The 72,089-nt window shown below is 39.1% G+C and overlaps 2 protein-coding genes across 2 annotated transcripts; both read left to right on the top strand.

Annotated features, from left to right (window-relative positions):
• The first annotated feature begins 43,448 nt into the window (after positions 1 to 43,448).
• Positions 43,449 to 44,171, top strand: LOC113699795 (uncharacterized). The gene has a single exon (XM_027220141.1). It carries the CDS (start codon positions 43,449 to 43,451, stop codon positions 44,169 to 44,171), a length of 723 nt encoding a protein of 240 aa, XP_027075942.1.
• A 1,421-nt stretch (positions 44,172 to 45,592) lies between these two features.
• Positions 45,593 to 46,276, top strand: LOC113699796 (uncharacterized). The gene has a single exon (XM_027220142.1). It carries the CDS (start codon positions 45,593 to 45,595, stop codon positions 46,274 to 46,276), a length of 684 nt encoding a protein of 227 aa, XP_027075943.1.
• Positions 46,277 to 72,089: the final 25,813 nt, after the last annotated feature.

Raw genomic sequence — 72,089 nt, 5'->3', positions numbered from 1 at the left:
AGCATATAAATCAATTCAAAATTTGGTGTCTACATCAGGCTCCAATGCATTCCTCGGATGCACATTTCTATGGCAGAGGGTTCAGATAGTCTATCCTTGCAGTTGAGACTCAAACTTCTCCACCTGTCAATGTAGTTGACCACAGGTTCATCCTTCCATTGACGAGTGTTAGTCAACTCCAACATACTAACGGTTCTTCTAGTGCTGTAGAAGCGATTCAAAAACTCTTGTTCTAACTGTTCCCAACTGTCAAACTGTTTGACTAGCAGGTCACCATAGGTTCCAGCGTTATTACAGGTTTCGACAAAATGGGCCACATGTTGCTTTGGACTACCTTTCCCATCGAACTGTTGAAATTTAGGCGGTTGATATCCAGCAGGCATTGCGAGGTTATCGATTCTAGCAGTGTAAGGCTTGCAGTAGGTAAAACTTGACTTTGAACCACCCTCCCTTTTATCTTTGATTACGCCTTCAACAAGTTCCTTCAGTTGTTCCACGGGGATAGTTCCATCGGCGGTCACATATACTTCCTTCACCTTGTCCTTACCTTTAGATGAGGGAATTTCACGCTCTTGGTGCTCCTTAGGATTCGCATGGCTTCCTTCAGCAGCGTGATCTTTCTGAGTGAGCAGTTGAGCAATGAGAGCATCTTGGTCCTTGATGTGTTTCATCATGGTTTCCATCATCTTGGACATGTTCGAAACTTGTTCTTCGAGACTTAAAGTATTTGTCATCATGGCCGACATTGCGGCAGAAGAAGCAGTAGAATCTTCAATAGAAAATCTTGAATGAAGAGTTTCATGTGAAGAGGCTGATCCAGTGCTTGATGAATCATCGTCATCCTTAGAGAACTTGGATTCGGATCCAAGTTCGAGCATGGCAAGAGCTTTGTCAATTGAGGCAGGAACATCTTGGATTCCCATCGTGGACGAATAGCTTATTGGTGACGTTGAACCGAAGATGGGAGTTGGCATTGATGGAGCTTCCATGCTACTTTGGGTGGAGGCTCTAGTCATACTCCTTGTCACGGGACCAATAGTGCGGGTATTGGTGGTAACGCGTGCAGCTTCCTGAATAGGCTCAACATCAGTAGCCTTGGAACGTGCAATCATGATTTTGTTGCTCTTCGGTGCCATTGGTGATAGTTGAATATTCGAGAAGAAGAGATGGAAGGCAGAGATGGTCCCACCGGGCGTGCCAAAAATTTGTACGCGGTAAAATTTTCAAGTCTGCAAAACGACAAGAAAAAGAAATACGCGACAAATATGTGATATATAAATTTAGAAAATATGGCAGTACAATCTCTGGAAGTTTCTCGAACTTATGGAGAGTTTCCTTCGATTCTTCTCCTCGAACACCAATCCAAGGGCTTTGCAGCTTGTTCTTGGATCCACCACTGACTCCTTCAAATTTTGATATGGAAGATTTGAAGAATTTGAGAATATTTGGAGGCTCAAGCCTTGATATGCGAAAGACTTGGAGAGCTTGAAGATCCAATCCTTCGTAGCTTGAAACTTCAATACTTGAGTGTATGAGGTGCCTCTTGAAGTCCCTCTGTGCTAGCCAAATATTATCTCTTCATTTTATATTTATTAATAAAGAGATAAGTAATTCTTCGATTGGCCAAACTTGTGGGGACACGTGACGTGACGCCGTTTGACTGGCCGGGCCATTGCAGTATATAAGAAATATACTTGGATTAAACAATTCTAAATATTATCCCTTTAATAAGAAATAAATATTTAGATATTTATTCGATAAACATGTGATATGATGTGATTTGGTTGGTGGAGATACCCCTGCAATTTGAATTAATTTGGAACACCTCACCTTGACACGTGGCAAAATATAATTGGCCATTTAATGACCAATTTTTCGAGTGTACATGACATATGGCAATACCCGATTGGATAGAAATAAGCCACAAAAAATAATTTATAGGCCAATGGTAATTTTAAGAATTAATTAAAATTCCATTGTTTACAGCTATATTAGAAAAACAGAACTACTCCTCCAATTATCGAGAAATTGCATGTTTCTACAATTGTTCTTCTGGAAGCAGAAAAATCAAAGAAAGACAAAAGCATTAAAATATGTATTGAACACTTGAAAAACAAGAGTTTTCGTTTCTGAAGTACAATTAAGCAGATAAAGAAATGTACTACAAGAATAAATAAGCTTACCTGATCGGTATCCATATCCTTTGTGACCTTTGAGGGCTTCACAACTCTCTTCCCTAAATACAAATTCAAATTTCAATCAAAACCCACCTCACAAATGAATAGAATATGGTTTTTGTCCAACAAAAATATGAAAAATTATAAAATAAAATTTGCACCTACGAATTTGAGGGGCATTGCCATGGCGATTGGGAGGAATTGATTTCTTCTTTCGTTGGCATTTGAAAAGATAGCTCTTTTGGGTCATTCTTCTTTCAGAATTGTTGAATAATCTCTCAATTGCTGTGTTCTGGGTGGCGATTATGGTTTTAATTGAAATGTTAGGGTTTTTGAAACCTGGGGGTTTATTTGTTCATGTCGGTAAGAAAATCGTTAAAAAAATTCATTATTTTATATTCTGAATTTTAGTAACCCCCTGTTGTTTCGGTGAGTTACATCTAGCTCCCATATAGTTTAAAAGTCCATTTTTTTAACCCTTTCAGTTTTGGACTGAAAATGTAAAATGAGTGAAAAGTTATTAGATAATTTGCTAATAGGAATAAAGAAACTTAACAGAACCATTTTCATCTTATGATATGAACCAAATTAACATTATGCAATATTATGGGAACTATAGTGAATTAGCAACAACAATGTTGATCTTTAATCTTACAGAATTATTTGGTATATTCTTTACCTCTAATTTTCACTTTTTTCACACGAACCAAATTAACATTATGCAAGTATTTTGGGAGCTATTTGTGACGCCCCGAAAACTAGGAGTATGAGAAACCGAAAATTTTTATATATTTTCTCGACATTATTTTGTTTTCTTGTCTCTAAGTTTGTTTTCTTCAATATATTAATTTTTTATACATTTCTATAAGGAAATATAGTTTCCAAATAATTTTCTTGATCCAAGTTAGTCCACGTTAATTTTGAAGTGCGTTTTGAACGTGGGACCCGCAAGTGCGGTAAATGCATTATATTTTTGACAACTTGTTAGAATTTTGTATTGAGTGATATTATTTTACAAGGTGTTAAGATATTTGTCTTGGAGAGACAAGAAGATAATCTCAAGCTTAAAGGGTGACAAGTGTCACCTTGTTATTGAAGGTTGGACTTTGACATTTGACCATCTTACTACCTTTACCAAATAAGTACCAAATTGATCCAAAATTACCTTCATTCTTCATCATCTTGGCTGAGCTTCACAAGGAGAAAAGAAAGGAAAGCTTTCATCTTACTTCTTCATTTCTTGCTCCAATCAAACAATTTAACCGATTAAACTTGGATTTGCTCCATAAAAACCTTTCTCTTGGTAGTATTAAGGTGTGTAGTGAAGTGGTTTGAGAAGCAAAGGTGCTAAGTTGGGTCTTTTCTTGGGTTTGTAAGGTAAGTGACTAAGGAACCTTTCCTTTGATCTTGATAATGTTCAATTAGTGATTGGTGGTGGTTGAATAAGTGATTTTATGGTTGATTTCCTGATTTTGGTTGAAAATGACGAAGTTTTATTATTTTTGGGGATTTTTCTGTTTTCATATGGATATGATTATGGGGTCATGTATGATGATTGGAAATTATGTTTAATGACTCTAGGAGGTGGAAAAAGTGATTAATTGCAATCAATTTCTGTTTTGGAAGGAAAAGTGGAAAACTAGGTTTCAATGTTCTTCATTCTGTCCGAATTTATAGCTCATAGATAGAGGTCGAATTGGCCTTGGCTTAAAACATGAAAGTTGTAGGGAATGACATTTTAAAGGTGCCTACAAAATTTCAGGTCAATCGGAGTAGTGTGGAATGAGAAAAGTCGAAATTACTATTGCTGTTCTGGTTTTACCCGAAATTGAGAAGTGCGCCTGTAATTGGTTGTTTTGGCTGGAATTGCTTTCGAATTGGTTGTTGAGGCCTTCTGATGAAGTTTAGCCCTGTTTCTTATCTTTTAGTTGGTTTTGGAATTTCTGGATTTGGACTTGGATAGCCTGATTTATGATGTTTCCGCTGGAATGCGTTCTGTGAATCTGTTTTTCCGGTTCTGGTGTAGTTTCTTGCATTTTTGACCTTGTTACACTCGAAACTGGGTTGAGTGACCTTCTAAAATATTGTAGCCCTGTCTCTTATCTTCGAAACGGTGGGTCTTGTACCTTCATCCGACAATCGTAGTGCCTTTGGTACCATTACCGCAAAATGACGTCAAAACCTATTTTTCTGGTTTTGAGCTTAACTTTCATTTCCAGACTTTTTCCTAGCTTGACTTGTACTAGTACTACTTGGAGCTTGCTGAATGGCTATTGGATGAACTTGTTGTTGTGTGCGTACCTTTGGGACTGGCTGAAGAAATAATGAAGCCATGATGGCTGGGAAAGTAAGCAAATTTAGGGGAAGTGCTGTCCGAAGTTTTAAAGGGTTTGATTGCTTTGAGTTTGTGATATAAGACTTGGATTTGAGCAAGGCAATGTTATATGATGGATGATTTCTGAGCCATGGAGGTGAGTGACCTCAAACTATTTCTAAAGTTATTTATGAACCGTTTCCTGCATTATTTACCTTTAAACTGTTTCCAAAGTTACTTTTGAACTGTTTTCTTGCATATCATGCATGCTTGCATGTGAGTGTTCCTTATTTGCTATATTTTCTTGACTTCATGACTTGTATTATTGATTGATAACGTGTTAAGAGTTTTGAATGATTTCCAAAACGAGCTTTCTAGGCGAGTGTGTAATTTATCGCACTCGACCTAAATAACTGTGCAATTTTCAAGGATTTAATTATTGAAATGCTAGTTGCGCATGATGTAAGCCTTTTGGACTGAACTGGCCATTGCCCCTTGTTACCGGTCGTCTCGAGCCAGAAACGGTCTCGGTCGGGCGATTAGGGACTTGGGTGAACGTTTGGTATACTCGAGTATTACCTTTGTAGGTTGGTGGAGGTTGGTGGAGTCTGGTGAATGAAATGAATGACCAAATGAGCGAGGGGTTTATTTATAAAAGAAAAGAAAATGCATTTTTCAAAAGATTGAAGGAAGGAGGAAATGTCAGGAGAACGAACGTATCTTTTTCATGAATGTTACTATCGCTTTCCATTGTAAATGTTTCTTGAATTATTGATACTCCATATTTACTATTTTACAAATGTTGTAGTTGTTTCTGGACTTATCATTTGATTTATGACATCATTGATATATGACATCATTGATATATGACATCATTAAAATGAACTATTGTGAAACCGATTTGATTACTGATTTTTTTGGGTTACTCGCTGAGCTTTTAGCTCACCCCAAAAAAATATTTTATTCCCCTCCACAGGGCTCAAAGCGAAGGAAGGGCTTGTTGTGCTGATTCACGTGACTGGATGGCCTATATTTTGTACAATTTGGATTTGGAATCATTTTATGTATAGTTAGGAATTGTTTTCACTTCGCTTATGACATGTAATTATTGGAGACTTGGATGTGTAATTGTGGGAACATTTGATGTAATATTTGAGATTTATATTGTAATATATTTGAGGATTGTAGTGATCGACTGAGTCCCGGCGAGAGTTGGGCAGGCGGCCCGCCGAACCCTTTGGTTCGCCTTAGGGGGAGGTGGGGCCATCACACTATTAATAGCAAATTAATGAAAAAAAGTTTTTCTCTTTATTCTTGTAGTTTGTGTAACTTTTCATGCCACTAATTTGAGCTACATAATAGATAGCCATAACTATTTTGTTAGTTTGATATTGACTTATTTTTTTCCAAAATTACAAAAGGCGGATTGGTAGAATTTTAAAACATATGGAGGTTCTTATTTGAATCCTCAAACCATGTATGGGTTATTTACACTTAGCTAGTTGTAGAATATTTTCCAAACAAGTTTGTCCATGTATGGGAATACGAATTTGGAATTTGTCCATGCAAGTTTATGGCTGTGATGGTAGATGTTAACGTACTGCAACTAGTTATCTTAACAAAAGAAGTAGATTGGTTTAGGATATTCAAAGTTGGAATTGCAAGTTTGAGAAATTATAAGATCAAAACATAGATAAAATTGTAAAATTTTCGTATCCTATATTAAAAAGCAATTTGCTTGGCACTATTCATCCACTTTCGACAGCTTGTTTTGGGTTACTTCAGTAATTTCATAGACGTGGCTTAGCTATTTTTTAACTTTGGGCACAATGCACGGCGGAGGCGGGCCCACCTGTCCCCCGATGTTCCGACAGGAACGTGGGCCGATGTACTTGTTCGATGACGTGGCCAAAGGCCATTGGGCGCTCGGGAGGGACAGCCCCGCATGGATGCACAGTGCCAGTGGGTTGAGTAGCACAGTGCCCGGAGGCACTGTTGGAATTTGAATTTAAAATTCTAATTCGAAATTCAATTTCGAATTTCCCCCTCCACGTCGAAGTTCGACTTTCGACTATTCCTGCTCGGGGCGGGATGGATGACATGTGTCCCCGCCTTGTGGTCGCGATGTGCGACACGTGGTAGAGGGAGAGGACGATAAATACGGAGCATTCCTTGCTCGACACGTCCTGTTCCAGTGAATTGCTTGATACGGTGCGTTTTGAAGGCCAGAAAAAAATGGCAAACGTGAGGGACATGGTAGGATTCTTCAGGGTCGTGAGGGACTACGGCATGGAGCACGTAGTGCTCCTCGGCATGTACTTCGCACTTCGTATAGGGAGCCTTCGATTCATCCGCGAATTGGACCGGTTGTTCAGGGCAGTCGAGGAGCTCAAGGGAACCCTGTCGGATTCAGAGGACGGTGCGGATGATACCAGCTCCACTGGGAGCAGTTGACCTTCTTCGGTAGAAGAAGTGGACGGATGAGGAGGAATAGAACCCTCGGACTCGGGAACAATCTTTCCTTGGACGATGAAGTGGACCCCACATGCACAGGGATATACGTATAAATGTAACGTAGAGTATTGGATAGTATACGAGTATTCATACATATGTATTACATCGGGATTTAATGCAGTAGTGACACGTGTAATAGACACATAGCATGGAAATGAAAACACTTCAATTAATTTCATCCTTAAACAAGATGTGTACAATTTCGAAATCTGCTTCAGTGCAGTTGATCCAGACACGTGGTAGGGACCTACACGCTAATTCTAGAGTTATCGGACTTACAACGTCGTAATTAGATAACTGGCTCGTTACGAGAGCTCTGACCCTATTATTAATCCTAATGGGATCCACTGCCTTCAAGGACCCGGGAGTCCTGATTAGGAGACGTGCTCACATCTTGTCGAGACGCAGCCTCTTGCGGAGGTTGTAATTGGCCTGAATTGACACCGACCAAGTGGTCGGACTTGCTTGGAATGTGGTGAAGTGTATAGGATCCTTCTGGAACTCCCAGGAGTAACTTCCGTGTTGCATCGAGGCTGAGAACGTGGTGTCCCTTGTTGCATCCATTGCTGTAAAGGATGCAGTAGCCACACGCGAACTTATCTGTCGTTGTTCGCCTTTTCTTCCTCTTGGACAGGTGATGCTTGATCTTGACATTTGGGGGTGAATAGGTGCTATTCGACGAAGGAGAATGCCGCATTCTGCTAAATGGGGCTGAATCATCATGATGAGATGGTGTGCATTTAAATAGCAATTGAAATGAGAATTGTTGAATACGCTTGTGGGAGTTATATATTTTTTTCATTGATGACCACTATGGTTGGGCCTACTGCTATTTTTAGTGCGCCTGGTGCGAGGCCCAGTCATTCGAAAAATTTCTTCAAAGTATGGCGGATCATGTGCCTTAATAAAGGTGCGTATGATTTCATCCTCAGTCATTGGTGGCTCGACTTTTGCAGCTATTTTCCTCCATCTCTTAGCATAGGTCTTGTGATCCTCGGAGGGTTTTCTTTTTGTTCCTTCCAGTGTAGTCCGTGTTGGCGCTAGCTCACAATTATACTCGTATTGCCTTACAAAAGCGTTGGACAAGTCAAGCCAGGTCTTCGCTTCTTCGGGTTTCAGCTTGGAATACCAGTCGAGTGCATCCCCCTCCAGACTTTCTGGGAATAGCCTCAAAGGCAGTTTTTCATCATCTGTTGGCCTACCCAACTTGTTGGCGAACAATCGGAGGTGCGTCTTGGGATTGCCTGTCCCATCATACTTGTTAAACTTCGGAGTTTTGAATCCCTCAGGCAATTGTACATTTGGAAAGAGACAAAGCTCGTCATAGTCCAGCACTCCTTGCTTGTTTAAACCCTGACTTTTCCTTATAAATTCATCAAAACGGTCAAGGCGTTTGAGCAGCTTTATATCAACGGGAGCAGAGGATTCTCCTATCTCTGGCTTGATTTGCACAGTATGGTCTGGTAGGAATGGCTCAGCAGCAGTGTGATAAAAAGTATGTGGCTCTGGTGGTATGTTTGAAGTAAGTTGGGGTTGTGGACCTTGCATGTAAGCAGGGAAAAATGAAGGATCAGGAGGGTAAGTGTATGGCAAATGTATGGTGGGATATGTGAAAGTTCCTTCGGGTGGAATAAGGAAAGGTGGAGTAACGGTGACTTGAGTTGAAGGGATGACAAATGGCTCTTGCTCAGCCTGCTTGACGGGTATAGGTTCAGGTTGAACTCCGCTGCTGATTAGCTCGTCAATCAATTTCCTTTGGGCCGCCATCTCAGTGGTCATCTTGTCGAACTTAGTGAGCATCTCAGTCAACTGAACCCCCAAACTCATGGTCTCGGGTTGAGCGGTAGTAGCAGACCTATCTGATTGTTCCGGTTGTGAACTCATGTTTACACGACTCCTCTGAGCTTGACTACGGGATCGTGTTATGATGGGGCTTCGACGAGAAGCTATATTTAAATATTACCTGAGAATTTTTGAAAAGATTGCCTTTAGATTCAACCCTCGCTTAGTTATTCCAAAGAAAATAAAGAAAAGGAAAAGAAAAGGACAAGAGTTAGTAAATATCCAAAAAATTCGGATGCATGTCCTATGGGGGAGCCCTTTTGTGCCAAGGGTAGGCCTAGCATGAAAATGCAATCCTCTGAGGTAGGCACTATACCATACCTGATGGATCTGATCAACTCCTTGAGTGAAAAACAATTTTAAAAAAAATTGATCAATTGGAAAGACGAGAGTCATGAGGTCAACATTCGAATGGACTGATCACTTTTGATCGATACAAGATTTTGCAAAAAATGCATGGGTTTGACCTTAACGAACTTCCTATCGAAAAAATTTGAATTCGTTGACAAGATTTCTCAGTGAATCACGGGTCAAAACCCTAATTGATCAAATGATTGGATGCAATGGACGGTTTTCTTCAAAATCGACTAGGTTTTCCATTTTGAAATTCGACATTGAAATCCTAATTGGTCAAATGAAATTGACAATTTATTAAAAATCGACCGGATTACCCCTAAAAGGGAAACAGGTCAATGAATTGAATGAAATTTAATTTATCCAAAATTAATCAGATCACCCTAAAAAGGGTAAATTGATCAAATAGATTGAACGAAACTTGATTTATTCAAAATCGGCTCGGTTGCCCTAAAAATGGGTAAATTGACCAAATGAATGAAATTGAATTAGTGATTTATTCAAAAATCGGCCGAATGACCCTAAAAAGGGTAAATTGGTCAAATGAATTGACGATTTGTTCAAAATCGACCGGATAACCCTAAAAAGGGTAAATTGATCAGATGAATTGACGATTTATTCAAAATCAACCGGATGACCCTAAAAATGGTAAATTGGTCAAATGAATTGATGATTTATTCAAAATCGACCGGATGACCCTAAAAAGGGTAAATTGGTCAAATGAATTGATGATTTATTGAATGAATTGGCAAACTGAATTGGTTGAATTGTCCGGCCATTGGTTATTTCAAAATTATTGAGGTGCATTAGTCTATGACCTTCTAAAAATCAAATTTTGGCCTCAATTTATTTATCGTCTCAATAGGAGAAATCACTTGTGAATTTTCTTTAAATTAATGTCCTTTTACGCAAGGGAATTTTACCAATTATGATAAAATGGCCAAAAAGTGATTATTAGATGCTCATATTCCAAAAATCGCTCTTATGAAGACGATCGGATCCGACCTTACCTTGTGCACTACCCCTTTGGATGGTACAAAATGTAAACGTGCAAGTCTCATTGGATTATATATCCGAGACACAAGGTGGCTTATTCCTAAACACGGGATTTCCTATGTGGCATTCCCTTTCTAGGGTTTTTGCATGATACCATTTATTAAAGCAGGAAAAATGCAATTCGAAATGAAACGTGACCTAAGGAACCCTTTATTTGCCAGGGTAAGCCTAAAATGGTATGGCATTATTAATTTATGAACAAAATATACCGAAATTTCTAAACGTGCAATAGCCTATCTATAAGGGTAGGTCCTAAAAGAGGATCATGCCAGACCTCTTATTTCCTAACGTTTGTGAATGCAAAAGACAAGAAACAAGGACACGTTAGTTCAGCACATAATCACATAACACGTTGGCTAATAAAGCAACAAAGGCAGATAAGGAAAGAGGGGTTGGATCCCTCCCCTCGTGAATCGTGTCCCTAGCTCAGGATTAGGCCGACTCTACCCTAGGCAAGCTATCATGGATGCATGAGGTTAGGGTTCACTAATGCATCTAGACTCGATAAGTCATAGGTCCCCGAGCCTTCAGACTTGGAAACCAAAGGTCATCACTCCCAAGGTTCCTTGTCGGTGGCTCGAGCGATTCCCCAGACATTGCTACGCACACGTCGTGTCACGGCCACATGTCTGAGTGAATCTATCACACATCCTCAATCTTCGACTAAAAGCTAAAGGCTATTAACCCAAAGCTTAAAGCGGAAGATTAAGTGACCCTTCGGATCGTGCTACGCACACGTCGTGTCACGATCACACGTCCAAGTGGGTCGCCTAAAATCCTAACAGGGCGGAGTGGCGTGACAAGCCACTAAAAGAAAATAAATGGGTGAAAAAGTTAAAGCGTATGCACGTATGCTAGTGCTCGTTTGGAGGGGAGGGATCAAGAACCAACGCGAGGCTCTAGGGTGATGTCCCCCACCCAAAATGCAATGCAAGCGCGAGATAAATAAGTAAACATACATCCAATCAAACAATCATATATTCGCGAACGAGGGAGTAGTTGGACACGTGTGAAATGCAAAAATCCTAAAAAGGAAAAATGCAACCCTAAAACACCCAAATGTGATATATAAAGGGGTTAAAAGAAGAAAAAAGTTGATTAAATCAAATTTGCTCGGACTCTCAAATGTCCCCAGTGGAGTCGCCAACTGTCGCGCCCCATTTTTTTGAATAAATAAAATAAATAAATGGTTTAAAAATGTATTTTTTTTGTGATTGGAAAATGAATTGTGATTTAAAAGAAAAAGTGGGTCTAAATGGGGGATTGAGAATGCGACGATTTGACCCAAAATTATAGTTTAAAAAGGGTTTGAAATAAAAATTGGAGTCGCCACTTGATAATGAGTTAAGGTGTACCAAGTCACCAAAAATGAATTTTTAAAGAAAAATAGGAAAAAGTAGTAAGAAACCCCTTTTAAACGACTCCAAGTCCACGTAAACCAAAGAAAAAGGTTCGGGAGTCACATTTGACAAAGGGGAAGGCAAGGATAAAATCCAAGGCACCCCTTTGACCTAGCCAAGGCTAATTGCATGATTTAATCAAAGATTTTCTTGTTTTAACCAAAGAATTTATTACATTTGGATGCAATACATGAATGCAAACCCTAGACGTAGGGGTATTGGGGGAAATTTCTCTTCAAAGGTTGAGTGGTGCCAATCACATTAATTGTGAAGCCCAATAACGATCCTTTGAAGAAGTCATGAATAATGCGAGTGGGATGCAAATGAATGGAATGCATGTATGCAATGTGAGGACATGAGTTTGGAAAAGTAATAAAAGACAATAAATATGTAAATGAAAATGTGCACGTGAGTGGGCAAGGCACGGTATGTGAAATGATAATATGAAGTGCATGTGTGCAAGTGATGATAAAAGTGTTCGTGTGCAAGTGAAGAAACATAAAGGTGCACGTGTGCAAAATGGGAGGAAAATGAAAGTGTGATAAGGGTATAAAACGGTAGAGTGGATTTAAAAGTGCATGAGCCTAGGGAATTTATGCATATTGGGTACGGGGAGACCTAAATCGTGACTCAATTTGCCCTTTTATAGAGGGAATACAAGCGTGCTAAGGCTTAGAAAAAGCCACACTCGTCTATATCCCATATTTAAGGGGACTCTCAAGCAAATGAACCCTATAACTAGCATGAAATGCAAAAATCCTAAAATAAAAGGAAAAGGGGTTCGGGGGGCATGCCAAATGATAAACTAAGAAAAATGCATGACATGTAATGATCACGCAAACATGTACTATCGAGGGGAAATCCCTAAGGGTCTAGCGTTGGACTAGCCCATTCTATGAATTCCGACTAGCGTTGGACTAGCGGAAACGTACATTCATCCATCACATTCATTCATGGCTATGGAAAGCGAGTAGACATGCCAAACACTCATAAACACATAGCACATAACATTTAGCATGCTCGACTAGATGCAAGGCCCTAACAAAGCAAATTAACACGTAGCAACTAAGCATGCAAGACACATAAAGCAATTAAAGCTCTAACTATTACATTTGCTAGCTAGGCACATGTCTTCAACAGGTCTTCATCGAATGCTCCTCCAAGCCCTATCTATTACAAGCCAAGAGGTGTACACATACCCCATAAAGAGTTACTTAAATAAAAAGCAAAAGTAAATGAAGTAAATGAAATGAATTAAAGAAAAACAAGGGAAGCAAGTAGACATGCAAGTTTCACTTAACACGTTGGATCACATAGGAGAGACACAAAAGATAAAAGAAGTTATATCTCTCTTGGAATGGTGCCCAAATGAAAGAAAAATAGCTTATTTACCCTCCAAAATAAAAGAAATGGTCAGGGTACCAATTTATTTGTGAAAATTAAATAAAACATGCAAACACGGGCTCACATGGTCATAAAGCTCTTAAATTCATGTACGAAGTGCAATTTAAACAAAGCAAGGTGGCTAATTGGAATCAAACAAACAATGAAATTGCAAAAGTTAAAACTACCAAGGACCAAGTTGAAGACATTATTCAATTAGTTGGGTCAAAGTAGCATTAGTTAGAAGCCAAGGGGTCAAAATGCAATTTTAGAAATTACTTTCATGCAAAAACATGCAGCCACGTAAAAACTTAGACTTCTGCAACAAAAAACGAAACATGCTTCCTTTTGTTTTTCCAAGTTTGCTGCAATTTCCAGCCGCAGCTTTCTATTCATGTGGACCAGATTTTTTGATTCAAATGCACAACCTTGATCAAATATTTTTAGCCCAGCATCACGACTCTAAACCCAGCAACAAACTACCTAGTGACCACAATTCAAAAGACCAGAAAATTTGGGAAGACATAATACAAGATTCTGGAAACATACATGCAGAAATGGTTTCGGCAGCCTGCCTGTTTGCATTTCAGCAAGGGGTTCGACCATGATTCATGTGTTTTAGACCCTAGGCATGCAAACTCAAACACTACTTATCCAAATTCTTCCTTTTCAGAACAAGATTAACCAGCACATTAGATGACAAAACTCACTTGACGAGCTGTTGCGAAGAAAAACAGCAGAGGTATAGAAACGAGTGCAGCAGCTTTTGCACTTGTAACCTCGGCCAAACAAAAAGGTCCACAGATTCCATGAGCAAGTTTAATCAAAGCTTCATTTTCCTAACACTCCGACGGAACATTATCTAAACTAAACAACCATAATCATGATAATCCAACTTACAACAGAAAACAGCACACAAAAGAAAGTAAAATGCAGCCTAATCAAAATGGACAAAGCTGCAGTAGACTTTCCTCTAAGGACTTTCCAACCGAACCCATCATTTTTGTTTCATATAATCCTCAAATCCCAGCATAGCCACCGAAAGGAAATTCAAGCAGGTTACCCAAGTTTGCAAGGACAGGAACAGATCATTGTATAAAGAGTAAACAGGAAGCAAAGAGGGGGAACGACAAGACAACAAACAACCATGAGTCCTTGATTTCAACTAAATCAGACACAACACAGAGGCATATTTGGCTTAACAAGGACCCAACCAAAGACGCCAAACCAGGCTTCACTTTAACAGATCTAATTCTGACTTATCATGGCTACTAACAAGCTCAGTATCAATATAGAAAGCAAACAGAAACTCAAAGTTTGGATCTTTATCAACACTTATGAAAACAAAAGAATGAAGACGTTGAAGTCAGCATTTTACAACTTCAGAACATAAGAGGAGAAGAAAATGATGGCTATCAGATACCTGGACGTTGAAACGGACGTTATCCTTCTGGCCCTGAGATTGGGGGCTGTCCTTTGTTGGGCTCACGTTCCTTCCTCTCCACTTGCTTCCTCTTGATCTCTCTCTTTTCTTTCTCTTGTTCCAGCCGCCCCCAGACCTTTGTCTTTCACAGCCCAAAACCTGCTAGCGGGTTTCCTTCTTTTCCTTTCGGTGGTTTTCTCTCCCAGTTCACAAAGACCCAGTCTTTTCCTTTTTGTTTTGCCGCTCCTTTTCTTCTTGTCTCCCCTCTCTCTCGGCCGCTGTTTACTCTATTCCCTCAACCTCCCTTAGCCGTCGCCCAGATTTTCTCTTCTCAGCCGCGCCTCCCTCTCTCAGCTCACTCTTCTCCCCAGCCAAGCCCGTAGCTTCCTTGAAGTTTTTTTCTTTTTTTTTCAAAACCTAGCCGCTACCCTTCACTCCATAGCCGTTCCTTTCTCTCTTTTAGATTTTCCTCCGTCATATCTCCCTTGCTCTCTGGTCTTTCTCTCCCTCTACGTAGCTTCCTCTCTTTTGTTTTTGCCCCCCAGTTGCGGCTGTCCCTTCTTTTTTCTTTTATAGGAGGTCAGCTAACCCTAAAGCCTTGAACATCTCTTCCATATTTGCAGCTAAGGGCTGCCCGAGGTCCTCCTTGCAAAGCTGCGACAAAACGCAGCTTTCTGCATTTGTCTTTTCTTTTTTTTTAAAAGATATTTAACAAAACCAAAATGATAATAATATTAACAATAATAATAACAAAACCCACTTAATTAACATTGGATAAAATAAATAAACTAGAAACAACAAAAATGCAATTTTTTTTATTTTCCATTTTCATCATTTTTTCCTTTTTTTTCTTTTTTTCTTTTTTCCCTAAATGAACCAAACAAAAACAAAATTTAAATTAAGTAGAAATGACTAAAATAGATAAATAAAAACAAAAATGCTATTTTTTCTTTTTCTTTTTCCTCATTTTTCATGATTTTTCCTTTTTTTCATTTTTTCATGATTTTCTACGCTAAAACTTAAAAAACAAAAACTAAAAAACTAAAAAGTAAATAAAAATAAAAATAAAATAAAATAACATCTAAAGGGGCAAAACAAAAATGCAAACCATTTAAAACAAAAATCATGAGATAAACAAAAATCAATAGACAAGACTTATCACTAAAACGAAGCATATAAATCAATTCAAAATTTGGTGTCTACATCAGGCTCCAATGCATTCCTCGGATGCACATTTCTATGGCAGAGGGTTCAGATAGTCTATCCTTGCAGTTGAGACTCAAACTTCTCCACCTGTCAATGTAGTTGACCACAGGTTCATCCTTCCATTGACGAGTGTTAGTCAACTCCAACATACTAACGGTTCTTCTAGTGCTGTAGAAGCGATTCAAAAACTCTTGTTCTAACTGTTCCCAACTGTCGAACTGTTTGACTAGCAGGTCACCATAGGTTCCAGCGTTATTACAGGTTTCGACAAAATGGGCCACATGTTGCTTTGGACTACCTTTCCCATCGAACTGTTGAAATTTAGGCGGTTGATATCCAGCAGGCATTGCGAGGTTATCGATTCTAGCAGTGTAAGGCTTGCAGTAGGTAAAACTTGACTTTGAACCACCCTCCCTTTTATCTTTGATTACGCCTTCAACAAGTTCCTTCAGTTGTTCCACGGGGATAGTTCCATCGGCGGTCACATATACTTCCTTCACCTTGTCCTTACCTTTAGATGAGGGAATTTCACGCTTTTGGTGCTCCTTAGGATTCGCATGGCTTCCTTCAGCAGCGTGATCTTTCTGAGTGAGCAGTTGAGCAATGAGAGCATCTTGGTCCTTGATGTGTTTCATCATGGTTTCCATCATCTTGGACATGTTCGAAACTTGTTCTTCGAGACTTAAAGTATTTGTCATCATGGCCGACATTGCGGCAGAAGAAGCAGTAGAATCTTCAATAGAAAATCTTGAATGAAGAGTTTCATGTGAAGAGGCTGATCCAGTGCTTGATGAATCATCGTCATCCTTAGAGAACTTGGATTCGGATCCAAGTTCGAGCATGGCAAGAGCCTTCTCAATTGAGGCAGGAACATCTTGGATTCCCATCGTGGACGAATAGCTTATTGGTGACGTTGAACCGAAGATGGGAGTTGGCATTGATGGAGCTTCCATGCTACTTTGGGTGGAGGCTCTAGTCATACTCCTTGTCACGGGACCAATAGTGCGGGTATTGGTGGTAACGCGTGCAGCTTCCTGAATAGGCTCAACATCAGTAGCCTTGGAACGTGCAATCATGATTTTGTTGCTCTTCGGTGCCATTGGTGATAGTTGAATATTCGAGAAGAAGAGATGGAAGGCAGAGATGGTCCCACCGGGCGTGTCAAAAATTTGTACGCGGTAAAATTTTCAAGTCTGCAAAATGACAAGAAAAAGAAATACGCGACAAATATGTGATATATAAATTTAGAAAATATGGCGGTACAATCTCTGGAAGTTTCTCGAACTTATGGAGAGTTTCCTTCGATTCTTCTCCTCGAACACCAATCCAAGGGCTTTGCAGCTTGTTCTTGGATCCACCACTGACTCCTTCAAATTTTGATATGGAAGATTTGAAGAATTTGAGAATATTTGGAGGCTCAAGCCTTGATATGCGAAAGACTTGGAGAGCTTGAAAATCCAACCCTTCGTAGCTTGAAACTTCAATACTTGAGTGTATGAGGTGCCTCTTGAAGTCCCTCTGTGTATCTGTGTGTGTCTAATTTGGTTGAAAGACCTCTATTTATAGTTGTAGCAAGGGGTAGAGGTTGGAGACCTGTGTACCACTTCACTTATCTTGCAATACGTGCAGTCATATTAGGACTGTGCTAGCCAAATATTATCTCTTCATTTTATATTTATTAATAAAGAGATAAGTAATTCTTCGATTGGCCAAACTTGTGGGGACACGTGACGTGACGCCGTTTGACTGGCCAGGCCATTGCAGTATATAAGAAATATACTTGGATTAAACAACTCTAAATATTATCCCTTTAATAAGAAATAAATATTTAGATATTTATTCGATAAACATGTGATATGATGTGATTTGATTGGTGGAGATACCCCTGTAATTTGAATTAATTTGGAACATCTCACCTTGACACGTGGCAAAATATAATTGGCCAATTAATGACCAATTTTTCGAGTGTACATGACATATGGCAATACCCGATTGGATAGGAATTGGTTTCGTGGCCACTCCCTTTTGTTTCTTTGTTGCATTTCGTCGTTTCATTGTCACTTCAGGCTTTGTCGAATGAAGGCTTTTCGAAAAGATGTACTTCTTTATTTTTTGCTTGCAAGTCCTCTTTCGAGTGACTAAAGTCCATCTTTCGTTGTCATCTTTAATAACATCTTCAATTGAGGATTTTTCAAACTCCTTGGACGAAGTGCTGGTTGTTGTGAATAAAACTTCTATTGGACAACACACAGACCCAAACATTATTATTGTTTGGTTGGTCGATGCTTTATCTTCCTCGAGAAGGATTTTTCCTTGACGGGCCAATTCCATAATTTTGTCTTTAAAGACAAAGCATTTAGTGAGAGGGTGGCCAATCAAGCGATGATAACAGCAATAATTTGGATCATTGACTTGACCAGCTTCCTCTGGGCTTTTCATGTCGGGAAGTTCAAGGAGTTTCTCCTTGAAAAGATCATCAAACATTCCTTGTAAATCGGATTCGAGGAAGGTGTATTCCTTTTCTTGCATTTCTTTTAGAGTAGGTCTTCTTACCGATCTATTTTGAGGAGAGTCTACTCTTTCGGTGACTTTTCGACTCAATTTGGTAGCAATCTTCATGGGAGCTGTATTTATTGCCATGGATTCCTTACTACTGAATTTTGAAGGAGGTTTGCCCCCCTTTTTATTTTCTTGTCTTTCATTACTTTGACGAGGCGGCTGCACTCGCGGAGCTTGAATGGGAAGCCCATCAGTTGCATTGGCCGTGATGCTTAACTCCATATCATGAGCACGAGTAGCTAATTCTTCAAACGTATTTGGACGTATACCCTGTAGAATATAGCTCAGGTGTCGCGCCCCATTTTTTTGAATAAATAAAATAAATAAATGGTTTAAAAATGTATTATTTTTTGTGATTGGAAAATGAATTGTGATTTAAAAGAAAAAATGGGTCTAAATGGGGGATTGAGAATGCGACGATTTGACCCAAAATTATAGTTTAAAAAGGGTTTGAAATAAAAATTGGAGTCGCCACTTGATAATGAGTTAAGGTGTACCAAGTCACCAAAAAATGAATTTTTAAAGAAAAATAGGAAAAAGTAGTAAGAAACCCCTTTTAAACGACTCCTAGTCCACGTAAACCAAAGAAAAAGGTTCGGGAGTCACATTTGACAAAGGGGAAGGCAAAGATAAAATCCAAAGCACCCCTTTGACGTAGCCAAGGCTAGTTGCATGATTTAATCAAAGATTTTCTTGTTTTAACCAAAGAATTTATTACATTTGGATGCAATACATGAATGCAAACCCTAGACCTAGGGGTATTGGGGGAAATTTCTCTTCAAAGGTTGAGTGGTGCCAATCACATTAATTGTGAAGCCCAATAACGATCCTTTGAAGAAGTCATGAATAATGCGAGTGGGATGCAAATGAATGGAATGCATGTATGCAATGTGAGGACATGAGTTTGGAAAAGTAATAAAAGACAATAAATATGTAAATGAAAATGTGCACGTGAGTGGGCAAGGCACGGTATGTGAAATGATAATATGAAGTGCATGTGTGCAAGTGATGATAAAAGTGTTCGTGTGCAAGTGAAGAAACATAAAGGTGCACGTGTGCAAAATGGGAGGAAAATGAAAGTGTGATGAGGGTATAAAACGGTAGAGTGGATTTAAAAGTGCATTAGCCTAGGGAATTTATGCATATTGAGTACGGGGAGACCTAAATCGTGACTCAATTTGCCCTTTTATAGAGGGAATACAAGCGTGCTAAGACTTAGAAAAAGCCACACTCGTCTATATCCCATATTTAAGGGGACTCTCAAGCAAATGAACCCTATAACTAGCATGAAATGCAAAAATCCTAAAATAAAAGGAAAAGGGGTTCGAGGGGCATGCCAAATGATAAACTAAGAAAAATGCATGACATGTAATGATCACGCAAACATGTACTATCGAGGGGAAATCCCTAAGGGTCTAGCGTTGGACTAGCCCATTCTATGAATTCCGACTAGCAACAATGTGAGGACTCGCAAATTTCTTGTATTTTTCTCAAAAATATCCTTTTATTTGAAAATTATTATTTGTCAAAGCCCACTACCCAATTATTTCACAATAAGTGTAAGTAAACCTAGAGAATAGGGTTTTACGCTTCGGTTTCAAGTTTGGAGCAAAATTAGGGTTTTCGCGATTTTTCGCCGGATGAATTTTCAGTACAGAGTAAGGATTAAATTTGAGGATTAAAAGTGACTTTTAAGTGAGAAATAATATGTGATTGGTAGCAATGATATAAGGTTAGTGAATGGGAAGTAAAAACCCTAGTACGTGAGTTTTTAAGAAAAACGGCGCGAACCGGCGGGTCCCGCGCACTACCGATTGAACGCACCATTTGACCACCACTTTCTTACCCTACAAGTTCATTGATACTTGAGCAAAATATCTTCTTATATTACAGCTAAGGCTGACCAAAACTAGTGGCTAGAAAAGAAGGAAAAGAAAGAGAAAAAAAAGAAAGGTGGTGGTGGCGACAAGTGTCGCCACCTAAGAGCATCTTGACCAAGACACTTTGGCTTCTTACTTAACTAATTTTTTCATCTTTCCTCTCTATATTTCTGCTGCTGGCCGAACCAAAGAGTGTGAGAAAGTGAGAGCAAGAAAAAAAACATTCCATCTTCTTGATTTGCTACAACTAAGTGAGGAATTCCAATTCCAAACCGATTAAAGTGGAGGTTGTCAGTTGGGAAGCTTGAGGAACCAAGAAATTTCAAAGGGAGTGAACTATCACTCATCCAAGTCTTGCTTTAGAGGTACAAATCTGGTCATGATCCTTGTTGCTTAAATTTTGGGTTTAAGATGATTTTTAGCTTAAGTTTTGGCTTAATTTCATGATTATGCAAGTGGTTGTTATGAATTTTGGGATGAATAAGCAAGCTAGGGTTTCATAGCTCTCTGCCTAAACTTGTTATATGATTGTAAATGTTGTAATTAAGGTTATATAAGGTTGTTTGGTGGTGATTAGAACCAGAAATTTGAGAAAATTCCACTAGAAACTGAAAATTTCAGAATTCTGGAAAATTGTTCTTCTATTCTGTCCGGTTTTGTAGACCTATGTTAGAGGCTGAATTGGCCTTAGGTCAAAGAAGGAAAGTTGTATAGAATGGTATTTTATAGGTGCCTACAAAATATCAGCTCAATCGGAGCAACGTAGGACATGAAAAGTCCAAAATACCCTTACTATTGTAAGTATTTCCCAAGCAGTCCGTGTGATCAGTTAAGTCCAGTTTATCACGTTTTTCGACTAGGATCCATTCTGATTTAGCTTTTTGCCAAAACATGAAAGTTGTAGTATTCTGAATTAGCTTTCAAATGCCTCTAAGAACACCTGATTTGGACTTGTGTACTCTGAGATATGTCCATTACAGTGTTCTGCGTTTAAACAGCCGACGAATTGGTTTCTGGTTTAGTAATTTGAGAATTTGACTACGTTACATTAGGAACTGGACCAAGTGACCTTCATGAATGTTGTAGCTCTGTGTCTTAGCTTCGAAACGGCATAGGTTTCGTCTCAATCCGATAAGCGTAGCTTCGGATATGTTATTTCTACATTCGTACGTCAAATCTGTCTTGTGCTAAGTTGAATTTCTGCACTTGTGATTGTTGTAATTCTTATTCTTATGATATTGTGAGCCTATGGAATGGCTCTTGACTTGAATTGCTTATGTTTGCTGTTGGGTTGTGGTTGAGGAAAAATAATGAAGCCAAAATGGCTGGAAAATTAGGTAAACACAAAGGGCGTGCTGCCCAAATTTTCGCTCGAGGGCTAGGTTTCTATTTGAACTTGTATACTTTTGTTTGGCCAATACCATGACCGGTTTTCCATTTTAAAACATGATTGTTCATCCTGGGGTTCAAACAACCCTCTTCTTACTTGAAAGTCATCTTTACACGTTTTACTCCTAATTAGTCGGGTTTCTTTGTTTCCCTTAAATGTTTTGCTCAATAAACTGTAATATGTTCTCTTGTTCAACCTTAGGTTTCATTGGTGACTAAGGGTAATATCCGGAAGGATATTTTACACATTATTTTGTATATCTAGGTGAGTGTTCCTTATTTGACTTTATGGCTTGTTGTTATCATTTGCTAATGTGTTAATTGCTTTTAATGATTTCCAAAATGAGTTTTGTAGGCGAGTGTGTACTTTATCGCACTCGACCTAAATAACTGTGTAATTTTCAAGGATTTAATGATTGAAATGTTACTTGCGCATGAATGTAAGCCTTTTGGGCTGAACTGGCCATTGCCCCTTGTTACCGGTCGTCTCGAGCCAGAAGCGGATTCGGTCGGGCGATTAGGGACTTGGGTGAACGTTTGGTATACTCGAGTATTACCCTGTAGGTTGGTGGAGACTGGCCAACGGCCAGGACGGGGGTGAATGAATGAATGAACGAACGAACGAACGAGGGTTTATTGATAAACGAAAAATGCATTTTCAAATGATTGGAGGAATAAGGGGAAATGTCAGGAGAACGAATGAACGAATGAACGAATTGCTTCTTGTGAGCTGTATCCTTTTAATGAATGTTACTATTGCTTTCCATTGTAAATGTTTCTTGAATTATTGATACTCCATGTTTAATGTATTGAATTGATTGTTTGATTATCTGTTTGGAACCTCACTGAGCTTTTAACTCACCCCTTTAGTTTTGTTTTCCTTAACAGGGGACGGCGAGCAGGATGAGAGCATAGACTAGCCTAGTCTAGGTCTTTTGTTTCTTTTGTAATGGTTCTGCCCTAGTGCTTGGCACGGGCTAATTGTATGGTGAAGTGAGAACCTTTGTACATTTGATGGTTGTACTTCCTTTTGAGATAGCAATGTATATAAGTTCCACTTTAAGTTTGGATTGCGACCCTATTTATTCTTGTGATTTGTTCTGGATTTGATTAAAGAACGACTGAGTCCCGGTGAGAGATGGGCAGGCGGCCCGCCGAACCCTCTGGTACGCCTTAGGGGGAGGTGGGGTCGTTACACGTTGGACTAGAAGAAACGTACATTCATCCATCACATTCATTCATGGCTATGGAAAGCGAGTAGACATGCCAAACACTCATAAACACATAGCACATAACATTTAGCATGCTCGACTAGATGCAAGGCCCTAACAAAGCAAATTAACACGTAGCAACTAAGCATGCAAGACACATAAAGCAATTAAAGCTCTAACTATTACATTTGCTAGCTAGGCACATGTCTTCAACAGGTCTTCATCGAATGCTCCTCCAAGCCCTATCTATTACAAGCCAAGAGGTGTACACATACCCCATAAAGAGTTACTTAAATAAAAAGCAAAAGTAAATGAAGTAAATGAAAGGAATTAAAGAAAAACAAGGGAAGCATGTAGACATGCAAGTTTCACTTAACACGTTGGATCACATAGGAGAGACACAAAAGATAAAAGAAGTTATACCTCTCTTGGAATGGTGCCCAAATGAAAGAATAAGCTACCCAAATGAAAGAAAAATAGCTTATTTACCCTCCAAAATAAAAGAAATGGTCAGGGTACCAATTTATTTGTGAAAATTAAATAAAACATGCAAACACGGGCTCACATGGTCATAAAGCTCTTAAATTCATGCATGAAGTGCAATTTAAACAAAGCAAGGTGGCTAATTGGAATCAAACAAACAATGAAATTGCAAAAGTTAAAACTACCAAGGACCAAGTTGAAGACATTATTCAATTAGTTGGGTCAAAGTAACATTAGTTAGAAGCCAAGGGGTCAAAATACAATTTTAGAAATTACTTTCATGCAAAAACATGCAGCCACGTAAAAACTTAGACTTCTGCAACAAAAAACGAAACATGCTTCCTTTTGTTTTTACAAGTTTGCTGCAATTTCCAGCCGCAACTTTCTATTCATGTGGACCAGATTTTTTGATTCAAATGCACAACCTTGATCAAATATTTTTAGCCCAGCATCACGACTCTAAACCCAGCAACAAACTACCTAGTGACCACAATTCAAAAGACCAGAAAATTTGGGAAGACATCATATAAGATTCTGGAAACATACATGCAGAAATGGTTTCGGCAGCCTGCTTGTTTGCATTTCAGCAAGGGGTTCGACCATGATTCATGTGTTTTAGACCCTAGGCATGCAAACTCAAACACTACTTATCCAAATTCTTCCTTTTCAGAACAAGATTAACCAGCACATTAGATGACAAAACTCACTTGACGAGCTGTTGCGAAGAAAAACAGCAGAGGTATAGAAACGAGTGCAGCAGCTTTTGCACTTGTAACCTCGGCCAAACAAAAAGGTCCACAGATTCCATGAGCAAGTTTAATCAAAGCTTCATTTTCCTAACACTCCGACGGAACATTATCTAAACTAAACAACCATAATCATGATAATCCAACTTACAACAGAAAACAGCACACAAAAGAAAGTAAAATGCAGCCTAATCAAAATGGACAAAGCTGCAGTAGACTTTCCTCTAAGGACTTTCCAACCGAACCCATCATTTTTGTTTGTTTCATATAATCCTCAAATCCCAGCATAGCCATCGAAAGGAAATTCAAGCAGGTTACCCAAGTTTGCAAGGACAGGAACAGATCATTGTATAAAGAGTAAACAGGAAGCAAAGAGGGGGAACGACAAGACAACAAACAACCATGAGTCCTTGATTTCAACTAAATCAGACACAACACAGAGGCATATTTGGCTTAACAAGGACCCAACCAAAGACGCCAAACCAGGCTTCACTTTAACAGATCTAATTCTGACTTATCATGGCTACTAACAAGCTCAGTATCAATATAGAAAGCAAACAGAAACTCAAAGTTTGGATCTTTATCAACACTTATGAAAACAAAAGAAAGAAGACGTTGAAGACAGCATTTTACAACTTCAGAACATAAGAGGAGAAGAAAACGATGGCTATCAGATACCTGGACGTTGAAACGGACGTTATCCTTCTGGCCCTGAGATTGGGGGCTGTCCTTTGTTGGGCTCACGTTCCTTCCTCTCCACTTGCTTCCTCTTGATCTCTCTCTTTTCTTTCTCTTGTTCCAGCCGCCCCCAGACCTTTGTCTTTCACAGCCCAAAACCTGCTTGCGGGTTTCCTTCTTTTCCTTTCGGTGGTTTTCTCTCCCAGTTCACAAAGACCCAGTCTTTTCCTTTTTGTTTTGCCGCTCCTTTTCTTCTTGTCTCCCCTCTCTCTCGGCCGCTGTTTACTCTATTCCGTCAACCTCCCTTAGCCGTCGCCCAGATTTTCTCTTCTCAGCCGCGCCTCCCTTTCTCAGCTCACTCTTCTCCCCAGCCAAGCCCGTAGCTTCCTTGAAGTTTTTTTCTTTTTTTTTTCAAAACCTAGCCGCTACCCTTCACTCCATAGCCGTTCCTTTCTCTCTTTTAGATTTTCCTCCGTCATATCTCCCTTGCTCTCTGGTCTTTCTCTCCCTCTACGTAGCTTCCTCTCTTTTGTTTTTGCCCCCCAGTTGCGGCTGTCCCTTCTTTTTTCTTTTATAGGAGGTCAGCTAACCCTAAAGCCTTGAACATCTCTTCATATTTGCAGCTAAGGGCTGCCCGATGTCCTCCTTGCAAAGCTGCGACAAAACGCAGCTTTCTGCATTTGTCTTTTTTTTTTTTTAAAAAAGATATTTAACAAAACCAAAATGATAATAATATTAACAATAATAATAACAAAACCCACTTAATTAACATTGGATAAAATAAACAAACTAGAAACAACAAAAATGCAATTTTTTTTATTTTCCATTTTCATCATTTTTTCCTTTTTTTTCTTTTTTTCTTTTTTCCCTAAATGAACCAAACAAAAAAAAAAATTTAAATTAAGTAGAAATGACTAAAATAGATAAATAAAAACAAAAATGCTATTTTTTCTTTTTCTTTTTCCTCTTTTTTCATGATTTTTCCTTTTTTTCATTTTTTCATGATTTTCTACGCTAAAACTTAAAAAACAAAAACTAAAAAACTAAAAAGTAAATAAAACTAAAAATAAAATAAAATAACATCTAAAGGGGCAAAACAAAAATGCAAACCATTTAAAACAAAAATCATGAGATAAACAAAAATCAATAGACAAGACTTATCACTAAAACGAAGCATATAAATCAATTCAAAATTTGGTGTCTACATCAGGCTCCAATGCATTCCTCGGATGCACATTTCTATGGCAGAGGGTTCAGATAGTCTATCCTTGCAGTTGAGACTCAAACTTCTCCACCTGTCAATGTAGTTGACCACAGGTTCATCCTTCCATTGACGAGTGTTAGTCAACTCCAACATACTAACGGTTCTTCTAGTGCTGTAGAAGCGATTCAAAAACTCTTGTTCTAACTGTTCCCAACTGTCGAACTGTTTGACTAGCAGGTCACCATAGGTTCCAGCGTTATTACAGGTTTCGACAAAATGGGCCACATGTTGCTTTGGACTACCTTTCCCATCGAACTGTTGAAATTTAGGCGGTTGATATCCAGCAGGCATTGCGAGGTTATCGATTCTAGCAGTGTAAGGCTTGCAGTAGGTAAAACTTGACTTTGAACCACCCTCCCTTTTATCTTTGATTACGCCTTCAACAAGTTCCTTCAGTTGTTCCACGGGGATAGTTCCATCGGCGGTCACATATACTTCCTTCACCTTGTCCTTACCTTTAGATGAGGGAATTTCACGCTCTTGGTGCTCCTTAGGATTCGCATGGCTTCCTTCAGCAGCGTGATCTTTCTGAGTGAGCAGTTGAGCAATGAGAGCATCTTGGTCCTTGATGTGTTTCATCATGGTTTCCATCATCTTGGACATGTTCGAAACTTGTTCTTCGAGACTTAAAGTATTTGTCATCATGGCCGACATTGCGGCAGAAGAAGCAGTAGAATCTTCAATAGAAAATCTTGAATGAAGAGTTTCATGTGAAGAGGCTGATCCAGTGCTTGATGAATCATCGTCATCCTTAGAGAACTTGGATTCGGATCCAAGTTCGAGCATGGCAAGAGCCTTCTCAATTGAGGCAGGAACATCTTGGATTCCCATCGTGGACGAATAGCTTATTGGTGACGTTGAACCGAAGATGGGAGTTGGCATTGATGGAGCTTCCATGCTACTTTGGGTGGAGGCTCTAGTCATACTCCTTGTCACGGGACCAATAGTGCGGGTATTGGTGGTAACGCGTGCAGCTTCCTGAATAGGCTCAACATCAGTAGCCTTGGAACGTGCAATCATGATTTTGTTGCTCTTCGGTGCCATTGGTGATAGTTGAATATTCGAGAAGAAGAGATGGAAGGCAGAGATGGTCCCACCGGGCGTGCCAAAAATTTGTACGCGGTAAAATTTTCAAGTCTGCAAAACGACAAGAAAAAGAAATACGCGACAAATATGTGATATATAAATTTAGAAAATATGGCGGTACAATCTCTGGAAGTTTCTCGAACTTATGGAGAGTTTCCTTCGATTCTTCTCCTCGAACACCAATCCAAGGGCTTTGTAGCTTGTTCTTGGATCCACCACTGACTCCTTCAAATTTTGATATGGAAGATTTGAAGAATTTGAGAATATTTGGAGGCTCAAGCCTTGATATGCGAAAGACTTGGAGAGCTTGAAGATCCAATCCTTCGTAGCTTGAAACTTCAATACTTGAGTGTATGAGGTGCCTCTTGAAGTCCCTCTGTGCTAGCCAAATATTATCTCTTCATTTTATATTTATTAATAAAGAGATAAGTAATTCTTCGATTGGCCAAACTTGTGGGGACACGTGACGTGACGCCGTTTGACTGGTCGGGCCATTGCAGTATATAAGAAATATACTTGGATTAAACAATTCTAAATATTATCCCTTTAATAAGAAATAAATATTTAGATATTTATTCGATAAACATGTGATATGATGTGATTTGGTTGGTGGAGATACCCCTGCAATTTGAATTAATTTGGAACACCTCACCTTGACACGTGGCAAAATATAATTGGCCATTTAATGACCAATTTTTCGAGTGTACATGACATATGGCAATACCCGATTGGATAGAAATAAGCCACAAAAAATAATTTATAGGCCAATGGTAATTTTAAGAATTAATTAAAATTCCATTGTCTACAGCTATATTAGAAAAACAGAACTACTCCTCCAATTATCGAGAAATTGCATGTTTCTACAATTGTTCTTCTGGAAGCAGAAAAATCAAAGAAAGACAAAAGCATTAAAATATGTATTGAACACTTGAAAAACAAGAGTTTTCGTTTCTGAAGTACAATTAAGCAGATAAAGAAATGTACTACAAGAATAAATAAGCTTACCTGATCGGTATCCATATCCTTTGTGACCTTTGAGGGCTTCACAACTCTCTTCCCTAAATACAAATTCAAATTTCAATCAAAACCCACCTCACAAATGAATAGAATATGGTTTTTGTCCAACAAAAATATGAAAAATTATAAAATAAAATTTGCACCTACGAATTTGAGGGGCATTGCCATGGCGATTGGGAGGAATTGATTTCTTCTTTCGTTGGCATTTGAAAAGATAGCTCTTTTGGGTCATTCTTCTTTCAGAATTGTTGAATAATCTCTCAATTGCTGTGTTCTGGGTGGCGATTATGGTTTTAATTGAAATGTTAGGGTTTTTGAAACCTGGGGGTTTATTTGTTCATGTCGGTAAGAAAATCGTTAAAAAAATTCATTATTTTATATTCTGAATTTTAGTAACCCCCTGTTGTTTCGGTGAGTTACATCTAGCTCCCATATAGTTTAAAAGTCCATTTTTTTAACCCTTTCAGTTTTGGACTGAAAATGTAAAATGAGTGAAAAGTTATTAGATAATTTGCTAATAGGAATAAAGAAACTTAACAGAACCATTTTCATCTTATGATATGAACCAAATTAACATTATGCAATATTATGGGAACTATAGTGAATTAGCAACAACAATGTTGATCTTTAATCTTACAGAATTATTTGGTATATTCTTTACCTCTAATTTTCACTTTTTCCACACGAACCAAATTAACATTATGCAAGTATTTTGGGAGCTATTTGTGACGCCCCGAAAACTAGGAGTATGAGAAACCGAAAATTTTTATATATTTTCTCGACATTATTTTGTTTTCTTGTCTCTAAGTTTGTTTTCTTCAATATATTAATTTTTTATACATTTCTATAAGGAAATATAGTTTCCAAATCATTTTCTTGATCCAAGTTAGTCCACGTTAATTTTGAAGTGCGTTTTGAACGTGGGACCCGCAAGTGCGGTAAATGCATTATATTTTTGACAACTTGTTAGAATTTTGTATTGAGTGATATTATTTTACAAGGTGTTAAGATATTTGTCTTGGAGAGACAAGAAGATAATCTCAAGCTTAAAGGGTTGTTATTGAAGGTTGGACTTTGACATTTGACCATCTTACTACCTTTACCAAATAAGTACCAAATTGATCCAAAATTACCTTCATTCTTCATCATCTTGGCTGAGCTTCACAAGGAGAAAAGAAAGGAAAGCTTTCATCTTACTTCTTCATTTCTTGCTCCAATCAAACAATTTAACCGATTAAACTTGGATTTGCTCCATAAAAACCTTTCTCTTGGTAGTATTAAGGTGTGTAGTGAAGTGGTTTGAGAAGCAAAGGTGCTAAGTTGGGTCTTTTCTTGGGTTTGTAAGGTAAGTGACTAAGGAACCTTTCCTTTGATCTTGATAATGTTCAATTAGTGATTGGTGGTGGTTGAATAAGTGATTTTATGGTTGATTTCCTGATTTTGGTTGAAAATGACGAAGTTTTATTATTTTTGGGCATTTTTCTGTTTTCATATGGATATGATTATGGGGTCATGTATGATGATTGGAAATGATGTTTAATGACTCTAGGAGGTGGAAAAAGTGATTAATTGCAATCAATTTCTGTTTTGGAAGGAAAAGTGGAAAACTAGGTTTCAATGTTCTTCATTCTGTCCGAATTTATAGCTCATAGATAGAGGTCGAATTGGCCTTGGCTTAAAACATGAAATTTGTAGGGAATGACATTTTAAAGGTGCCTACAAAATTTCAGGTCAATCGGAGTAGTGTGGAATGAGAAAAGTCGAAATTACTATTGCTGTTCTGGTTTTACCCGAAATTGAGAAGTGCGCCTGTAATTGGTTGTTTTGGCTGGAATTGCTTTCGAATTGGTTGTTGAGGCCTTCTGATGAAATTTAGCCCTGTTTCTTATCTTTTAGTTGGTTTTGGAATTTCTGGATTTGGACTTGGATAGCCTGATTTATGATGTATCCGGTGGAATGCGTTCTGTGAATCTGTTTTTCCGGTTCTGGTGTAGTTTCTTGCATTTTTGACCTTGTTACACTCGAAACTGGGTTGAGTGACCTTCTAAAATATTGTAGCCCTGTCTCTTATCTTCGAAACGGTGGGTCTTGTACCTTCATCCGACAATCGTAGTGCCTTTGGTACCATTACCGCAAAATGACGTCAAAACCTATTTTTCTGGTTTTGAGCTTAACTTTCATTTCCAGACTTTTTCCTAGCTTGACTTGTACTAGTACTACTTGGAGCTTGCTGAATGGCTATTGGATGAACTTGTTGTTGTGTGCGTACCTTTGGGACTGGCTGAAGAAATAATGAAGCCATGATGGCTGGGAAAGTAAGCAAATTTAGGGGAAGTGCTGTCCGAAGTTTTAAAGGGTTTGATTGCTTTGAGTTTGTGATATAAGACTTGGATTTGAGCAAGGCAATGTTATATGATGGATGATTTCTGAGCCATGGAGGTGAGTGACCTCAAACTATTTCTAAAGTTATTTATGAACCGTTTCCTGCATTATTTACCTTTAAACTGTTTCCAAAGTTACTTTTGAACTGTTTTCTTGCATATCATGCATGCTTGCATGTGAGTGTTCCTTATTTGCTATATTTTCTTGACTTCATGACTTGTATTATTGATTGATAACGTGTTAAGAGTTTTGAATGATTTCCAAAACGAGCTTTCTAGGCGAGTGTGTAATTTATCGCACTCGACCTAAATAACTGTGCAATTTTCAAGGATTTAATTATTGAAATGCTAGTTGCGCATGATGTAAGCCTTTTGGACTGAACTGGCCATTGCCCCTTGTTACCGGTCGTCTCGAGCCAGAAACGGTCTCGGTCGGGCGATTAGGGACTTGGGTGAACGTTTGGTATACTCGAGTATTACCTTTGTAGGTTGGTGGAGGTTGGTGGAGTCTGGTGAATGAAATGAATGACCAAATGAGCGAGGGGTTTATTTATAAAAGAAAAGAAAATGCATTTTTCAAAAGATTGAAGGAAGGAGGAAATGTCAGGAGAACGAACGTATCTTTTTCATGAATGTTACTATCGCTTTCCATTGTAAATGTTTCTTGAATTATTGATACTCCATATTTACTGTTTTACAAATGTTGTAGTTGTTTCTGGACTTATCATTTGATTTATGACATCATTGATATATGACATCATTAAAATGAACTATTGTGAAACCGATTTGATTACTGATTTTTTTGGGTTACTCGCTGAGCTTTGAGCTCACCCCAAAAAAATATTTTATTCCCCTCCACAGGGCTCAAAGCGAAGGAAGGGCTTGTTGTGCTGATTCACGTGACTGGATGGCCTATATTTTGTACAATTTGGATTTGGAATCATTTTATGTATAGTTAGGAATTGTTTTCACTTCGCTTATGACATGTAATTATTGGAGACTTGGATGTGTAATTGTGGGAACATTTGATGTAATATTTGAGATTTATATTGTAATATATTTGAGAATTGTAGTGATCGACTGAGTCCCGACAAGAGTTGGGCAGGCGGCCCGCCGAACCCTTTGGTTCGCCTTAGGGGGAGGTGGGGCCGTCACACTATTAATAGCAAATTAATGAAAAAAAGTTTTTCTCTTTATTCTTGTAGTTTGTGTAACTTTTCATGCCACTAATTTGAGCTACATAATAGATAGCCATAACTATTTTGTTAGTTTGATATTGACTTATTTTTTTCCAAAATTACAAAAGGCGGATTGGTAGAATTTTAAAACATATGGAGGTTCTTATTTGAATCCTCAAACCATGTATGGGTTATTTACACTTAGCTAGTTGTAGAATATTTTCCAAACAAGTTTGTCCATGTATGGGAATACGAATTTGGAATTTGTCCATGCAAGTTTATGGCTGTGATGGTAGATGTTAACGTACTGCAACTAGTTATCTTAACAAAAGAAGTAGATTGGTTTAGGATATTCAAAGTTGGAATTGCAAGTTTGAGAAATTATAAGATCAAAACATAGATAAAATTGTAAAATTTTCGTATCCTATATTAAAAAGCAATTTGCTTGGCACTATTCATCCACTTTTGACAGCTTGTTTTGGGTTACTTCAGTAATTTCATAGACGTGGCTTAGCTATTTTTTAACTTTGGGCACAATGCACGGCGGAGGCGGGCCCACCTGTCCCCCGATGTTCCGACAGGAACGTGGGCCGATGTACTTGTTCGATGACGTGGCCAAAGGCCATTGGGCGCTCGGGAGGGACAGCCCCGCATGGATGCACAGTGCTAGTGGGTTGAGTAGCACAGTGCCCGGAGGCACTGTTGGAATTTGAATTTAAAATTCTAATTCGAAATTCAATTTCGAATTTCCCCCTCCACGTCGAAGTTCGACTTTCGACTATTCCTGCTCGGGGCGGGATGGATGACATGTGTCCCCGCCTTGTGGTCGCGATGTGCGACACGTGGTAGAGGGAGAGGACGATAAATACGGAGCATTCCTTGCTCGACACGTCCTGTTCCAGTGAATTGCTTGATACGGTGCGTTTTGAAGGCCAGAAAAAAATGGCAAACGTGAGGGACATGGTAGGATTCTTCAGGGTCGTGAGGGACTACGGCATGGAGCACGTAGTGCTCCTCGTCATGTACTTCGCACTTCGTATAGGGAGCCTTCGATTCATCCGCGAATTGGACCGGTTGTTCAGGGCAGTCGAGAAGCTCAAGGGAACCCTGTCGGATTCAGAGGACGGTGCGGATGATACCAGCTCCACTGGGAGCAGTTGACCTTCTTCGGTAGAAGAAGTGGACGGATGAGGAGGAATAGAACCCTCGGACTCGGGAACAATCTTTCCTTGGACGATGAAGTGGACCCCACATGCACAGGGATATACGTATAAATGTAACGTAGAGTATTGGATAGTATACGAGTATTCATACATATGTATTACATCGGGATTTAATGCAGTAGTGACACGTGTAATAGACACATAGCATGGAAATGAAAACACTTCAATTAATTTCATCCTTAAACAAGATGTGTACAATTTCGAAATCTGCTTCAGTGCAGTTGATCCAGACACGTGGTAGGGACCTACACGCTAATTCTAGAGTTATCGGACTTACAACGTCGTAATTAGATAACTGGCTCGTTACGAGAGCTCTGACCCTATTATTAATCCTAATGGGATCCACTGCCTTCAAGGACCCGGGAGTCCTGATCAGGAGACGTGCTCACATCTTGTCGAGACGCAGCCTCTTGCGGAGGTTGTAATTGGCCTGAATTGACACCGACCAAGTGGTCGGACTTGCTTGGAATGTGGTGAAGTGTATAGGATCCTTCTGGAACTCCCAGGAGTAACTTCCGTGTTGCATCGAGGCTGAGAACGTGGTGTCCCTTGTTGCATCCATTGCTGTAAAGGATGCAGTAGCCACACGCGAACTTATCTGTCGTTGTTCGCCTTTTCTTCCTCTTGGACAGGTGATGCTTGATCTTGACATTTGGGGGTGAATAGGTGCTATTTGACGAAGGAGAATGCCGCATTCTGCTAAATGGGGCTGAATCATCATGATGAGATGGTGTGCATTTAAATAGCAATTGAAATGAGAATTGTTGAATACGCTTGTGGGAGTTATATATTTTTTTCATTGATGACCACTATGGTTGGGCCTACTGCTATTTTTAGTGCGCCTGGTGCGAGGCCCAGTCATTCGAAAAATTTCTTCAAAGTATGGCGGATCATGTGCCTTAATAAAGGTGCGTATGATTTCATCCTCAGTCATTGGTGGCTCGACTTTTGCAGCTATTTTCCTCCATCTCTTAGCATAGGTCTTGTGATCCTCGGAGGGTTTTCTTTTTGTTCCTTCCAGTGTAGTCCGTGTTGGCGCTAGCTCACAATTATACTCGTATTGCCTTACAAAAGCATTGGACAAGTCAAGCCAGGTCTTCGCTTCTTCGGGTTTCAGCTTGGAATACCAGTCGAGTGCATCCCCCTCCAGACTTTCTGGGAATAGCCTCAAAGGCAGTTTTTCATCATCTGTTGGCCTACCCAACTTGTTGGCGAACAATCGGAGGTGCGTCTTGGGATTGCCTGTCCCATCATACTTGTTAAACTTCGGAGTTTTGAATCCCTCAGGCAATTGTACATTTGGAAAGAGACAAAGCTCGTCATAGTCCAGCACTCCTTGCTTGTTTAAACCCTGACTTTTCCTTATAAATTCATCAAAACGGTCAAGGCGTTTGAGCAGCTTTATATCAACGGGAGCAGAGGATTCTCCTATCTCTGGCTTGATTTGCACAGTATGGTCTGGTAGGAATGGCTCAGCAGCAGTGTGATAAAAAGTATGTGGCTCTGGTGGTATGTTTGAAGTAAGTTGGGGTTGTGGACCTTGCATGTAAGCAGGGAAAAATGAAGGATCAGGAGGGTAAGTGTATGGCAAATGTATGGTGGGATATGTGAAAGTTCCTTCGGGTGGAATAAGGAAAGGTGGAGTAACGGTGACTTGAGTTGAAGGGATGACAAATGGCTCTTGCTCAGCCTGCTTGACGGGTATAGGTTCAGGTTGAACTCCGCTGCTGATTAGCTCGTCAATCAATTTCCTTTGGGCCGCCATCTCAGTGGTCATCTTGTCGAACTTAGTGAGCATCTCAGTCAACTGAACCCCCAAACTCATGGTCTCGGGTTGAGCGGTAGTAGCAGACCTATCTGATTGTTCCGGTTGTGAACTCATGTTTACACGACTCCTCTGAGCTTGACTACGGGATCGTGTTATGATGGGGCTTCGACGAGAAGCTATATTTAAATATTACCTGAGAATTTTTGAAAAGATTGCCTTTAGATTCAACCCTCGCTTAGTTATTCCAAAGAAAATAAAGAAAAGGAAAAGAAAAGGACAAGAGTTAGTAAATATCCAAAAAATTCGGATGCATGTCCTATGGGGGAGCCCTTTTGTGCCAAGGGTAGGCCTAGCATGAAAATGCAATCCTCTGAGGTAGGCACTATACCATACCTGATGGATCTGATCAACTCCTTGAGTGAAAAACAATTTTAAAAAAAATTGATCAATTGGAAAGACGAGAGTCATGAGGTCAACATTCGAATGGACTGATCACTTTTGATCGATACAAGATTTTGCAAAAAATGCATGGGTTTGACCTTAACGAACTTCCTATCGAAAAAATTTGAATTCGTTGACAAGATTTCTCAGTGAATCACGGGTCAAAACCCTAATTGATCAAATGATTGGATGCAATGGACGGTTTTCTTCAAAATCGACTAGGTTTTCCATTTTGAAATTCGACATTGAAATCCTAATTGGTCAAATGAAATTGACAATTTATTAAAAATCGACCGGATTACCCTAAAAGGGAAACAGGTCAAATGAATTGAATGAAATTTAATTTATCCAAAATTAATCAGATCACCCTAAAAAGGGTAAATTGATCAAATAGATTGAACGAAACTTGATTTATTCAAAATCGGCTCAGTTGCCCTAAAAATGGGTAAATTGACCAAATGAATGAAATTGAATTAGTGATTTATTCAAAAATCGGCCGAATGACCCTAAAAAGGGTAAATTGGTCAAATGAATTGACGATTTGTTCAAAATCGACCGGATAACCCTAAAAAGGGTAAATTGGTCAGATGAATTGACGATTTATTCAAAATCAACCGGATGACCCTAAAAAGGGTAAATTGGTCAAATGAATTGATGATTTATTCAAAATCGACCGGATGACCCTAAAAAGGGTAAATTGGTCAAATGAATTGATGATTTATTGAATGAATTGGCAAACTGAATTGGTTGAATTGTCCGGCCATTGGTTATTTCAAAATTATTGAGGTGCATTAGTCTATGACCTTCTAAAAATCAAATTTTGGCCTCAATTTATTTATCGTCTCAATAGGAGAAATCACTTGTGAATTTTCTTTAAATTAATGTCCTTTTACGCAAGGGAATTTTACCAATTTTGATAAAATGGCCAAAAAGTGATTATTAGATGCTCATATTCCAAAAATCGCTCTTATGAAGACGATCGGATCGTACCTTACCTTGTGCACTACCCCTTTGGATGGTACAAAATGTAAACGTGCAAGTCTCATTGGATTATAAATCCGAGACACAAGGTGGCTTATTCCTAAACACGGGATTCCCTATGTGGCATTCCCTTTCTAGGGTTTATGCATGATACCATTTATTAAAGCAGGAAAAATGCAATTCGAAATGAAACGTGACCTAAGGAACCCTTTATTTGCCAGGGTAAGCCTAAAATGGTATGGCATTATTAATTTATGAACAAAATATACCGAAATTTCTAAACGTGCAATAGCCTATCTATAAGGGTAGGTCCTAAAAGAGGATCATGCCAGACCTCTTATTTCCTAACATTTGTGAATGCAAAAGACAAGAAACAAGGACACGTTAGTTCAGCACATAATCACATAACACGTTGGCTAATAAAGCAACAAAGGCAGATAAGGAAAGAGGGGTTGGATCCCTCCCCTCGTGAATCGTGTCCCTAGCTCAGGATAAGGCCGACTCTACCCTAGGCAAGCTATCATGGATGCATGAGGTTAGGGTTCACTAATGCATCTAGACTCGATAAGTCATAGGTCCCCGAGCCTTCAGACTTGGAAACCAAAGGTCATCACTGCCAAGGTTCCTTGTCGGTGGCTCGAGCGATTCCCCAAACATTGCTACGCACACGTCGTGTCACGGCCACATGTCTGAGTGAATCTATCACACATCCTCAATCTTCGACTAAAAGCTAAAGGCTATTAACCCAAAGCTTAAAGCGGAAGATTAAGTGACCCTTCGGATCGTGCTACGCACACGTCGTGTCACGATCACACGTCCAAGTGGGTCGCCTAAAATCCTAACAGGGCGGAGTGGCGTGACAAGCCACTAAAAGAAAATAAATGGGTGAAAAAGTTAAAGCGTATGCACGTATGCTAGTGCTCGTTTGGCGGGGAGGGATCAAGAACCAACGCGAGGCTCTAGGGTGATGTTCGCCTTAGGGGGAGGTGGGGCCGTCACACTATTAATAGCAAATTAATGAAAAAAAGTTTTTCTCTTTATTCTTGTAGTTTGTGTAACTTTTCATGCCACTAATTTGAGCTACATAATAGATAGCCATAACTATTTTGTTAGTTTGATATTGACTTATTTTTTTCCAAAATTACAAAAGGCGGATTGGTAGAATTTTAAAACATATGGAGGTTCTTATTTGAATCCTCAAACCATGTATGGGTTATTTACACTTAGCTAGTTGTAGAATGTTTTCCAAACAAGTTTGTCCATGTATGGGAATACGAATTTGGAATTTGTCCATGCAAGTTTATGGCTGTGATGGTAGATGTTAACGTACTGCAACTAGTTATCTTAACAAAAGAAGTAGATTGGTTTAGGATATTCAAAGTTGGAATTGCAAGTTTGAGAAATTATAAGATCAAAACATAGATAAAATTGTAAAATTTTCGTATCCTATATTAAAAAGCAATTTGCTTGGCACTATTCATCCACTTTTGACAGCTTGTTTTGGGTTACTTCAGTAATTTCATAGACGTGGCTTAGCTATTTTTTAACTTTGGGCACAATGCACGGCGGAGGCGGGCCCACCTGTCCCCCGATGTTCCGACAGGAACGTGGGCCGATGTACTTGTTCGATGACGTGGCCAAAGGCCATTGGGCGCTCGGGAGGGACAGCCCCGCATGGATGCACAGTGCTAGTGGGTTGAGTAGCACAGTGCCCGGAGGCACTGTTGGAATTTGAATTTAAAATTCTAATTCGAAATTCAATTTCGAATTTCCCCCTCCACGTCGAAGTTCGACTTTCGACTATTCCTGCTCGGGGCGGGATGGATGACATGTGTCCCCGCCTTGTGGTCACGATGTGCGACACGTGGTAGAGGGAGAGGACGATAAATACGGAGCATTCCTTGCTCGACACGTCCTGTTCCAGTGAATTGCTTGATACGGTGCGTTTTGAAGGCCAGAAAAAAATGGCAAACGTGAGGGACATGGTAGGATTCTTCAGGGTCGTGAGGGACTACGGCATGGAGCACGTAGTGCTCCTCGGCATGTACTTCGCACTTCGTATAGGGAGCCTTCGATTCATCCGCGAATTGGACCGGTTGTTCAGGGCAGTCGAGGAGCTCAAGGGAACCCTGTCGGATTCAGAGGACGGTGCGGATGATACCAGCTCCACTGGGAGCAGTTGACCTTCTTCGGTAGAAGAAGTGGACGGATGAGGAGGAATAGAACCCTCGGACTCGGGAACAATCTTTCCTTGGACGATGAAGTGGACCCCACATGCACAGGGATATACGTATAAATGTAACGTAGAGTATTGGATAGTATACGAGTATTCATACATATGTATTACATCGGGATTTAATGCAGTAGTGACACGTGTAATAGACACATAGCATGGAAATGAAAACACTTCAATTAATTTCATCCTTAAACAAGATGTGTACAATTTCGAAATCTGCTTCAGTGCAGTTGATCCAGACACGTGGTAGGGACCTACACGCTAATTCTAGAGTTATCGGACTTACAACGTCGTAATTAGATAACTGGCTCGTTACGAGAGCTCTGACCCTATTATTAATCCTAATGGGATCCACTGCCTTCAAGGACCCGGGAGTCCTGATCAGGAGACGTGCTCACATCTTGTCGAGATGCAGCCTCTTGCGGAGGTTGTAATTGGCCTGAATTGACACCGACCAAGTGGTCGGACTTGCTTGGAATGTGGTGAAGTGTATAGGATCCTTCTGGAACTCCCAGGAGTAACTTCCGTGTTGCATCGAGGCTGAGAACGTGGTGTCCCTTGTTGCATCCATTGCTGTAAAGGATGCAGTAGCCACACGCGAACTTATCTGTCGTTGTTCGCCTTTTCTTCCTCTTGGACAGGTGATGCTTGATCTTGACATTTGGGGGTGAATAGGTGCTATTCGACGAAGGAGAATGCCGCATTCTGCTAAATGGGGCTGAATCATCATGATGAGATGGTGTGCATTTAAATAGCAATTGAAATGAGAATTGTTGAATACGCTTGTGGGAGTTATATATTTTTTTCATTGATGACCACTATGGTTGGGCCTACTGCTATTTTTAGTGCGCCTGGTGCGAGGCCCAGTAACATTTTGAGTGGCCCAATGGATCAAGAACGAAGGAACGCGTTGGGCCTGTGGGAGGCCCACTCGAAATTAAGTGGCCCAGTTGTCCTCTAACTGAGCTATTGAATCCAACGTTTGTTCCATCTATTGGGCCATTATTTATTGGGCCTGGTGGGAGGCCCAGTTTGCACTTGATCGATCCATCTGATCAAGAAATGTCGATGTTGTTGGGCCACTTACATGGATGGCCCACATTGCGATAACCCTAATTCTATTCATTTATCTTCCCTGGCAAGCACAGTGGCACACAGATACTTTCTCGGACCTTGAGGTCCGAATGATTTAGAAGTGATAGGATTGTCTTATAATGATTCACAATCTAACAGAATTGTCTCACATACAACATCGATTCAATTCTAATCTATGCTTCATGACAGAGGGAATGAAGAAGGGAACCGTCCGATCTGCCACGTGTACTCAACCCAGTCTACCCAATACAATAGATATTTTGCAATGGGTTGGGTGACGTCATTCTATTAGGTTGGGTGACATCATCTGGGTAGAGCTGGTGACTGTTTACCATCATCTTCCTTTCGGCTGAATCCATTGTTTTTCACCAAAAAACACAAAATCCATTACGTCCCAATCATCTCATCTTGATCAAAACCAAGAATTAAGAGCAATATTCAATGGAAAAACCAAGATCTTCCAAATTCTAAGGTAATTTGTGCATATGATGCAAGAATTGTACTTCGAAGGTAGTTCACCTTCTTCATTCCCTCTGTCATGGAGCATAGATTAGAATCGAATTGATGTTGTATGTGAGACAATTCTATCAGATTGTGAATCGTTATAAGACAATCCTATCAGTTCTAGATCATTCGGACCTCAAGGTCCGAGAAAGCATCTGTGTGTCGCTGCGCTTGCCGGGGAAGATAAATGAATAGAATTAGGGTTATCGCAGCGTGGGCCATCCGTCTAAGTAGCCCAACATCATCGACATTTCTTGATCAGATGGGTCGATCAAGTGTAAACTGGGCCTCGCACCAGGCCCAATAAATAATATCCAGTGGGCCTGCATAACATGTCGTCAACTTACTGATCCAATGGGCCAGTTAATTTCTAGTGGGCCTCGCACCAGGCCCAATAAATAATATTCAAATATATGGATAACTTGTTCTCAATTTCTTGATCCAGTGAGCCTTTTAAAATGTCATTGGGCCTCGTACTAGGCCCAATAAATAACAACACTAGGCCCAACCATATTGATCATCAGTGAAGAAAATATGTAACTCTCAGAAGTGTATTCAGCAATTCTCATGTCAATTGCTATTTAAATGCACCCTATCTCATCCTGTTGAATCAGCCCCATTTAACAGAATGCGGCATTCTCCTGCATCGAATAGCACCTATTCGCCTCCAGATATCAAGATCAGGCACCACCTGTCCAAGAAGAAGAAGAGGCGAACAACAAGAGTTAAGTTCGCGTGTGGCTGTCGCATCTTGCACAGAAACGGATGCAATGACGGGCACCACGTTCTCAGCCTTGATGCGGCAAAAAAGTTACTGTTGGGAGTTCCAGAAGGGATCCCCTCTACTTCACAACGTTCCAAGCAAGTCCGACCATTTGGTCGGTGTCAATTCATGCAAATTACAACCTTCGCAAGAGGTTGCGTCTCAACAAGATGTGGGCACGTCTCCTTATCAGGACTCTCTGGTCCTTGAACGTAGTGGATCCCATTAGGATTAACAGTAGGGTTAGGGTTCTCGTAACGAGCTAGTTATCTAATTTGGGCGTCATTAGTCCGATTACTCTAGAATTAGTGTGTAGATCCCTGCCACGTGTCTGGATCAACTGCATTGAAGCAGATTTCGAATTTGTATGCATCTTGTTTAAGGATGAAATGAATTGAAACATTTTTATTTTCGTGTTGCGTATCTATTACATGTGTCACTGCTGCATTCCCTATGTAATACATACGTACGAATACTCGTATACTATCCAGTACTCTACATTACATTTATATGTATATCCCTGTTCATGTAGGGTCCACTCCATCGTCCAAGGGAAGATTGTTCCCGAGTCCGAGGGTTCAATTCCTCCTCATCAGTCCACTTTTTCTACCGAAGAAGGTCAACTGCTCCCGATGGAGCTGCAGTCATCCGCACCATCCTCTGAATCCGACAGGGTTCTCTTGAGTTCCTCGACTGCCCTGAACAGCCGGTCCAATTTGCGGATGAGTCGAAGGCTCCCCATGCGAAGTGCGAAGTACATGTCGAGCAGCACTACGTGCTCTATGCCGTAGTCCCTCACAACCCTGAAGAATCCTGCCATGTCCCTCATGTTTGGCATTTTTTTCTGACCTTCAAAACGCACCGTATGGAGCAATTCACTGGAACAGGGCGCGTTGAGCAAAGAATGCTCAGTATTTACCGTCCTCTCCCTCTGCCATGTATCGTGCATCGCGGCCACCAGGGCGGGGACACGTGTCGTCCATCCCGATCAGAGCGGGAATAGTCGAAATTCGACGTGGGCGAAAAAATTCGAAATTGAATTTCGAATTTAAATTTTAAAGTTCAAATTGCAACAGTGCCTCCGAGCACTGTGCTATTTCACCCACTGGCATTGTGCATCCGAGTGGGGCCGACCCCTCCCGAGCGGTCAGTGGCCTTCGGCCACGTGGCAAAAAAGCATAGCGGCCCACGTTCCATTCCTATCGGAACATGGGGGGACACGCGGGGCTCGCCAGGCGGGCCGTGCAACCAAATTACCAAAATGCCATTGGGTTGAATAGATCTCAATCGTCCAATTATCCCTTGGAGGTGACATGGCCCTCCTATCCACCGTCCACGTGTCCGCCCTGATAGAGCACATTTTTGGAATTGCCAATTAATTCTTTAGGTTAATTTTTTCTCAAAATGTACTACAATTGTCATGAAGCATTGAATTTGTTTCAAAATTTTTAGATAAAATTTTAAACTAAAATATTGAATCTGTTGTATTACATAGGGATTTAATGCAGCCCTGCCACATGTCTGGATCAACTGCACTGAAGCAGATTTCGAATTTGTACGCATCTTGTTCAAGGATGAAATGAATTGAAACATTTTTATTTCCGTGGTGCGTATCTATTACACGTGTTACTGCTGGATTAAATCCCTATGTAATACATACGTACGAATACTCGTATACTATCCAGTATTCTACATTACATGTATATGTATATCCTTGTGTGTGTGGGATCAACTCCATCGTCCAAGGGAAGATTGTTCCAGAATCCGAGGGTTCAATTCCTCCTTATCAGTCCACTTCTTCTACCGAAGAAGGTCAATCGCTCCTGGTGGAGCTGGTGCCATCCGCACCGTCTTTCGAGTCCGACAGGGTTCCTTTGAGCTCCGCGACTGCCCTGAACAGCCGGTCCAATTCGCGGATGAATTGAAGGCTCACCATGCGAATTGCGAATTACATGCCAAGAAGCACCATGTGCTCCATGTCACAGTCGCTCACGACCCTGAAAAATCCTGTCATTTCCCTTATGTTTGCCATTTTTTCTGGCCTTCAAAATGCATCGTATCGAGCAGTTTACCGCAACTGGGCGTGTCAAGCAAGGAATGCTCTGTATTTATCGTCCTCTCCCTCTGCCACGTGTCGCGTATCGCGGCCACCAGGCCGGGGACACGTGTCATCCATCCCGAACAAAGCGGAAGTATTCAAGATTCAAAATTCGAAGTGGGTGGAAAAATTTGAAATTGAATTTCGAATTTAAATTTTAAAGTTCAAATTGCAATAGTGCCTTCAGGCACTGTGCTACTCCACCCACTGGCACTGTGCATTCGTGTGGGGCCGACCTCTCCCGAGCAGCTAGTGGCCTCCGGCCACGTGGCAAGAAAGTGCAGCGGCCCACGTCCTGTTGGAATGTGGGGGGATACGTGGTCCCGCCAGGCGGGCCGTGCAATCAAATTACCAAAATATTATTGGATTGAGTAGATCTCAACCGTCCAATTATCCTTTAGAGGGTGACGTGGCCCCCTATCCACCGTCCACGTGTCCGCCTCGAGCGTCTTTATAATATTATAAAACTCTCGGGAAGGACACTATATAAGCCAACCCATTCTACCCCGTTGGGTGACATCATCAGGTTGGGGTGAGCTTCAAGATGTCGAGAGCACCTTCTTCCTTTTCATAAACGCGAAGAACATATTCCTGACCTATCCCAGGTGTGTTCTTCCCAAATAACAAGCATTAGATGCAATTAGGAACATTTAGTTTCCTATTTCTCTAATTTACGTACGAGTTGCTCAAGAAACCCACCATGATGGATCTCCTCACTATTTTCTGATTCAATTCGCAAGTAAATTTCGCACTGAATCTGTGAGATTCTTTGATATCAAATCACCAAATTCAAATTCGATGTTCCATCCGAATGTTCAAGGTACGAGAAATTCCTCCGCAGTTAGGGATTACATATCAAAATACGGAGATTTTGTCGAATGGGGGGAGTTTCTGCTAGATGGCCGGAGCAGATTATCGTCTGACAAATCTGCGGAGGTGTATGCCACTGCGCTTGCCGGGGAAGATAAAGGAATGACCCTCAATATTATCAAGAAGGGCGATCCTCGATCGTTCATCATTCACTACGACAAATTATCGAGTAATCTTGATAGAATATTCCAGAAGCCACCAGAACCATACGTGGCTCATTTCCCACAGGCCCAACGCGTTCCTTCGTTCTTGATCCAATGGGCCACTCAAAATATTATTGGACCTACTAACAGACCACACATGCCCATGTCTATAATAATAGAAGGTCCAACTCGAACTGGCAAAACATGTTGGACTAAAAGTCTCAATTCTCAGGCCCACAATTACTATGCAGGCCATATTGATCTGGCACACCACTGTGATGATGCGTGGTATAACGTCGTAGACGACGTAAACCCTCAATTTCTCAAACACTGGAAGAAATTCTTAGGTGCACAACGAGATTGGTCATCGAATTGCAAATATGCCAAATCCAATAAAATAAAAGGGGGAATTCCGACAATTGTGCTTTGCAATGCTAGTCCCAATTCTTCGTATCACGACTACTTAAGTGCATCAGATCGTCAGGATCTTTTCAACTGGACTAAATAGAATGATGCATTCTACTCCCTGGAACAACCCTTTTTTGCACTCACAAACCAAGATTAGGCACCACCTGTCCAAGAAGTTGAAGAATTGGACAACAACAACTAAGTTCGCGTTGGGCTGCATTCTCAGATATTCTTGATCAGATGGGTCGATCAAGTGTTAACTGGGCCTCATACCAGGCCCAGGTGAATTTCACCAAAAATATTCTCAATTTCTTGATCCAGTGGGCCCTTTAAAATGGCACTGGGCCTCTCATCAGCCCCAACAAATAATGGCCCAATAGATGGCTAAAATATAGTCTCTCAATAGGCCTGGATTAACTGTACTGAAGCAGATTTTGAATTTGTACGCATCTTGTTTAAGGATGAAATTAATTGAAGTGTTTTCATTTCCATGCTGCGTGTCTATTACACATGTCACTACTGCATTAAATCCCTATGTAATACATATGTATGAATACTCGTATACTATCCAGTACTTTACGTTACATTTATACGTATATCCCTGTGAGTGTGGGGTCCACTTTATCGTCCAAGGGAAGATTGTTCTCGAGTCAAAGGGTTCAATTCCTCCTCATCAGTCCACTTCTTCTACCGAAGAAGGTCAACTACTCCCGGTAGAGTTGGTGCCATCCGCACCATCCCCGAGTCCGACAGGGTTTCCTTGAGCTCCTCAATTGCCCTGAACAGCCGGTCCAATTCGCGGATGAATCTAAGGCTCCCCATACGAAGTACATGCCGAGGAGTACCACGTGCTCCATGCCGAGTCCCTCACGACCCTGAAGAATCCTGGCATGTCTCTTATGTTTGCCATTTTTTCTACTCTTCAAAACGCACCGTATCGAGTAGTTTACCTCAAATGGGCTTGTCAAGCAAGGAATGTTCCGTATTTATCGTCCTCTCCCTCTGCCACGTGTCAAACATCGCAACCACCAGGCCGGGGACGCGTGTCGTCCATCCCGACCAGAACGGGAGCATTCAAAATTCGAAATTTGACGTGGACGGGAAAATTCGAAATTGAATTTCGAATTTAAATTTTAAAGTTCAAATTGCAACAGTGCCTCCAGGCATTGTGCTACTCCACCACTGGCACTGTGTATCTGTGTAGGGCCGACCTCTCTCGAGCGGCTAGTGGCTTTTGGCCACGTGGCAAAAAAGTACAGCGGATAGACACGTGGGGCTCGCCAGGCGGGCCGTGCAACCAAATTACTAAAATACCATTGGGTTGAGTAGATCTCAACCGTCCAATTATCCCTTGGGGGTGACGGGGTCCCCTTATCCACCGTCCACGTGTTCGCCCCGAGTGTCTTTGTAATATTATAAGACGCTCGGGAATGACACTATATAAACCAACCCATTCTACCCAATACTAGGGATACTTTGTATTGGGTTGGGTGACATCATCAGGTTGGGGTGAGATTCATGATGCCGAGAGCACCTTCTTCCTTCTTCATAAACGCGAAGAACATATTCCTCACCTATCCCAGGTATGTTCTTCCCAAACAACAAACATTAGATGCAATTAGGAACATCCAGTTTCCTATTTCTTCAACTTACGTACGAATTGCTCAAGAAACCCACCATGATGGATCTCCTCACCTGCATTGTCTGATTCAATTCGCAGGTAAATTTCACACTGAATCTGTGAGGTTTTTCGATATTAAATCACCAAATTTAAATTCGATGTTCCATCCGAATGTTCAAGGTACGAGAAATTCCTCCGTAGTTAGGGATTACATATCAAAATACGGAGATTTTGTAGAATGGTGGGAGTTTCGGCCAGATGGCCGGAGCAGATTATCATCTGACAAATCTGCGGAGGTGTATGCCATTGTGCTTGCCGGGGAAGATAAAGAAATGGCCCTCAATATTATCAAGAAGGGCGATCCTCGATCGTTCATTATTCACTATGACAAATTATCGAGTAATTTCAATAGAATATTCCAGAAGCCACCAGAACCATACGTGGCTCGTTTCCCACAGGCCCAATGCGTTCTTTCATTCTTGATCCAATGGGCCACTCAAAATGTTACTGGGCCTGCTAACAGACCACACAGGCCCATGTCTATAATAATAGAAAGTCCAAGTCGAACTGACAAAACATGTTAGGCTAAAAGTCTCAATTCTCAGGCCCATAATTACTATGCAGGCCATATTGATCTGGCACACCACTGTGATGATGTGTGGTATAACGTTGTAGACGACGTAAACCCTCAATTTCTCAAACACTGGAAGGAATTCTTAGGTGCACAACGAGATTGGTCGTCGAATTGCAAATATGCCAAATCCAATAAAATAAAAGGGGGAATTCCGACAATTGTGCTCTGCAATGCTAGTCCCAATTTTTCGTATCACGACTACTTAAGTGCATCAGATCGTCAGGATCTTTTCAATTGGACTAAATAGAATGCTGCATTCTACTTCCTGGAACAACCCCTTTTTGCACTCACAAACCAAGATCAGACACCACCTGTCCAAGAAGTTGAAGAATTGGACAACAACAACTAAGTTCGCATTAGGCTGCATACTCAGATATTCTTGATCAGATGGGCCAATCAAGTGTTAACTGGGCCTCACACCAGGCCCAGGTGAATTTCACCAAAGATGTTCTCAATTTCTTGATCCAGTGGGCACTTTAAAATGGCACTGGGCCTCTCATCAGGCCCAATAAATAATGGCCCTATAGATGGCTAAAATGTAGTCTCTCAATAGGTCTGGATCAACTACACTGAAGCAGATTTCGAATTTGTACACATTTTGTTTAAGGATGAAATGAATTGAAGTGTTTTCATTTCCATGCTGCGTGTCTATTACACGTGTCACTACTGCATTAAATCCCTATATAATACATACGTATGAATACTCGTATACCATCCAGTACTGTACGTTACATTTATACGTATGTCCCTGTGAGTGTGGGGTCCACTTCATCATCCAAGGGAAGATTGATCCCGAGTCAGAGGGTTCAATTCCTCCTCATCAGTCCACTTCTTCTACCGAAGAAGGTCAACTGCTCCCGGTGGAGTTGGTACCATCTGCACCGTCCCCGAGTTCGACAGGGTTTCCTTGAGCTCCTCGACTACCCTAAATAGCCGGTCCAATTCGTGGATGAATCGAAGGCTCCCCATACGAATTGCGAAGTACATGCCGAAGCGCACCACGTGATCCATGCTGCAGTCCCTCACGACCCTGAAGAATCCTGCCATGTCCCTTATGTTTGCCATTTTTCTGCTCTTCAAAACGCACCGTATCGAGTAGTTTACCGCAACTGGGCGTATCGAGCAAGGAATGCTCCGTATATATCGTCCTCTCCCTCTGCCACGTGTCACACATCGCGGCCACCAGGTCGGGGACACGTGTCCTCCATCCTGACTAGAGCGGGAGTATTCGAAATTCGAAATTCGACGTGTGCAGGAAAATTCGAAATTGAATTTCGAATTTAAATTTTAAAGTTCAAATTGCAACAGTGCCTTCGAGCACTATGCTACTCCACCCACTGGCACTGTGCATCCGTGTGGGGCCGTCATTTCCCGAGCGGCTAGTGGCCTTCGGCCATGTGGCAAAAAAGTACAGCGGCCCACGTTCCGTGCAACCAAATTACCAAAATGCCATTGGGTTGAGTAGGTCTCAACCATCCAATTATCCCTTGGAGGGTGACGTGGCCCCCCTATCCATCGTCCAAGTGTCCGCCCCGAGGTACATTTTGAGAAAAAATTAACCTAAAGAATGAATTGGCAATTCCAAAAATGTACTATATGTGGACATTTTTAAACTAAAATATTGAATCCTTCCCCACACCACCAACTCCCACTTTCTATTTCTCCGTACAAGTGACTAAAATTTGATCTTACTAAAAAAAACGTTCACTATTTTGGTTTTTTAATAATTTATTTTATCCTGTCTTCCATTGTTCTTTTAGAAAAAGTTTTAGTGAAAAGCTTTTGGATTTTGGATTTTCTCTCTTAGCTATTTGATTAGTTGTGCATGTCCAATCAAATCTTTTGAAAGATTTAGTTGATCAATTCTTGGTTTTGATGATTAATGAAATAAAATTATGATTTGAACTAATATTTCAAGTGAGTTTTTCATTAGTATAGGTGGGCAAATAATTGAAAAAGGAAAGGAAGCAAAACAAAAAGAAATAAAAATTTTCGCTAAGCATCGGACGCACACCAAAAGGATCGGGCATCTGAAAGATAAAGTGAAAATTAGTTCTAATAATCGGACGATGGATCAAACACATAGCTGCACTATTAGACGTCCGACAGATTAAAAGGAAACTTTAGAATTCTTTGTTTCTATCAGACGCATCTTTGGGATGTCTGAAACTCGTAGCAAAAACTCATTCAACATACCTTCGGATGCAATGTCGGATGCAAAACAATTGGATTGGACTTCTGACAAGGTGTCGGATGCAGGATCGTATGTTTGACAATTTTGACTGCTAGTTTTTCAACAATACATTTTTTTTTACTATTGGAGAGATTTTTTGGGTAAATTTTCACTGTCTATAAATGTCCCTAAATCTATAAATACGAAAGACTTTGTCTACATGAGATACAACCTTTCAAGAGTGATTTTTGAATAGAAAATACTTTGAATATTGTATAGGTGTGGGGTAAGTTCTTGGCTGTATGAGGTATCTCATTGAGGAGGAGTAAAACTATGAAAAAGATGAACCTTACTTGTAAGTATTTTTCATTGTTAAGATGAGCATTGAATTGTACTTTAAAGAGGGTTAACTAAAGAAAGTTGTAAAATCTCTTGGCTCAACTAAAGTTGGGATACTTAGTGTGATGATACGAACTCGACCCAACAAGAACCTGTCTTGAAGAACCGAATCGATCAGGCAGCGGAAGGATCTATCTTGACCAGGTTATGGATACAAAGATGGAGAAACCTTACGACCCCTCTAATCCCCGTGACTACGAACTTGTTGATATTATCTCAACCTGTAACCAAACGAATTAGTGAACCTCAGGCAAGTGTAGAAGGCGCCACAATTCAACATGGTCTTGAATTGATAAGCCGAAACTTGAACAAAGGAGATACAACTCACTTTGTATCAAGGAACGCTCCCAAAGGAACAAGAAAGAGAAAACTCTCAATTTTTATTCATCTCATAATTCCCCCTCAATAGTTAAATAAAGTTGGCTATTTATAGCCTTGCAAGACTCAAAATCCTAATCTAAATTGGAAACAATACAAGTTTCCTTATTTTCCTTATTTGACTTGACTTCTAAACTTGACACAATTTCCTAAACAAATTTGGAAGCAATTAACTACTTTCCTAAAACTCTAATTCAACTAGAATAGGAACTAACTAATTCAAATTGGCTTAACTATGGTCAACATGACCTTAGCCTTTATTCCCTAATTCAAACAACTTACTTAACTCTCAATTTGGAAATCAATAAAGATATCAATCAAGATTTGGAAATCAATCAAGATACGAATCAAGATTTGGAAGCCAATTAAAATTTGGACGATTTGGATCTTCAATGATTCTTGAGCCCGATTGCACCATCAACCATCATTGGAATGTTAAGACTTGTAAAATGAAAGGAATCCATGCAAATCTTCATGTTCTCATCATTCCCCTCCTCTTGAAAGACGATTTGTCCTCAAATCGAGTGCTTGTTTACAAAGGAGTAACTCGGAGAATGTTATATGTAATCCAAGAACTTCAAGAAATTATCAAGCCAACTACAAGAAGCAAGAACAACAAGAAACAACCACAAGGTATGGGAAAAACGAAAAAAAAAAAATTTCGGATGAATAGTACTGCTACAGTTGCGGCGATGAACAGTACTGCTACAGTTGTGAACAGTCCGATGAACAGTACCGCTGTGAATAGTATATATTTTTTTATTATTATTTTTTTTTCTTTTGACGACTCGATGCAAGGTTAGGACTTCACTTGGAAGAAATTTAATGGGAGTTAAACCCTTGAAAAACCTGTTTTCAAGAATGTAATCACATCAAAAAATTTCAACCTCGATCAATCACAGGGTAGGTTAAACTCAAGTGATAAAATCAAGAAAACAAGAATCAAAATTTTTTTTTTGTTTTTTTAAAATCAAAAGGCGTCTAGGGTTTTGTTAGAAAAATAAATAGAAAAAAAGAAAACAAAAGGATATTAACCTGAATCAAGAGCCGAACCTCTGATACCAGATGATACGAATTCGACCCAACAAGAACCTGTCTTGAAGAACTGAATCGATCAGGCAGCGGAAAGATCTATCTTGACCAGGTTATGGATACAAAGATGGAGAAACCTTACGACCCCTCTAATCCCCGTGACTACGAACTTGTTGATATTATCTCAACCCGTAACCAAACGAATTAGTGAACCTCAGGCAAGTGTAGAAGGCGCCACAATTCAACATGGTCTTGAATTGATAAGCCGAAACTTGAACAAAGGAGATACAACTCACTTTGTATCAAGGAACGCTCCCAAAGGAACAAGAATGAGAAAACTCTCAATTTTTATTCATCTCATCATCCTCTTCCAATAGTTAAATAAAGTTGGCTATTTATAGCCTTGCAAGACTCAAAACCCTAATCTAAATTGGAAACAATACAAGTTTCCTTATTTTCCTTATTTGACTTGACTTCTAAACTTGACACAATTTCTTAAACAAATTTGAAAGCAATTAACTACTTTCCTAAAACTTTAATTCAACTAGAATAGGAACTAACTAATTCAAATTGGCTTAACTATGGTCAACATGACCTTAGCCTTTATTCCCTAATTCAAACAACTTACTTAACTCTCAATTGGAAATCAATAAAGATATCAATCAAGATTTGGAAATCAATCAAGATACGAATCAAGATTTGGAAGCCAATTAAAATTTGGACGATTTGGATCTTCAATGATTCTTGAGCCCGATTGCACCATCAACCATCATTGGAATGTTAAGACTCATAAAATGAAAGGAATCCATGCAAATCTTTATGTTCTCATCATGTGAATAAGGGGTGAGCCCTTTTTCGTACAACTTGGTTTGTATCACCAACAATTGAAAGAAGTGCTTGGTTGATTCAACTTCAAATTTGGGAAAAACTTGAGAATTTGTTTGGAGAATCCTTGAAAAATTTCAAACTTCTATGTTGTCGATAATGTGGAGGCACTACTATACGCTCGAGATTGGTTATATCACAGTGAAGGGCAAATTAGATATCCAGTTGAATTGGCTTTTAATTTTCAGTAGCTTAGGAAAGCTTTTTGTAGTTTCTTTAATTATTTTCTTCATTGGTAGACTAAATCTGCTAAATTTTCAGAGTGTCATGATAAAGATTTTGAAGTTGAACAAGAAGACGAGGAGCATGATCTTGAAATAGATATTAGTAGATTTATTGCTCAAGAAGATGCTTTTTCAAATGTTGATACTTAGCATGTCATGTGAACTCATTATTTTAAGATACTTGTTATTGTTCTCTACTATTATTCTAGTTAGAGATGGGATATGTGTTTGATTTGAATGCATAAGTTTGATTTCCTTGAGACTTTGAATAGTTCTAACTTTTGCTACTTTGAATATCCAAAAAATGATATTACTTCTTAGTTATTGCTCTCTGCTATGATGTAAGTCAAACTTTGTTTTTTTGTTGCTTCATATCACTTATAATTTCGTGATATTATTTACTTGTTTTTCAAAATTTTGAATTCATTTTTGCTGGAAGCTAATCTTGAGTTAAAAGATCAACTGCACATTCTTCAAATTAGAGTACTGCAGTATAGGAAATTTGAAATGGAAAATGGAGAGGCAAATAGCAGATACATGGAGGATTCTCGTTGGTGCTGATAGAATTCCCATTTCACACGAGTTTCAATTTGGTAATTGTATGTCTGGCTTTATCTGCCTGCAAAGTAGTATTTGATCTCATCTATTGTATGTTTGTCATTTGCCACCTTTTAGTTTTAGCCGCTTGAAGTTGCAAATGGAAACAAATTATTCAACTGTCACTACTGGTTGCCCTCATCGTCTCAAAATGGTGCCCACCCTACGTGGTATCGGCTAATAAGTTTGTGGAAATTGATTGTTTTAGTTAGTTTGAAATTTCTCTTTGCTAGATGGACTACTATAATTGTTTCGCCCTCCTTTAGTGAAGTACCTCTTGATCATTTGTTTGGAAATATATGATTTATAGCCTTAGGATTGGTAGAAGAATTTTCTGAATGAAAATAACAAAACTAATTGTAGGATTCCCTTCCATTGCCTATTTTACTTTCTTTGTACAGGAGCTTTAAGAACTCAAGAAATCCCTCAATGTTGAAGTAAATCAGTTTTAATTAGTGAGTGGCCATTTTTATCGTCTCTCAAACACTTTTGGCTAATCTGTTTTCCTACTAACTTACTGGCTTATAATAGCATTTCTTCTAACATTGGCTTCATGAATTTCGTAAATTTCTTTGAAGGCAAGTGAAAGAGATGTCTAGGAGTTCTTTCAAAGCATTGAACCCGGTAGCTCTGAGAGGATGGAGACTTTTGGAGTTTGACGATACAACTAGTCGAACATTATATTTTGTTTCTTGTTCTGTTTATCTATAGGTTAAGTTGATGGACAAAACTAATTTGCTATTTTGAATCAATCTATCATGTTTCTAAAGATTATGCAATACTAGTGATGCATTTTATAACCATAGCAATGGTGAGAAGCTTATAACCATAGCAACAAGGAGAAAATAGTATGCACAGCAATAAGGGGAGGCTTTTGCGCGTAGTGCACTTTGTATTTTTAATTTATAAGTTTCTTTTATGTTTATTTTTTGGGTCAAAATTTCAATTTATAACTTTCTTTAATTCATGATTGGATCTTTTATAAGACTAGAAATATGTCTAGTATAGCTAATGCTAAACCAAGTACCAAGACCTAGAAAATCGTATATTGGTATTGCCATTTTTCATGCTATATCTCGCTTGGAACAAAATTGTTTGATTTGGTCTCTTAGTTTGGACCCAAGCTATATCCAATTTGAAAATCCTTACTTGGATAAAAAGTAATGAGTTCATCCAAGTAGTTTAAATAGTTAGTATGTGCGTGTGTTTGTGAAAGTATATTTGTGTGTATTTTAGTATGTTTATGTGTGTAAAAATAATATATTTCTAAAAAGCTTAAGAAGTGAGCGTGTGTTTGTATGTGTGAAAGTGTTGCAGTGTGCGAAAATATGTTTATCTATGTGAAAATGTGTTTACATGTGTGAAAAAGATTTTTTTGTATATGAAAATGCATGTGAGAGAGTTTATATATCAAAATCTCTTAATTAATATAGTGGGTCATATTTGGGTCATGAGTTTGAAGTGACCCAATATGACCCAACCCAAAATCAACCAAATCTAAAGTTGAGTGGGTTGGGTATAACTCATTTAAGGGAATATCCAATATAAACCCGCCCAAAATCTGTCCAACTTGTCTAGTTGCCAAGAATAATGATGCTGAATCAAATTGGAGTTTAAACGAGAATACATCCACTTCATTTGATAATGCCTTTGGAATGAATCTTGAACTTCAAAAGGAAAGTGTGAATGACTTATATTTAAGCCCTCTTAAGGCGTGTTTTGAAAGTGTAAGTTCTAAAGACATTATCATCCAAAAAATTCATAAAAATTCATGCGGACACTCCTTTGATGAGCTCCCAAGTGATGCAATTTCAAAGTAATATATATGAAGCACTTGGAATAAGGAAACCACATTCTACTCTCAAATCATTTGAAGATGGGACGCCCTCACTTCTTCCAAGGGCGAACCCAAGGGTATCGACGGTACGCTTACCCAACTCTCACCAGGACTTGATACAATTCAATCCAAACTTAAGGTAAATAACCAAATAATACAAGTCGGAGATATGAAGAAAGTCGCTTCCATACACAAGTGTTCAATCTTACGTCACAATTTTCAAAATATATAAATTTTTCCAAAATATACAACCTCCAAAAGTTGTTTTAACAATTACATTCAAAACCCTAATCAAAAGTCCAACAAGTTAGCTTCTCCATAATTCCTTCCAATTCAGCACCTGTTAAGAAAAATAAAGCTAATGGGGTGAGCGGATACTCGTGAGGTCAAGAAACACACATGCAAACACGCATTCAAATAACAATAGCACTGATACGAGAATTAAAGATATATCATTCAAGTAGTTCTCAATTAACAATAAAACACACTTGATAAGGATACGGGAGCTCTCAGGAGCTATATTCCACTTCCTCGATCCAGTACCTGCATGAGTTAACACTCTGTCAACCGTGTAGGTTATAAGTCCGTAGAACTTAACTTACATTTCTCCGTTCACCATTACACCTCCTACTCCGGGCCTGCACTTCTTTTATATAAGGCGATACTACTCGAGTATGCCAATCGAGATCTCTCCAATAGATCAAGCTTAAAAATTTTCTCATGGCTCACCAAACTTCACGACCAAGCCCATGGCGGCTTGAGTCGCAAGGTCGGCCGATGAATTTGGGCATTCCCCACTATTATCACTATAAGTCAAGGAGATTCCCTCCAATCGACATATGCAACCATAGCATAATTCACTATTACAACACTTTACTTAATTCACTTAACACTTCACTTCATGCAATTCAAGAACAATTCACTTAAAAGAGAACAAGTGCGATAAAGTACACACTCGACTCAACACTTTCAAAATACTCAATTAATGAGAACAATTAAGCACGTAGCAACACTCCATACACTTGACACTCACCAAGTCAAAACAAAAGTGAGTGAGCAAGCAATTAAGCCTTTAGGCATCCGCTTCGAGATTCTCTTGAAGATCTCCTTGAGTGCCTAATCAAATAACAAGACACTTTCACTCACAATCATGTATTAACCAAGAAAGAAGGTACACTTATTTAGACTAGTCATTGTCTCGAAAGAGAACTTTAATCACTCAAAAATCGAGGTGCAAAAGTAAGAATTTATTAACACGAGAGAAACTGATTTCCTCCATGAAATCGAGTTTAAAACGATCAATCAATATCAAAGGATAGGGAAAAGTTTTCAAAAACTTATTTCCCATCAAGTCGGAGAATTTCAGTTTTGCACGTCAAATTTAGAAAAATCAGAACATGTACTCAGTAGATTCAAAAATGGAAAACTTTACACTGTTGGAATCTTGGTTCGGGGTACTAAAAGTTCTTAGAAGATGCTTTTCCAAGATTCTAAATGGAAAGGACTCATTTTCAATTCAAAGATTCAGTTCTAACAGGAACGGTTTGAACCAGTCTTGGTTTTGCAGTCATCTTTGGAAATTCGGCATAATTTACAAAAAATGAATCAGTCCTTGAAATTCGTAGCACAATAAGAATTCCAAACAAGGTTTCGAACATGACAAACGGAACTAAATTCAGAGTCTTAAGTATCAAGATATAGTAGTTCAAAGTCATTTTTGTAACATCATTTGGATATCTAAGGTTTTTGAAATAACATCAACTTTGGTACACTTAAACCCCTATATGTGGACTACCCCTGTATCAAATTTCACGCAAAAACTCATGTGGGAATGCCATTAAAAAAATGACTAAAGTTCATAAAATATTTCAAGGCTAATCTGCCTTCTTACTTTTATTTCTTTTCCAAACATTTTGCACAATGAAATCAGTCCAAATTCGATCCATTTTTGAAACCAAGGTCCTAGAAACCTTTAATAAACACTTGATGGTTGATTGACATCAAAATTTTTGAAATAAAACATCTCACAACAAAATAGACCAGTCGGCCAGCAAGAAGGAAAAACTTTTCAGTTTTTTAGTTTTATTGCACTTTCAAAATCAGGCTATAACTCACTCAATACAACTTCAAATTAAGAATGGTTGGTGGCGTTGGAAAATAGGTTCAAAATGCCACATTTTATCAGAAGAAAATGTTTCCAAAATGAGTTCACAAGTAGTTTGAATTCAAGCCACAAATGGCAGCTTCTCATGTCCTCTTGGACAGATATTCATAACAGGGCAGCAAACTTTGCCGACACACTACGGATGACTCAAAATGAACTAGCGGGTGATTTTTTATACCGTTAGAAAGCTACGGATGTCTAATTTTAAATGCTGCTAACGACACTCAATTTCGACTTATACACACAGAGATATGTTCAAGCAAAGTGCTACTGTTTGGGTGCCCAGATTACCATTTCCAGGTTTCTTTCGATTTTGAAAATCCAAGTTTTATTCAACCAAATGAAATAATTTTTGCAAGGCACTTTGTACACATAATATACAGCATATCTCACTCAATTTTACAGCCAAACAACCAATGAAAATTCTGTGACGGCCCCACCTCCCCCTAGGGCGTACCCCAGGGTTCGGCGGACCGCCTGCCCAGCTCTCGCCGGGACTCAGTCGTTCACTACAATTCTCAAATGAATTACAATATAAATCTCAAATATACATCACATGGTCCACAAACATACATCCAAGTCTCCAATAATTACATGTCATAAGCGAAGCGGAAACGATTCTCAACTATACATAAAATGATTCCAAATCCAAATTATACAAGATATATGCCATCGAGTCACGTGAACAAGTACTACAAGTCCTTCCTTCGCCACGAGCCCTGTGGAGGGGAATAAAATATTTTTGGGGTGAGCTAGAAGCTCAGCGAGTAACCATTAAAATCAGTAATCAAATCGGTTTCACAATAGTTCATTTCAATGATGTCATAAATCAAATGATAAGTCCAGAAACAATTACAACATTTACAATACATTAAAATGGAGTATCAATAATTCAAGGAACATTTACAATGGAAAGCGATAGTAACATTCATTAAAAGGATACGGGCTCACATGGAGCTATTCGTTTGTTCGTTCGTTCCCCTGACATTTCCCCTTATTCCTCCAATCGTTTGAAAATACATTTTTTGTAAGTAGAATCCCTCGTTCATCCTTTTGTTCGTTCATCCCCTTTTCCGGACATTGACCGGACTCCACCCATCCGACCATTGGCCGGACTCCACCCATCCGAACGTAGCCGGACTACAAGGTAATACTCGAGTATACCAAATTCACCCAGGGTCACCATATCGCCCGACCGAGTCCGCTTCTGGCTCGAGTCGATCGGTAACAAAGGGCAGTGGCCAATTCAGCCAAACGGCTTACATTCATGCGCAACTAGCATTTCAATAATTAAATCCTTGAAAATTGCACAGTTATTTAGGTCGAGTGCGATAAAGTACACACTCGCCTAGAAAAGCTCGTTTTGGAAATCATTCGAAGCACTTAACACGTTATCAATCAATAATACAAGTCATGAAGTCAAGAAAATATAGCAAATAAGGAACACTCACATGCAAGCATGCATGATATGCAAGAAAACAGTTCAAGAGTAACTTTGGAAACAGTTTAAAGGTAAATAATGCAAGAAAACGGTACAAAAGTAACTTTGGAAACAGCTCAAAAGTAAATAATGCAGGAAACGGTTCATAAATAACTTCAGAAATAGTTTGAGGTCACTCACCTCCATGGCTCAGAAACCATTCATCATATATCATTGCCTTGCTCAAATCCAAGTCTTAGATCACAAACTCAATGCTAACAAGTCCTTTAAAATTTCGGACAGCACTTCCCCTAAATTTGCTTACTTTTCCAGCCATCATGGCTTCATTATTTCCTCAACCAGTCCCAAAGGTACACACACAACAACAAGTTCATCCAATAGCCATTCAGCAAGCTCCAAGTAGTACAAAGACAAGTCAAGCTAGGAAAAAGTCCGGAAATGAAAGTTAAGCTCAAAACCAGAAAAACAGGTTTTGACGTCAATTTACGGTAATGGTACCAAAGGTGCTACGATTGTCAGATGAAGGTTCAAGACCCACCGTTTCGAAGCTAAGAGGCAGGGCTACAATATTGTAGAAGGTCACTCAACCCAGTTTCGAGTGTAACCAGGTCAAAAATGCAAGATACTACATCAAAAACATAAAACAGATTCACCAAAACGCATTCTAGCGGAAACATCATAACTCAGGCTCTCCAAGTCCAAATCCAGAAATTCCAAAACCATCTGATAGCTAAGAAACAGGGATAAATTTTATCAGAAGGCCTCAACAACTAATTCGGAAGCAATCCTGACCAAAACAACCAATTACAGGTGCAACTCTTACATTCGGGTAAAAACCAATAGTAATTTCGACTTTTCTCTACTACATCAAAAACATAAAACAGATTCACCAAAACGCATTCTAGCGGAAACATCATAACTCAGGCTCTCCAAGTCCAAATCCAGAAATTCCAAAACCATCTGATAGCTAAGAAACAGGGATAAATTTTATCAGAAGGCCTCAACAACTAATTCGGAAGCAATCCTGACCAAAACAACCAATTACAGGTGCAACTCTTACATTCGGGTAAAAACCAATAGTAATTTCGACTTTTCTCACTCTACGCTACTCCGATTGACCTGAAATTTTGTAGGCACCTCTAAAATGTCATTCCCTACAACTTTCATGTTTTAAGACAAGGCCAATTCGGCCTCTAAGTAGGAGCTAAAAATTCGGGCAGAATGTTCCTTCACAAAACCTAATTTTCTGAAATTTCTTCCAAAACAGAAATTGATTGCAATTGTCCACTTTTTCCACCTTCTAGAATCATTATATACCACTTCCAATCATCATAAATAGCCACACAACCATGCTTATATTAAAACAGAAAAATCCCCAAAAATAATAAAACTTCATCACTTCAACCACAAATCAAGAAATAATCCATAATATTGCATCTCATACCACCACCAATCATGAATTGAACATCATTAGAGGAAGGAGAGGGGTCCTTCACAACTCACCTTAGCAATACAAGAGATAGAACAACTAGTCACCTTAGCTTTCCAAACAACTCTACAAAACACCTCAAGACCACTTAGTAAAGAGATTTTATGGAATGATTTGGAGTTTTATTGGTTGGATTTAAAGATTGAGCAAGAAATAGAAGGAAGAAATTGAGAGCTTTTCTTTCTTTTCCTTTGAGAGAGAGCTGGCTATGAAGCTTTAGAAATAAGGATGATTTTTGGCAATTTTTTTGATTTATTTGGTAAAGTAGTGAATAGTGTAGTCAAAGTCTAAGACTTAATCTTATGGTGACACTTGTCACCTTTAGGTTTAAAACTTATCTTTTTGTCTCTCCAATACAAATATCTTAACACTTTGTAAAATAATATCACTTAATACAAAATTCCAACAAGTTGTCAAAAATATAATGCATTTACCGCACTAGCGGGTCTCACGTCCAAAATACGCTCTTAATTTGTCAAAAACTAACCGATACTAGAAAAATCATTTTAAAACTATCTTTGCTCATAAACTTTATGTGGGGAATTTTTCTAATAAAGAAAATGTAGAAAAGGCGGGCGATGAAATAAAATAAACCCTAGAAATTTAGAAAATTTCCGGGTTCTCAAACTCATTCTTTTCGGGGCGTCACAAATTCGAAATTCAAGCAAGATAACCATAGGACAGATTCAGCCAGCTTGCACTTCCAACTTTCCTTCGATTTTCCTTCACTTTCTAACCGTATTCATCTCAAATAATATGTAAACAACCACAATCAACTAGTTACACCTCAAGGCAGCTACCTAAAGGCATCATCAAGTCCGTTAACTTAGTGTTAAAACAAGATAAAATGGGTTTCCTCAAATCCTCTACCTATTTCATGTTTTGGGTTGTCAAACCCATGAAATCTAAGCTTGATTCTTGAAGAAAAATGGAGAGATTGCAAGAGTTGATAGTTACCTCCTTAGCCCTTGAAGAAACCAGAAATTTCACCACAAAAACCCCCAAGAATTTCCACTAGATGTTGTCCTCATCCAAACTAAAGTTAATCTCCAAGTAGTTTTGAAGTTGGGTGCAAATTTGGAAGTGAAATGGAAGCAAGATGAAGCAAGATGGAGTGGAGCTTCTTCCTCCTTTTCTTTTGCTATTTTCTGCTGGCTCCAAGAGAGAGAAGAGAGAGGGCTTTGTGTTGAGTGAAGCTTCTCTTAGAAGTTTTAAGAATTTGTGGCCAAAAGGTATGTAAAAGTCAACTAGGAATAGTGTACGAATAATGTCCCGAATCACCACTTTCTCTCTTGTTTGTTGCACTTGTGCATTAGTTCTCAAATGTAATTCCTTTAACATTATAATTATTCACTCTTAATAGTCTATTATAAATTTCTTAAATCTCCATTTAGTTGACTGGATGCGAAATACGCGAACCTCTGATTCGCGCGTGATAGAGCGAAATTTAAAAACGATTCATGTAATGATGATATAATTAACTTATATTAGGGTAATTAATTATAAAAATAACTATTTTAAGAATAAAACACGAGTCCTCACACCCTCTCCCCCTTAAGAAAATTTCATCATCGAAATTCCATATCTCGATCTGGAAATAGATTTGGATTGTTTCCTCGAATTTCTTCTTATACTTCCCAAGGTGCCCCCTTTAATCTTTGATTTCTCCAAAGAACTTTCACCAACGGAATTCGCTTATTGCTCAATTCTTTCATTTTACGATCTTGAAGTTTTATCGGTTTCTCCTCATAGGTCAGAGCCTCATCAATCTGAATATTTTTCGGTTGTAATACGTGAGATGGACCTGGATGATATTTCTTGAGTATCGACATGTGAAAAACATTGTGGATCCGAGATAAATTCGGTGGTAATTCCAACTTATAAGGCACATTTCTTACACGTTGAAGAATCTTATATGGTCCTACAAATTTCGGTTGTAGCTTCTTTCCCTTTCCTGCCATCAAAATAGCTTTCAGAGGAGTAATCTTAAGAAAAACTTGGTCTCCAACCGCAAATTCTAAATCCTTCCTTCTATTATCTGCATAGCTCTTTTGACGACTCTATGCGGTTTGAATCCTCTGACGTATCAACTTCACTTTTTCTTGTGGCTCCTCAATCCATGATACTGTAGTGGGGTCTAAAATCTTTCATTCACCTATTGATCCCAACAAATTAATGATCTACACTTGCGACCATAAAGCGCTTTATACGGAGCCATTTGAATGGATGAATGGAAACTATTATTATAAGCGAACTCTACTAATGTCAGATACTTACTCCAACTCTCTCCAAAATCCAAAATATAGGTTCTCAACATGTCCTCAAGAGTTTGAATCGTTCTCTCAGACTGTTCATCGGTTTGGGGATAGTAAATAGTGCTAAAATTCAACTTGGTCCCTAACACTTCTTGCATTTTCTGCCAGAACCGTGAAACAAACCTAGGGTCTCGATCAGACACAATACTTACAGTATCCCGTGTAGCCTTATAATCTCATCCAAATATACCTTAGCTAACTTTTCCAACGGGTACTTCATACTAATCGGCAGAAAGTGAGCCGATTTGATTAATCTATCTACTATCACCCAAACTGCATCATGACTTTTTTTGTGTCCTATGTAATCCAGATACAAAATTCATGGTGATATTTTTCCACTTCTACTCGGGTATTTCTAAAAGTTGTAATAGATCTGACGGTTTCTGATACTCAACTTTAACCTGTTGGTAAATTAAGCAAGTTTGGACAAATTGGGCAATTTTCTTTTTTATGTTCTCCCACCGTTACAAACTCTTCAACTTCTGGTACATTTTATTCCCTTTAGGATGTACCGTGTACTTAGACCAGTGTGCGTCTTCCAAGATCTCCTTCTTAAGTGCTTCGTCTTGTGGCACTACTATACGATTTCGAAATCTTAGTATGCCATTCACACTCGAATTAAAATCCGACTTTTCTCCTTTATTATTAAGTTTTTCCAACCACTTTTGCACTTCAACGTCCTTTTCTTGAACTTCCTTGATACTTTCCAACAAAGTGGATTTCACAACAATGTTTCCTAAAATTACTTTTCTCGGTTCGAGTCGAGGATTCCAACAACTAACCTCTTCGAACAAGTGCAATTCTTTGATCATCAATCCTATCACTTGTACTTGACGGCTTAAAGCATCAGCCACTATATTGGCTTTCCCTGAATGATACTTTATCGTGCAATCGTAATCCTCCAAAAATTTTATCAATCTACGTTGTCTCAAATCCAGCTCCTTTTGAGAAAACAAATACTTAAAACTCTTATGGTCCATGAAAACCTCAAATGTCACTCCATACAGGTAATGTCTCCACTTCTTTAATGCAAATACTACAGCCGCTAATTCCAAATCACGAGTTGGGTAATTTCTCTCGTGCGGCTTTAATTTCCTAGAGGCATACGTAATCACTTTACCGTTTTGCATCAATACGCATCCCAAACATTCTTTTGAAACATCTGTATATACTACAAATCTATCCTTCTCATTAGGTAAAACTAATACAGGTGCTCTCGTCAATCGTCTATTTAACTTTTGGAAACTTTCTTCATACATTGGGCTCCATATAAATTTCTCACTTTTCTTAGATAACTCAGTCATTGGTCCAACAATCTTAGAAAAATCCTTGATGAATCTCTGGTAATACCCTGCTAACCCCATAAAACTTCGAACTTCAATAGGATTTTCTGGTTGCTTCCAATTAGAAACTGATTCAACTTTGGTTGGATCTACCTTAATTCCGCCCTTGGAAACTATATGACCTTGGAATGTCACTTCTTTCAATCAAAATTCACATTTGCTAAATTTAGCATACAACTGATGCTCCCTTAACATTTATAAAATAATTCTCAAATGTTTCTCATGATTCTCCAAGATCTTAGTGTAGACACCAAAATTTTACTCGTTTTTGTTTTAATTATCTCAAAATTTTATCTTAGACATTTTTTAAGCATTTTGGACATCAAATCTTTTAATTTAGTTTTATTTGTTAATTTTATTCATTTTTGCTTATTTGTCTATTAATTTTAAGATTTTGTGAAAAAAAAAGAGAGAATTGCTCACAAAAAATATTCTTTAAATTTTTAGATTCAAATTAGGAAGGTTTGTTGTTTATTTTGTAAAAAAAAAAATGATGAAATTCCTAAATAAGCAGCGTACCAACAGAATACAAGAAACAAAAATGCAGTTTTCTTCCAGTGGGTTTTCCGGTCATTCTACCCGATATTTTGCTCCATCGGATTAGCATAGTACAAGGCCATCTGACCCTTCATCCGGCAACTTAAAATTCTGGAAAGCAAAAGCCATCTAAAGGCTCACGGAGGGCCACAGTAAAATGCAGAAAAGGGAACCGTAGATGTTAGGTTTGAGGGATGGCTGATGCCTATATAAAGCCATGAAGTTGGAGAGGTTGGATGACGGCGGGGTGGAACAGGAAACCAAACGAGAGCTGAGGGTTTAGGGGCTCGTGGGCAGCTGTGAAAAAGCAAGGGGACTGGCGGCCAGGGTTAGCGAGTGAGGGAGAGATACTGAAAAGGAAACTGGAGAAAGGAGTTCAAGAGGGGAGAGAAAAAAGGCTGGGTGATGGCTAGGTTTTATGGAAAGAGCTATAACAGAGAGCGAGGGGAGTGACGGTAAAACAGAGGGCAGAGGGAGAGTGAGAAAGGGAGAGACCAAGAAGACCGAGGGCTTAGAAAAGGAAATCTGAAAATTTGAGGAGAGATTTCGAGAGCCGAAGAGGGAGCCGAAAAGGAAACAAAAAGCAAGAAAACAGAGGAAAGGAAAAGGGAGGTTCTGGTGAGAAGAAAAGGAAAACAGCAACGAGGGAGAACTGAGGTTTTAGCAAGGGTCGGAGAGTAGAATTAGGTAGTTGACGGCTGCACTGGATAAGGAAAAACAGAGGGAAAAAGAAAAGCAAGGACCGAGGGTTTCATAAACGGGAGGAAGAAGATGACGGTTTGAGAAAGGAAGAAAACCACTGCAGCCCCAAGTTACGAAGTCCCTGCTGCACCCCACTGTGATGGAATTTCTCTCGCCTCATCTCATGAACCAGCCAACATGCTAGGGAGTATTTTGCCTTGTCAAACCTCTCAAACAATTTTAGGTATCCATAGCCTCTGTTCATACTGCTTTAACGCACTTTCATTGTGGAGATGAGATCCCATCCTATGTGCGATTGCCAAACCATTACTGGGTTTGATGAACGTGTTTTATTGCCCTGCCATATTTGATCTTCTTATGATTTCTTTGTGGTCATCTTCCTTTGTGTTTGTGAAATAAGAGCATGAGTGGCATAATTTTTGTTGGCTTGGATCTGTATTTGATAAAAACCTGTAATGAAAGCTGGCCCTTTTCTTGCTACTTGTTGAACTAAAGAATGGGAACTTTGAGCTGTTAATCCAATGTTATTCTGCGTTTTGTTTGAGATGGGGTCCCAATGGAGTTCAGTTGATGATTCCGTGACTATGGCTTCATTGTTGCGGCTGTCTTTGTGAGTTTAAATGAGTTCTCTCAGTTGCAGAATAAATCAAAAAGGAAGAATGGCATGTTCCGTTCATTTTGATTTCTTTTGAGTGGATGAACTTCTTGTTTTGGCTTGAATTTTTGGGGTCTGTTTTGCTGTTGGTGGTAATGTTATTGTATATATCCGCTGCACTTTAAGGTAGCAACGTGCGATATAACAACTAACTGCAATCTGTAAGTTTGTTGCAGTAGTTTGACGTGCATTCTGCAAAAACTTCAGTTGTTTCAATTGAAGTTTGTGAGCATGATCAGTTGGTTCTTGTTCTGCCTATGCATGCTTGCTCGATTAATTTTGGCTTTGAACAAGTTTGTAATGTCGAAGATAATTTTGTTTTGCCTGCAAAAGTTTTAGCTGGAAAGTTTGTAAGGGATCTGGTTTTCTGTTATGATCTCAAGCTCTATTAATTCAAACCGTTGGAGCTTAATCTAAGCCAAGCTGACTTTGTTTTTGATAAAAGACACGTTTTCTATCTTTGATTTAGGAATCTAGATTCAGTTTGTGCTATTTTTCTGTGCTTCGGTAAGAAATCCATAGAATTGCAGCAGGTTTCATTTTTTTTTTCCAGATTGCAGAAGCTCATTTTTCTTCCTAAGTTGCATGCTTTGCATGAAAAGTCTTCCAAGAATCTCATTATTTTAGCCATGTTTAATTGGGAAATGGGTCAAAGTGCTGCATGAATCTTGTTTGCCGAAAGTTCCCTGGGGTTGCAAAAGCTCCCGAATGAAAATTGCTGCAAGCATGGAAGCAAAAGGCAGCAGGCTTCTTTTTTTTTAGTTGCGGAAATTTAAGCCTTTACGTAGTTGCATGGAGCTTGCATGCAAATGGTTTTCAGAAATTGCACTTTGACCCCTTGGCTTCTAACTAATGCTGCTATGACCCAATCAATTGAATAATCTCCTCAATTTGATCCTTGGTAGTTTTAATTTTACAACTTCATTGCTTGTTTGCTTCAATCAACTACTATGCTTTGTTTCAATTGCACTTAAGCCATGACTTTAGGGGCTTTATGATCAAGTGAGCTTTGTATTTGCACATTTCTTTTAATTTTTCTCAATTAAAGTGGTACCTTGACCTTTTTATTATTTTGAAACCATTTTTCTTTCATTTGGGCATCAACTCAAGGGAGGTATAACTTCTTTTATCTTTTTTGTCTCTCCTCTATGTGATCCAACGTACTAAGTGAGAATTGCATGTCTACTTTGCTTTTCCTTGCCTTTCCTTAATTCCTTTCATTTATTTCATTTACTTTTGCTTTTATTAAGTTATTCTTTTATGGGGTATGTGTACACCTCTTGGCTTGTAATAGATAGGGCTTGGAGAGCATTTTTTATTCATTTTCCCTCTTCCCCATTTGTTTTAGTTAGCAAATGTAATAGGTTCATTAGTTTGATTGCGTGCTTTTGTTGCTACGTGTTAATTTGTTTTATTAGGCTCTTGCATCTAGTCGAGCATGCTAAGTGTTATGTGCTATGTGTTTATAGGTGATTGGCATGTCTACTTGCTTTCTATAGTCATAGATGAATGTGATGGATGAATGCATATACCATGGCTAGTCCAATGCTAGTCATGGTCCTCCCTTTTGATCCTCACAAGTCCAACGCTTGTGATAAAGCATTTAGTGAAGGGCTAGTCCAATGCTAGACCCAATAGGCCCGTCCCTCTCGCTAGTGCATTTTTTTTTGTATGCCTCACTACATTCCATGCATTTTTCTTAGTTTTCTAGCATTTGGCATGCTCCTCCAAACCTTTTCCCTTCATTTTAGGTTTTTGCATCTTCATGCTAGTTATAGAGTACATTTGCTTGAGAGTCCCCTTTCGGTAAGGGAAACGAGCGAGTGTGGCTACAAAATAGCCTTAGCACGCTAGTCCTTCCTTCTAATCAAAGGGAAAATTAAAGTCATGAAGTTAGGAGTCATTCCCGTACCCGACTTGATGCATTCCTCTAGGTTCATACACTTTCATTTTTATCATATCACCTCCTCACTTTTTTATCCACATTTTCTCACTACTTATATTTTTCTCAATCCACATGCCATGTTTGCACATTCTTTTTCTTTTATTTATTTTCTACCTCACAAATTGCACCCAAATTGCACCCAAATTGCATTTATATGCACTTACAACCATTATACCTTATTTTCATCCACTTGCACAGAAACACCTTTATTTTCTCTATTGGCACACATGCACTTTCCTTGCACTTGCACACATGCACTTTTCTTACATTTGCACACTTGCACTTACATTTGTTTTTATTTTACTTGCACTTTTCTTACATTTGCACACTTACACTCATACTTGAGTCTTCATTTGCATTATTCATGACTTCTATGAGGGTTTTCCTTACTGGCCATCACAATTCATGTGGTTGGGACCAAAAAGCCTCATAAGAAACATTTTTAGATTTAGGATTGCATTTGTTTTCATATCCATTAGTCATATCCAACATGCAACACATACTTTGGGTAGAAAAATTAGAAAAAGAAGGGCTAAGTCACGTAACTAGCTTTGGCTAGGGTAAGGGAGTGCCTTAGGCTTTGCCTTTGCCTTCTCCCTTATCAAATGTGACCCCCGATCCCTTTGTTTGGTTACGTAGACCTAAAAATTCTTTAAAAAGGGTTTTGTTTACTTTTCTTTCCAAAAAATCACTTTTTTTGGGTGACTTGGTACACCCTAACTCTATACCAAGTGGCGACTCCATTTTCCATTCAAAAACCCTTTTTTGAACTATATTGTCTGGCCAAACCGTCACATTTCACAATCCCACGGCTTTTTATTTTCGCTTTCACACACGTTCACATACATATCTCACACACTACTTTCACACCATTTCAAAAAGTGGGGCGCGACAGATTGGCGACTCCACTGGGGACTTCCTAAGTGGGTCCAAGCTTTTGATTTGGCTATTCTTTTCCCTTTTCTACCCTTTTTATGCATAGCATTTGGATATTAGGGTTGTATTTTTTATTTTTAGGACTTTTTGCCTCGCGCGCGTATCAAACTACTCCCTCATTCACGTATGTATGATTGGTTGTTTGGGTGTATTTGTACTTGTTTTATCTCGCGCTTTGCATTGCATTTGGGGGGGGTGTGTGTCACCTTTAGAGCCTCGCGTTGGTTGTCAACCCTTTCCCTCAAAATAGGGAACACTTCATACGTGCACGTTTATTTACTATTATCGCATTTTATTTTATTTTCGTGGGCTCTTTCCCACACCGCCTTGTAGGACTAGGAATGGTTTCTCTAGGTACGTGGATGGTGTGCTCTGCGCCCATAGCAGTACCTAGGGGATCGCTCGAGCCACCGACCGAGGGTCTTGGGATTGATGACCCATTCCCTTAGGTCTGAAGGCTTGGGGAACTTTTTAAACCTTATCGAGTCTAGTTGCATTAGTGAACCCCAGTCTCATGCATCCATGTTAGAATTTTCCTAGGTTAGAGTCAGCCTCACCCTTTTTAAGCATATTAGGCACGAGGGAAGGGGTTCCACCCCTTTTACTTGCTTTTATTGTATTTCTTTTCTTAATTGTTCCCAATATGTTATGTGTACTATCAATTGCACTAACCATTTCGTTGTTTTCTTGGCTTGCATTCATATGACTTAGCAATAAGAGGCCTTTTTGGCACTCTTTTAGTGACTTACCCACTAGATAACTCACATGTTTAAATTTCAATCATTACACTTAATTTTCAATAAGTACATTTCATTTTAGACCTTTTCTCCCCGATGCATTATTTATGTCCTTTAGGCCATATTTTTCACATATTTACTGCTTTAATAAACTGGCATCATGCATAAACCCTAGAAGGGAATGCCATTTATGGGATCCCGTGTTAGGAATAAGCCACCTTGTGTCTCGGATACTTAATCCAAGGAGACTTGCACGTTTACATTTTGTACCATCCAAAGGGGTAGTGCACAAGGTAAGGTAGGATCCGATCATTTTCATAAAGTGATCTTTGGAATATGAGCATCTAATAATCACTTTTTGGCCATTTTATCAAAATTGGTAAAAATCCCTTGCGTAAAGGACATTAATTTGAAGACATTTACCAATATTTCCTCATTGTTGAGACAATAAACAAATTGAGGCCAAAATTTGATTTTAGGAAGCTCATAGACTAATGCATCTCAATAATTTTGAAATCACCAATAGCCGAACAATTCGATCAATCCATTTTGCCAATTCATTCATTTTAAGACAATATAGTCGATTTTGAATAAATTGTCAGTTCCGTTCAATTTCATTTGACCAGTTTACCCTTTTTCGGGTGATCTAGTCAATTTTGAATAAATCATCCGATCCATTTGACCGATTTGCCTAGTTTTAGGGCAATATGGTCGGTTTTTGAATAAATTATCCTTTCACTCGATCGGTTTGATCAATTGATTTCATTCAATTCATTTGATTAGTTTAATTCATTTTTAGGGTTATTTATTCAATTTTCAATAAATAATCCAATTTCATTCAATGAATTTGACCATTTTACCCCTTTTGACACATCATGCATCGATCAAAATAAGCAATTCATTCGAACTTTGTACTCATTTTTTAGGACGAATGTTTCTTCTCACTCCAAATTGGCCAAATTTTTCAAATCATTTTTCACTCAATCAGTTGATCGGATTCATCAGGTATTGTATAGTGCCTGCTCTGGAGGATTGCATTCTCATTCTAGGCCTACCCTTGGCACAAAAAGGGTTTCCCCCATAGGACATGCATACTGATTTTTTATTCTTACTTACTGACTCTGGGTATTTTTCCTTTTATTTTTTCCTTCCCCCCTGCATTCATAAAAATATTTCAATAAGGTGAAAATATCTTTCTATATCTGATAACAATTTTTATCTGATAAAGTTTGAAAATTACAAGTATTACTTGGTTCTTGGGCAAGCCCTACAATGTGAATTTGAAAATTCATCTGAAGGCGCTCGTGTAAAACATTTAAGAGATTTCATTGCTCAAAGAAAAAGAGGGCTATTAAGAGAGAAAAGTGTGTATACACGTGTAAAGGAGTTCTTTAGAATTTTTCTCATATGTATTGCTTTTAAAATTTTTCAAACATTGGCAATAATGAAGCTTTTGTTCAGACAATTATTTGTTTTGTATAATACTCGTATACATTTCATTCTTTATTGAGCTCATTAAGAGATTTCATGATGAATTTTAAGAAATAAGACTGAATTAGGATTTTTTCAACCTCCAGTCTGAAAACTCACAAATGTATACACTAGATTGGTGATCCGAGCTATACAATAAGAGTGCTCAAAAATTGAAAGAGGTCACTCAAAAGGCCCCATGAGATATCTTTTCTCCTTTACTTAACCCCAAAATAAAATCAGTCACATTGATTGATAAATTGCAAATTGGAGCGAACTTTGCTTAGAAAGATGCCCATTGGTTTAACCAGATTCAATTCACATCTAAGTGAAAGCAAAAATGTGCATTATTCTTGTTTGTTTTGAAAATTTGGAATGATACTTTGAGCATTCGTTTCTCTACCTATACACATTTTATCATTTGCTCTCCCATTTAAGCCTTTGAAAGAATAATTTCGTTTCAAATAAGAGCCCTAATGATCACTACCCTATATTGGAAAATTTTCAAATATCAAAAAAGGGAATGGATTTTCAATGACCATTTCGTTACTTTAGTTATCATGAGGCGTAAGAATGATACTTTGGCCATCGTTTCTACAACCTAAACACTGATCATCCCTTGCATCCTCATTTGAGCTAAAATTGGTGGTTTTTTTCAAAGCACTTACGATCGTACCCCGCATTGGGGAGGGAGATTGCAGAATTTTCTAAAAAGGGGAAAAGCAAAAATGCTAGAATAAGGAGGGAACCGCAAATTGGGGAAATTTGATTCTACTTGGGTTCCAATTTTCGAAAAAAAAGAAGAAAAGGAAGAGATTTGTCCGCACGGACCGCCTATGTTTCACAGATATGGATGAACAAGGGTCTTCCTCAGTCAGTTAATTCAGATACATGCCAGAAATTTCTCATTAATGAAAATTTCCTTTCAGAGTTATTGTAAGGAACAGAATAAAAGTCAGGCCCTCTTCTTTTCCGATCAAGCATTCTATCCCTAGTTATCCCTTTTGAGCGTTCAAAATAAAATACTTCATTTGACAACCCCTGAGAATCGCAAACCCCACACCGGGGCAAGTTTGAGTTGAAAAGAAAAATTTCAAGTAGTGAAAAAGTGAAAAACCACAAAATCAAAAGACAAAAGAAGAAAAGAGAACCTCAGTTCACAAATAAATTGGGGCAAATTTGGTGAAAAATTCAAAAATGGCAGAAAGCCGAAAAATCAAAAGAAAGAAAGAAAATGAAAGAGAAAAAGCCTCAATTGAGCATAAACTCTGGGGCAAGTCTTGATTTAACCCTAAAATAGGGTTGGCACAACAATGCGATCTCAGATTACTTAAACCACTCTTGAAATCTGCCTTCAAGCCTTAACATTTCTAAACACCCCACCAGACCACATTACAAAAGCCGAAAGTCCCGACTTCTGTTCTTTGCAATGGCCCTGTCAAGAAAATTTCTAATGCCGGAAAATTTTAGCTGTATTTCTGAATTGCTTGGGTATGGGGTTGACGCTACTCACCATGTGAAAACCCACCAAGTTGAGGGAAAGGAAAAAGAGGCAAAAAGCGAAGCAAGAAAAGTAAATGCAAGAAAATGCAGAAAAATTCGATGCTGAAGTCCCTGGTGAATGATGAGAAGAATACAAACAAATTCTGAGATCTTTGAGTTCAGAATAGGGCAATTTTGAAAAAATGCGATCTTCGGTGCAATGTCCTTGAAAGACTTATCCTTCAACTATCGTTTCAAGCCACATTAAAAACTCATGAAGTCCATCGCTGACTTATCCCTCATGACAATCCAAAGTGAGGATTATGCTAATAAGAAAATTCATCAATCATTTGTGATCATAAGGGTATAACCAGTTTTCGCATGTTTAGCTATCGTTTCTACCCCTCTGTTGCAAGCATACAAAACCTATGTATTGACTAAGTTTTCTTAAGAAATAGGGGTGACAAACTATTTGCTTTCACTAAGATGTGGTATTGAAGGGATTACATACAATTCGGGCACAAAAATAAGACAAATCCTGACCTCTCATTTTCCTTAGCCACCTCAAAATCAGAAATAAAGTCACTTGATTGGTCCTGAAGATGAGCCAACTGGAAAGGGTGACCCATTACCCAAAACACAGATGCTAAAAGTGAAGAAGAAATCTTCTGTAATTTGGTATTATTTCAAGAAATTCATCATGAAATTTTCTTTTAGGAAACATAGTTCTTATAGTGTTCAAATAAATGGAAAGTCATCCAAACAAGTTTTTGCAATTAAATGACTCATACTGGGGCAAATTTTTGTTCATAAGATTTCGTGAGAACAAGCCCGCACAGGGGCAAATATTTGTGTAGTCCAATTGAGGATTTCGTCCAAGAATCAAATAATGCATTTTTCAAATCAATCACGCTGCCCTTTTCATGAAAATTTGAGTGCATGTAAGCCCCCCTGTGCAGGTATTCATAGTTGAAATCGACGAAAGAGCATCTGGTGATGTGGAAGGCCGATGCCGAAGAAAG

This window comes from Coffea arabica, chromosome 7c (assembly GCF_036785885.1).
Source record: "Coffea arabica cultivar ET-39 chromosome 7c, Coffea Arabica ET-39 HiFi, whole genome shotgun sequence".
NCBI classification, from domain to species: domain Eukaryota; kingdom Viridiplantae; phylum Streptophyta; class Magnoliopsida; order Gentianales; family Rubiaceae; genus Coffea; species Coffea arabica.
The sequence above is the reverse complement of the archived record's forward strand: the minus strand, read 5'-3'. Positions and strand labels throughout refer to the sequence as shown.

What these genes read in the sequence shown, in the direction of transcription:
- LOC113699795 (XM_027220141.1), top strand. Translation starts at nt 43,449, where the DNA reads ATGTTCCATCCGAATGTTCAAGGTACGAGAAATTCCTCCGCAGTTAGG.
- LOC113699796 (XM_027220142.1), top strand. Translation starts at nt 45,593, where the DNA reads ATGCCGAGAGCACCTTCTTCCTTCTTCATAAACGCGAAGAACATATTC.